We start from the raw sequence: 67,675 nt of genomic DNA, 5'->3' as shown, positions 1-67,675 counted from the left end.
CGGCCCCCGCCCCCCCTTCTCGTAACTCCGGGCACAGGCCCTTCCGGGAGCCTGGCTTGTATCGGCTGGGGGTGGCCCCTTCAAGGCCCTGTGACGGGGGACTGGGGCCTTATCTGGCTTCCTCTTCTCTGTAAGAGTCACCGGGCTCGGCTCAGCCTCTGCCCGGGCTCCCCTCGGCCCCACACCCGACCCGCTGCTGCCCCCCGGCTCGCTGGCCCTGCCCACTCTGCACCCCCCGCCCCAGGCAGTAGGGACAGGCACGGCCCCACCTCCACGGGGACCCAGCTAACCGGCTAAGCTAGAACCCAGGAGTCCTGGCTCCCAGCCCCCGACCTTGCTCTAACCACTAGCCCTCAATCCCCTCCCAGGGCCAGGATAGAACCCAGGAGTCCTGGCTCCCAGCATCCCTCACTCTCACCCACTCCCCTCCCAGAGCCAGGGATAGAACCCAGGAGTCCTGGCTCCCGGGAAGCGCACGTGCGGGGGTGGCCGGAAGGTCCTGGCCCGTGGCTGGAAGGTCCTGGCCCGTGGGGTTCAGGCAGTCGCTTCCAGGTCTGATTTTGCTGACTCGGGGCTTAAGTGGCTCTGAAGCTGTTTAGTGGAGAAGGATTTTTCCATTTCACCAGCTGGAATTCACTTCCTTTTCCCTGATCTGCTCCAGCGGGGAGCCTGGGCCGCCCCCTCCCGCGACCCCAACTCCCCAGCGAGGGCCCCTCGATACCCACACACAGAGCCCCTCGCGGGGACAGGCCCCTGCCCCATTCCCTGCCCCCCTGAGCCAGCCAGTCCATGCCCTGGGGCCAGATGGGAGCTGGCGCCTCCTAGAAGGGACAGGCCCCTGCCCCATTCCCCGCCCCTTGTTCCCCTGTGCCAACGGGGAAGTTGTGTTGCATCACACAGGACGCTGGCATCTGGTTTTTCTAATCTTATGAAATCACAACACGCACTACATCGTGTTTGCTTTGAGCCTGCTCACAGCTGGGTGGTGGGGGAGGGAGTGTATGTTGTAATATGTGTGTGAGAGTGTGTGTGTGTGTGCATTGGGACGCGTGTCAGGGAGTGTGTGTAGCCTGGGTGTACATGTGGGTCGGTGTGTCTTTGGGTTGACTGTGTGCGTTTTGATGGCTGTGCATTGACATCTGTTGCACTTATTGTGCGCGTTTGGCAACAGCCCCGGCTGTGTGGGGCAGTGCGTCCGACTATTCTGGCAGTGCGTTTGTGCTAATCGTGTGTGTGTGTGTGCGGCCGAGTGTGTTTATTGCACAGATCAGGATGTGTGGGTCAGTGCATGTCTATGTTCCGGCAGCATGTTTGTGTTGATTGTGTGTGTCTATGTCTACTGCGTGGGTCAGGCCATGTGTACAAGTGTGTCTGTTTTGTGCGTGCACTGACTGTGTGTGTGTTGCACAGAGCAGGCTGCAGGAGTCAATATACACAGCTACCCTGAGTGTATTTTACAGGCATCTTGGGGGAGGGGGTATTTTGTGTGTATCTATTACCTGGGCAGGAAATGCAAGTCAGTGTGTGTGGATAGTCAGATGTGTGTGTTTGTTTATTGCACATCAGGAAATGCAAGTCAGGGAGGATTTACATTCTGTGAGAGTGTTTATTCTGGGTGTGTTTGTGTATCGCACAGCCCAGGATGTGGGGGTCCATACGTGTGCGCTGCGTGCGTATTTTTTGAGTGCTTTTATTTTGTGTGTGGGTGTCGATTGCACAGCCCCGGAAGTGCGGGTCTTTGTGTGTATTTATTCGTGTGTGTGTGTGTGTGTGTGTGTGTGTGTGTGTGTGTGTTGCATAGCTGGGATGGGTGACGTTCCACAGCTCAGGATGTGTGTGCCATTGTGAGAGTATGCTGTGTGTTTATGTTGCACAGCTCAGGATCTGTGTGTGTTTGTGTGTATTGCACAGCTCAAAATGTGGGGATTAGTGGGTGTGTGTAATGTACTGCTCAGGACGGTTCTATTTTCCACTCCATGCAGCCGATGAAGCGGGTTCTAGGCCACGAAAGCTTATGCTCAAATAAATTTGTTAGTCTCTAAGGTGCCACAAGGACTCCTCATTGTTGTTTTTTTGTGTGCGTGTATATATTCTGTGTGTGTGTGTGTATATTCTGTGTGTCTACTGCACAGCTCACGGTGTGTGTGTATTTTCTGTGTGTGTCTACTGCACAGCTCCGTGTAGGTGTGTATCTATATTGGGGGTGGGGGGTGTATATTCTCTGTGTGTCTGTTGCACAGCTCAGGGGGGTATGTATGTACTCTGGGTGTGTGAGAGTGTGTGTGTGTATTCTCTCCGTGTGCCTCTTGCACAGCTCGGAGTGTGTCTATTGCACCACTTGGGGGGGGTGCATGTACCCTGTGTGTATTCTCTTTGCGTGCGTCTCTTGCACAGCTCGGGGGTGTGTGTATGTACTCTGTGTGTGTGACAGTGTGTGTGTGTGTGTATTCTCTGTGTCTGTATTGCACAGCTGGTGTGTGTGTGTACTCTCCGTGTGTATTCTGTGTGTGTATATCTATTGCACAGCTGGAATGTATATACAGTATGTGTATGTCTGTGTGTTGCACAGCTGGGGGGGGTGTGTGTTGAACAGCTGGGGTGTATACAGTGTGTGTTGCACAACTGGGGGCGTATACACAGTATGTGTCTGTGTGTGTGTTGCACAACTGGGGGGTTGCACACTGTGCATGTATGTTGCACAGCTGGGGTGTGTCTGTGTGTGTGTTGCACAGCTGCAGGGTTGCACACTGTGTGTATGTTCCACAGCCGGGGGGTTGCACACTGTGTGTGTCTGTGTGTGTGTTGCACAGCTGCGGGGTTGCACACTGTATGTGTTGCACAGCTGGGGTGTGTGTGTGTCTGTGTGTGTGTTGCACAGCCGGGGGGGGTTGCACACTGTGTGTGTGTGTTGCACAGCTGGGGTGTGTGTGTCTGTGTGTGTGTGTGTGTTGCACAGCCGGGGGGGTTGCACAGCTGAGGTGTGTGTTACACAGCCGGGGGGGGGGTTGCACACTCTGTGTGTACTTGCAGATTTCATTATTTTCTGCCCTGCCCCCCAGCCCCGCCCGCTACGTGCCGTTCCCCGCCCGGGCTCGGGGCCAGCATCGCGCAGCGGCCCGGGATTTTCCCCCGTGATCGCACGCTGAGCTGTCACCCCGGGCGCAGCCAATGGGGCGCCAGGGGCGGGGCTGGCTCCATTCATAAAGCGGCGCCGGGGGGACGCGGGCAGAAGATCGCTCTGCGCCGCACCCGGGGACAAGCTCTGAAAATCGCGCTGCGCCCCAGCCCCATGAACGCGCTGTACGGTGCCACCAGCATGTGCTTAGCCTGCGAGCCCCGGATGCCCGCCCTGCCCAGAGCCGAGCCCCCCAGCAGGGGCACCGGGCCCCAGTACTTCACCTTCGACCCCCTGCCCGCGGTGAGCCAGACCCCGCCCCGCAGGACCCCGCCCCGGGGCAGGAAGCGGCTGCGCAAAGTGCTCTACCCCCCCGTGGTGAGTCTGGGGGGCTGCGGTGGGACGCCTGGGTTCTCTGGGGGGAGGAGTCAGGACTCCTGGGTTCTCTGGGGGGCCGTGGTGGGAGCTGGGACGCCTGGGTTCTCTGGGGGGGAGTCAGGACTCCTGGGTTCTCTGGGGAGGGGTCTATTGGGTTAAAGTGTGGCAGGGGGGATCCAGGAGTGAGGGCTCCCCTGCTGTTCCACCCCCCGTGCCTCAGTTTCCCCTGCTGTAGAAGTAGGCTGCTGATGGCTCTCTGGGTCAGTCCCTGCTGCTGGAGGGAGGGAGGGAGGGGGGGTAGCCTCTCCCCTCCACTAGCCCATGGGGCAGCATGGCTCCCTGCAGCCGGGAGTGTCTCTCCCCATCTCTGAGCACGCTGGGGGTGGGGGGCAGCTGAGACCTGTAGCCCGGCTCTCTTGCTGTGGGCCTACAGACCAGTGCAGGCTGAGTCACCCCATCGGACCTGCTCCCGCATGTCCCAGACAGGCGGCCCCATGTGCACGTCTCTCTGCCCCAGAGATCCCCTGCTGATGGGGGGGGGGGGGCTGCGTGTGTCCCAGGCTCCCTGCTGCTCACTGCCAGGGGTGATTCTCTTGCTAATCTGCCCCCCAGATGGGAGCACTATGGGGCCTATGACACACAGGGGAGGCATCTAGATCTCGCTCAGTGCAATGGGGGTTCAGACTGCCTGGCTCGGCTGCTGAGCCTGCGCTGCCCCCGAATCGCAGGCTGTTTTGGGGGAAGAGGGCATTGTGGGTAGAAGCAGAGGGTTCTGGGTAGCCGGGCTGACCTCCCAGCCACGGTAGCTGGGTGTGGGGCATTCTGGGTAGTGGGCTTGCCCCGGGGCTAAGTGCTAGGGCATTCTGGGTAATCTGTTGGGCACAGGGCACTGGGGGTGGGACCGGTGCATTGTGGGTAATACTTGGGTCCCCCTGCCAGCCAGGTCTCTAATGTCCCGTCTGCTTCCTCCCGACCAGGTGAAACGCTACTATCCGGCCAAGGAACGCAGCCAGGCCAAACGTCTGCTCTTCATCCTCCTCACCATCATCTTCTACCAAGTCTATAACGCAGACGAAGACCTGGCCCTGGGGCCGGAGCAGGGGGTCCCCGACCGCTCTGTGCAGAGCGGGGGCTCCCGCTGCGAGACCCCCCTCTCAGAAGTGCTCCCGACACCCCTGGAGGTCCCAGAGGTGGCCAACGCTACCAGTTCGCACGGGGGCCGCGAGGCTGCCGTATCCACCATGGAAATCAGCCAGTTCCTGGAGCAGAATCCAGCCGCTTTCTGAGACCCCCGCCCAGCGTTTCTCAGGCCAAGACACCTCAGGGGTCAACCGGGCCTGGGGCCTGACTCCAGCCACTAATGGGTTAACCCTGCCTGGCCTTTGGCCAACTCTCTGCTGCTGCCTCTGAACTAAGCCGGTGAAGAATCCGGATGACACCGGATGCCTGACGTCAATAGCAACATGAAACCTCTTCGGCAGCCGTGAGCAGGGAATTCCTGGCGCCAGCAGTGACTGAGACTTTGTGTGTGTGTGAGGGGGTATTACTGACATAACTTATTAATATCTAATATTTATAATATTTATATATTTGTAATTTAAAGATGTGCTATTTAATGATCGAAGCGGGAACGTGCCTGCGGGGAAAATGCTGCTTTAATCCAGGGTGGAATAAAAACCGTTAAACGTCCTCATCCGTTTAAACAGGGACATGTATCCTGTTCTTGTCTCTATGGGGACTTTAATTTAATGTTTGTTAGTGCCGTTACCCAGAGGGGGAAACTCCCCTCTAACAGGTAGCAAAGCAGCCTGAGGCGAGGTGGAGCTGACAGGAATAGCTGGCTGCAAATCCCAGGGAGGTATAAAACTATGGAAATACTCCTAGGAGGGGGGGAAAACTTTGTGCCAGCCAAACGTACTAGAATTCACCACTACAGTTCTCCAGGCGGAGGCCAGGCTGGGTTGCTCTGTGGCAAAACAGCCTCTGATCCTTGGGTCTCCTATAAACGAACTACTTGATTGAGGCACAGAACTAAGGACGTGCTGGTGCGTTGGGCAGAGGGAGACGTTTGGAGGCAGAAAAATTAGTCGGCTGCTTTAAGCCAGGACCAAATGGGGATTTTCCTGACCCTGGGAGGAGGCGAGAAGTCAGGGTAAGACCAGCCTGCACTAAAGAGATCGCTGCCCCCCTGCCCTTCCTTCTCGGACACCCCCCAGCTCTGCTCACGCCCTGGGTGTCTGACCAGCAGGCTCCCTGGCTGCTGCGTACGCTTACTGTGTAAGCTCTTGTGAGAGGCTCTGGATGCTTCGGAGGCCGCGACTTGCCCCGAACTGACCAAAATTCAGGCTGATGTTTCCAAGGCGTTTTTGCCCCAAACTCTTTCCCGGACAAGTCGTCCGACCTGTGTATGTTCTGTGAACAAAATAAACATGCTGACTCCTGTGGGTGTGTCTGATTTCCAGGGGGGCAGGGGGATCCCACATCCCCGGGGGGAGGGGTCGGCAGAAGGCAAAGCTCAACACCTGGAGGGGTGAAAGGGGCTCGTGGCGCTGGAGGAGCAAGGAGGTGGGGGGGGGGGGGCAAAGCTCAATTCAACTACAGGAGCATTCAAGGGGTGAGTGGGGAGGGGGGCTTCACATTCCAAGCTCCACCCACATTCTGCATTACATCAGCTGGACACGTTCTCATTGGCTGATGGTGGACCCTGGGGGCAGGGCCTGGGGGGAGAAGCTAGTCCATTTCATGAGGGAGGGGTGCAGCCCCAGAGTGAGGAAACCTGGCCCGGCCCTGGGAGGGGAGTGGGGTCCAGTGGGTATAGGGTGACCAGATGTCCTGATTTTTGGGTCTTTTTCTTATATAGGCTCCTATTACCACCCCCACCACCTGTCCCAATTTTTCACATTTGCTGTCTGGTCACCCTAAGTGGGTAAGAGTCGGGGGCTGGGACTCAGGACACCTGGGTTCTCATTCTCAGCTGAATGGCGGTGTTAACTATTCCCCCCCCCCCCAAGGCTTGTTACCTTTGACAGAGTAACAAGCCTTGGGGACAGCAGGGAAGTGGGAGACGTGGTCTAGCTTGACTTCAGTAAAGCTTTGATACTGTCTCGCGTGACCTTCTCCTACACAAACTAGGGCAATGCAAGGTGGATGGAGCTACTACAATGTGGGTGCAGAACTGGGTGGAAAACTGCTCCCAGAGCGGAGTTCTCAGGGGTTCAGTCAGGCTGGAAGGGCATCACGAGTGGGGTCCTGCAGGGATCAGCTCTGGGTCTGGTTCTGTTCACTATCTTCATCAGTGATTTAGACCATGTCACACAGAGCGCTCTTATAAAGTTTGCGGACGATACCAAGCTGGGAGGGGTTGCAAGTGCTTTGAAGGACAGGATTAAAATTCAAAATGATCTGGACAAACTGGAGAAATGGGCTGAAGGAAATAGGATAACGTTTAATAAGGACAAATGCAAAGTCCTCCACTCAGGAAGGAACAATCGGTTGCACGCATACACAATGGGAAGTGACTGCCTGGGAAGGAGAACTGCGGAAAGGGGTCTGGGGTCACAGTGACCACAAGCTAAGTATGAGTCAGCAGTGTCACACTGTTGCCAAAAACCCAAACCTCATTCTGAGATGAAACTGTGTTAGCAGAAGTGTCGTAACCAGGAACTTAGAAGTCATCCTTCCGCTCCCCTCTGCACTGATTAGGCCTCGGGTGGAGGCTTGTGTCCAGTTCTGGGCGCCGCATCTCAGCAAAGATTGGAGAAAGTCCAGAGAAAAGCAACAACAATGATTAAAGGGCCAGAAAACATGAGCTGTGAGGGAAGACTGAAAACACTGGGTGTGTTTAGTCTGGAGAAGAGAAGACCGAGGGGGGGACATGAGAACAGTTTTCAAGTATGTGAAAGGTTGTTGTGAAGAGGATGGTGATAAATTGTTCTCGTTAACCTCTGAGGCCAGGCCAAGAAGCAATGGGGTTAAATTGCAGCCAGGGCGGTTTAGGTTGGACATTAGGACACACTTCCTAACTGTCAGGGTGGTGAAGCGCTGGGATAAATTGCCGAGGGAGGTTGTGGAATCTGCATCATTGGGGATTTTAAAGAGCAGGTTGGACAAACACCTGTCAGGGCTGGTCTAGATGATACTGAGTCCTGCCTTGAGTGCAGGGGACGGGACTGGACGACCTCTGGCGGTGCCGTCCAGTCCGACCCTGCTATAACCAGTATAACTGCGGGTTACGTGTAACTCTCTGGAGGTTTTCATTCTACCCGGGTTTTTAATCGTTAACTGTGATCTGGCATGACGGAAAAATCAGTCAAATCGCCAGTTTAACGATGTTTCCTGGTGTCCCAGGACTCTAAGCCACCCCCACACGCGTCCCGGCGTGTCTCTGGGAGTCAGGGACTCTGGCACACAGGCCCTGACCGGGGAGCGTGGGTATCTGCCAACCCGCCGTTCTCAGCCCCGTCCTGCCACCCTTAGCGCCAGCAAATCGCGCCTTCTCGAGCGATCCGTAGCTCCAGCCACCCTCCGCTGGGGCTGCCCAAGCTAGCTAATCCCCCCGCCCCCAGGGGGTTGTTCTCCATCTCTCTCTCCTCTGGGGTAATCTTAGCGCCGAGCTCCCGGCCAGCGAGAGCTGCAGGGGCTGGGCGAGCCGCGTCCGGCGCCCTTGGACACACGGATAAGCCCAGCGGCAATGGCTGATAAGGGGCTATTCCGGGCTCTCTGCGGGGGCAGAGGAACTGCGGGTTCCCGCCGGTACCTGTCTGGGCCACGAGGGGAGGGTTATATATAGCAAGCGCCCACGTACAGATAGCGCCTGCGGCAGCGGACACTCAGCCCAGGGTGGCCTCAGCAGGATGCCCGGGTTCTACCCCTGGGGGCTGGGAGGGGAGTGGGGTCTAGTGGTTAGAGCAGGGGAGCTGGGTGGCTCTGGGAAGGCAGTGGGGTCTAGTGGTGGGGGGGAGAGGGGTGGGGTTGGGAGCCAGGACTCCTGGGTTCTCTCCCTGGCACTGGGAAGGGAGTGGGATCTAGTGGTTAGAGCAAGGGAGGCTCTGTGTGTGTGTTTTCATGGCCCAGCCTGGCCTGGGGCTGTGTGTGTGTCTGTGCACACACGCTGGGTCACACACACAACCCTCCGCTCTCCAGCTGACGAAACACATGCCGGAAAGCGCTGCCAGGGGTCCTGGGCCCGGGCCCAGGCTGGGAATTGCCCAAGCTCGTGGCTTCCGAGCTCTGCCTCACCGCACGGCCGCGTTTCCTCTCTCCCCAGAGGTGAGACCCACACGCGAAAGGAAGCGGCAGAGCCCACTTCCGCCCCCCGCCCCCCACCCGGCACAGAGAGCCCAGGGCCTAAATATAAAGAGCCACAGGGGGGCAGAGGAGTGGAAATACCAGCCCTGGAAATACACAACTCTTCCCCGCCCCCCCACCACACACACACACACTCCCTGGGCCAAGTCTGACTTGGGGACACTGCTGGCTCGGGGGGCAGGGAATGGGGCAGGGCCTGTCCCCTCTGGGGGACGCCAGCTCCCACCCAGCCCCAGGGCAGGGACTGGCTGGCTGGGGGGGGGGCAGGGAATGGGGCAGGGGGCTGTTCCCTCTGGGGGGCGCCAGCTCCCCCCAGCACCAGGGCAGGGACTGGCTGGCTCAGGGGGGCAGGGAATGGGGCAGGGGCCTGTCCCCTCCAGGGGGTGCCGGCTCACCCCGGCCCCAGGGCAGGGACTGGCTGGCTCAGGGGGGCGGGGAACGGGGCACAGGGCCTGTCCCCTCTGGGGGGTGCCGGCTCCCCTCAGCCCCAGGGCGGGACTGGCTGGCTCAGGGGTGGGGATGGGATCCGGCCCCAGGGCGGGGACTGGATGGCTCAGGGGGGCAGGGAATGGGGCAGGGGCCTGTCCTCTCTGGGGGGCGCCGGCTCCCCCCGGCCCCAGGGCGGGGACTGGCTGGCTCAGGGGGGCAGGGAATGGGGCAGGGGCCTGTCCCCTCTGGGGGGTGCTGGCTCCCCCCAGCCCCAAGGCAGGGACTGGCTGGCTCAGGGGGGCAGGGAATGGGGCAGAGGCCTGTCCCCGCTTGCGGGGCGCCGGCTCTGATTATTCCAGTGAGTCCGGCTCCCTGCTGTGTGTAAGGAGTTTGCTGGCTCTCTGCCCCTGTTACCAACGCCCCCTCCCCCGCCCCACCGTCCAGGCATGAACTGACCCCTGGCTGGCAGAGCGGGTGGGGGGGGTCGAACCGCCCCTAGTGCCCCCTAGCCGGCACCGGGGCAGGCACTTGGGGGGGGCTGGCTCGGGGGTGGGGGGGGCTCTGCCACTCACGGCATGTTCTGCCCCTATCCTGGGGGGGGCACAGAGGCCTGGGGGTGGTTATGGGCTGGGCACCTCCCCCCCCACCCATTGAAAGAAGCAAATTTTCTCCCCCATGCTCAGACGATGCCCCCCCCCCGGCCCCCGCGCGGGCCGATTGGCCGCGCGCGCCACCTAGTGGCCACAGGGTGAACTGCCGCCCTGATAGTTAACAGGAGCCAGCCAGGGGCTCTAATGCAGCCACCTCTGGGTGGGGACCGGGCGGCCCCTTCACGGGCGCCGCGCCCCCGAGTTTGGGACAGGAAGCGACGCAGACGCCACCCTGGGTCTTCTTGGAAAGTCAGGAGAACGGGATGGGGGCTCATGCCAAAGCAGCAGGGTTAACTCACAAAAGCCTGGTTCCCCCCCTCCCAGCCCTGCCGGTGCCCCTCACTCCCGATCTCCAGCCCCTGCCAACCTGGTCCTGGGCTCCCCTCAGCTCCGCCAGTGCCCCCCACTCCCGACCCACAGCCCTCCACCAGCCCAGCCCTGCCCCCGCCCCCAGCACCGGTGAGTGTTAACGAGGCTTGTTAAGAATGCTGGAGACACAACACAGTTCATGCGAACAAACATGGCCGTGGCATCCTACTTTCCATTTAAGCAAGAGATACCTCACACTACAAACTGGAGGCCAATGTTAAGGGCATTGTCACTTGTTCGTCCTGAAGCTGAACACTGGTTCCGAAGAAGACACATCTCACTATCTTTCCGGAAGAAACTCCACTGACCGGCTAGAAGCATGTGGTGCAACAGTGAAAGACTCAACAGATGAAAAAGTGAAGACCTCTCTCAGCACATTCGGAGAATGTCCATACATGGCTGATGAACGCATCAAGTATTAGGTCATTGTGTCCGTTACCTTGATGTCAGTGGTAGGCCAGTAGATGCATTTCTAGATGTTCAAGTTACAGAAGACACATCGGCTCCATCTGTGACCACCCACATCTTAGAAGAGTTAAATGCTTGTCCATTGGACCCCAAACGGACGGCTGCTTGTGCATTTGATGGAGCTGCAAACTTCTCTGGAAGACATGGTGGAGCACAAGCTTTGCTCAAAGAAAAGTGTAACCCTAATCTCTCCTATACACACTGCAGAGGCCATCTACTCCAACTAGCGCTAGTCCGAGCTGCAGACTCTTCAAAAAGACATTTAAAAAGCTACAAATGTAATGTCTTCATTATATTCTTTTTTCAGCAAGAGTCCATAAAGACTGAATATCTTGGAAAATATAGAAAATACACTGGGACTGAAGTTCAAATTAGTCCAACCGGGGAAAACCCGCTGGCTTTCTCATGAGCGATCCTTGGCTGTTGTCTTAAAATTACTCCAGCCGTTGTTACTGGCTTTGGAAAGTATCTACCAAGATGGGATGGATCTAAGGAGTGAGGCTGGTGGATTACTTTCACTGCTAAGTTCAGAGAAGACTACAGCCATTCTCTCTCTTGTAAGTCTACTGTCGAAACCACTTGGGTCATTACACAATGCCATCCAGGCATCTGCTACAACAGCAGTAGATCTCTGTCCAGCAATGGAAGCTACATGTGGATCAATCAGACAGCTATCCATTGAAAAAGTACTGGAAGAAGCAAAGACTTCAGTCCAGAAGTTGACTAATAAAGGCATTTATACTGAATCCTTAAGTGAAGAGGACAAGAAGGGTTTAAGACAACTGAAAAAGTACACAGACTTGATTCTTCAAAATCTACAACAGCGACTTCTAGATTCTATTCAACCTCTACGTAGCTTTTACAGATCCCTGTCCTATAAAACACCAACAGTTGAGTGGAGTGAGGCACTACCAGCAATGGGGCTGCCATGTGCTCAGGACAGAATAGAGAATTTGAACGACGAATGAATGATTTGACTTCAACTTCTTTTTTATCATCACTAGTGGCTCGACGCGATCTTTGTTCTGTTTCCTGGGATGAAAGAAGTGGGAATTCATCTCTTGCTACTCCCAGTCACAACAGCTACAGCTGAGCCTTCTCTTTCCTCATTGACTAGAATATTGTGTTCTGAAAGACGTCGCCTTCTGCCTGATCATGTGGCTGAACTAATGAGCATATCAACTGCAGGAAAGGAAGTACTGGACACATGAGAAGCCACCAAAGATGAACGTGTTGCATTCAAGAAGTTCATTAACAGAGTTGTGCAAAACTACAAGCAGAAACCAAGAAGGATGTAAATGTTATGCTTCATGGAAGACTTGAGTAGCCAACTTTAATTTGCCTGATGATTTTAAATCTAATAAAATGGTCATGAAACATTTTTCAGTTTTTACTATGGTGCCATAGGGATTTGGGGATTGGTCCTGCTTTGAGCAGGGGGTTGGACTAGATGATCTCTTGAGGTCCCTTCCAACCAACCCTAATAATCTATGATTCTATATAGGGTGGCCAGACAGCAAATGTGAAAAATCGGGGTGTGGGTGAGGGGTAATAGGAGCCTATATAAGAAAAAGACCCCGAAATCGGGACTGTCCCTATAAAATCTGGACATCGGGTCTCCCCAGATACAGCCCACCTTCGCCCGCGCGGTCTCACCCCCATCGGCCCTGACCTCCCCCCAGTTTCAATTCCTGGGGAAAACACCGCACGCAGCGCCCAGCCGCTGCCCGGTTGCCACGCGGGGCTGCGGCCAGCAGGTGGCAGCACCGCCCCGGGCCTGGGAAAACTGCGGGGGCTGACGGGATAGTGGCGGTCACAGGAGGGTGGGGCGTGTTTGCAGCAGGACGGGCGGACGGGGAGTTGGCCGGAGCAAGAGACCCGGTCAGCAAAGGTGGGAGGGGTGCATGAGCGGGGGTGCATGGGCGGGGGGTGCATGAGCAGAGAGGGGGTCAGGGGATGCACGGGCAGAAAGGGAGGCAGGGGTGCAGGCGGAGATGGGGTCGGGGTGGGGCGAAGCACAGGGTTGAAGTGGGGTGCGCAGCTGGGGGCTGGGGTGGGCGGGACCCCAGTGATCCCCTCCCCCGTTGGGTGGAATCAGCAGCGGCTCTGTGGGGCTCAGGCGGCAGGTGGGTGGGGAGCTCCCTGGGGCTCAGCTGGAGTCTGGCCAGGAACGGGGCTGTAATTATCCGCCACCGCCTGGCGGGAGAGAGGAAAATAGCCCGGACTCCTGGGTTCTCTCCCTGGCTCTGGGAGGGGAGTGGGGGGGAGTGGTTAGAGCAGGGGGGCTGGGTGCCCGGACTCCTGGGTTCTCTCCCTGGCTCTGGGAGGGAAGTGGGGTCTAGTGGTTAGAGCGGGGGTGGGGTGGGGGTGGGAGCTAGGACGCCTGGGTTCTCCCCCCGGCTCTGGGAGGAGAGTGGGGGCCGGTGGTTAGAGCAGGGGGGCTGGGTGCCCGGATTCGGTTTGAGTCGCTCTCGTCTCTTTCAGGATCCCTCCGGCATCAGGATGTTCTTCACGTGTGGGCCCAATGAGGCCATGGTGGTCTCGGGTGAGTGGCTCCCCCCGCCAGTCTCATGTGGGAAGAGACACTCCCAGGGTGGGAGCCTGATGCTGCCCCCTCCTGGGACCCCCAGCCCCACCCCCGCACTGCTGGGGCGGCCCCGTCAGCCCGGCTAAGACCTGGGCCTAATGCCCGAGCTCGTTAGGGGCCCGATCCCTGGGAGAAACCCGGACCAGGGACTGGAGTCCGAGCCCCCCCAGCCCCCCACTTTTGGGACTCGCCCGCCCCACAGGGGAAAGGCCCCGTGCCCCATCCCCTGCCCCTCTGAGCCAGCCTGAAATACCCACCAGTGAAGAGATGGGATCTGAGCCAGTGACATCACCTGCTCCCAGGGGATGGGCCTGCGGGGGGGGGGGGGGAGGCACTAATCTGATGGTTAACGATCAAATCCTCTTTTCTGCGTCACTAATGGCCACTGGGGAGCAGCAAGGAGCAGGGTGGGGGGCAGCGGGGAGCAAGGTGGGGCTCGGCAGGGGGCGCTGGGCTGCGGGTAGCGGGGCAGGGGCTCAGCAGGGGGCACTGTGATGTGGGGGGTGGGTGGGGGCTCAGTAGGGGGTGTCCCAGCTGAGCTCACTTCCTGCATTCTTAAAATTTCCCTGGTGGTTTCAAATTGTTCAGGATTCACCGCATGTTCCCCAGCCGCCCACCCTAGAGGCGGCTGCATCTCAGCGGCGTCCCTGTTCTACATAGCTGTTCCCCAGCCACCCACCCCAGAGCTGGCTGCAATTCGACGGCGGGCGAGCCCTCCCCATGCAGTGTCGCTGTTCCACGTGGCTGTTTCCCAGCTGTCCCACCCCAAAGCTGGCTGCATCTCAGCGCCCAGCGGCGGCTAACATTCTCCTCCCCTCCCCCTAGGCTTCTGCCGCAGCCCCCCAGTGATGGTGGCAGGGGGCCGGGTCTTCGTCCTCCCCTGCATCCAGCAGATCCAGAGGTGAGTCTCCAAAACCCCCCTCCACAGAGAGCCCCTAGGTCAGGGCTCCCTGGCTCGTCCCTGCGCTCCCCAAGTCTGTAGGAGATCCCCCATCACCCCGCTGGGGCAGGGGTCAGAGCTCGGGAGGGATCAGCGTGTGGGGGTGGGGATACCGGGCCGGATGTGTGCATGGGGGGGTCCTCTCTCCTGACCCCCCTGCTTTCCCCACAGGATCTCCTTGAACACACTGACCCTGAATGTGAAAAGCGAGAAGGTTTATACTCGGCACGGGGTCCCCATCTCTGTCACCGGCATCGCCCAGGTAACCTGCGCCCCCTGACTCCAAGGTCGCCGCGGAAACCCCAGGGAGGAGGGAACAGGGTCGGGATCACCTAGGAAACCAGCCAGCTACCATGGTCCCCCCAGTGGTACCTGCCACTGGCACCACTCACCCCCATATTTCCCCCAGTGGTACCTACCCAGCCTGGCTCATCCCCCCCCCCCCCCCATTTCCCTATTGGTACCTACCCAGCCTGGCTCATACCCCCTCCCTCATTTTCCCCGATGGTACCTGCCCAGCCTGGCTCATCCCCCCCATTTCCCCATTGGTACCTGCCCAATGATGCCGTGGGACCACAGGGCCAGAGCCCCCTTGACCACCATGGATACGGTCTCTGGGCAACTGTTGTTGGGGTGCAGGCAATAGCCTCCTCCTCTTAAAGGGGAAGGCGCCCCACCCCCGGAGCATCCCTAGGATTGGCAGGGAGGGCTGTCGGGGGCGGGCACAGGGCTCCATTCCTCCCTCCCCTCATGGCCTCGCTCCGGCAGGTGAAGATCCAGGGCCAGAACAAGGAGATGCTGGCGGCCGCCTGCCAGATGTTCCTCGGCAAGTCGGAGAGCGAGATCACCCACATCGCGCTGGAGACGCTGGAGGGGCATCAGCGGGCCATCATGGCCCACATGACTGTGGAGGTGGGGGCCGGCAGCTGGGGTCAGCCTGCTGGGGTCAGACCTGCTGTGTGTGTGTGTGTGTGTCAGCGCCCCCTGCTGGGAGAATCAGACCTGCCCCCTCTGGGGGTGTCAGTGCACCCTGCGGGGGGGGGGGGTCAGACCTGCCCCTCCCCCCCAGTGTGTGTGTGTGTGTGTCAGCACCCCCTGCTGGGGGAATCAGACCTGCCCCCCTGTGTGTGTGTCAGCGCCCCCCGCTGGGGAGTCAGACCTCCCCCCCCCCCCGGTGTGTGGGAGTCAGCGCCCCCTCCTGGGGGAATCAGACCTGCCCCCCCATGTGTCTGTTCCAGCCCTGCCCCCACCCCAACTCACCCCTTGTCTCCCCGCCCCGGGCAGGAAATCTACAAGGATCGGAAGAAATTCTCGGAGCAGGTTTTTAAAGTGGCCTCTTCAGACCTGGTCAACATGGGCATCAGCGTGGTGAGCTACACGCTCAAGGACATTCACGACGACCAGGTAAGGGAGAACGGCGCCCCCTAGAGGGGACAGGCCCCGTGTGCTGTACAGCCCGGAGCCAGCCAGTCCCTGCCCCGCCCCAGGGCGGATGGGAGCCGGCGCCCCCTAGAGGGGAAAGGCCCCGTGTTCCGTTCCCAGCCCGGAGCCAGCCAGTCCCTGCTCTGCCCTAGGGCGGATGGGAGCCAGCGCCCCCTAGAGGGGAATGGCCTCCAGCCAGGCTGCGTGGCGTGACTGAGGTGTCTTTCTCTGTCCCGTTCTCCCCCTCCCCGCCACGGCGTTGCCCCAGGATTATCTGCACTCGCTGGGGAAAGCCAGGACCGCCCAGGTGCAGAAGGACGCCCGGATGGGGGAAGCTGAGGCCAAGAGAGACGCCGGCATCAAGGTGAGAGCTGGACGTGAGTGCGGGGTCTGATCCGGGGGGCAGGGGGATTCCAGCTGGCTGGGTCCATGGGGGTCTGATCCGGGGGGGGATTCCGGCCTGCAGCTGTGACCTGGGGGTGGGGGGCACAGGCCAGCCAGCCCACAGCTGTGACTCAGGGGTGGGGGGCACGGGCTAGCCTGGCCCGTGGGTCAGACAGGGCAGGGGATACCAGCCGGCCCGTGGCTCTGACGGGGGCAGGGGATACCAGCCGGCCCGTGGCTCTGATGGGGGCAGGGGTTACCAGCCGGCCCGTGGCTCTGACGGGGGCAGGGGATACCAGCCGGCCCGTGGCTCTGATGGGGGCAGAGGTTATCAGCCAGCCCGTGGCTCTGACGGGGGCAGGGGATACCAGCCGGCCCGTGGCTCTGACGGGGGCAGGGGATACCAGCCGGCCCGTGGCTCTGACGGGGGCAGGGGATACCAGCCGGCCCGTGGCTCTGACGGGGGCAGGGGATACCAGCCGTCCCCTGGCTCTGAGGGGGACCGGGGATACCAGCCCGGGGCAGCGGATACCAGCCGGCCCGTGGCTCTGACGGGGGCAGGGGATACCAGCCAGCCCATGGGTCAGACTGGGCAGGGGATACCAGCCGGCCCGTGGCTCTGACGGGGGACAGGGGTTACTAGCTGGCCCGTGGGTCAGACTGGGCAGGGGATACCAGCCGTCCCGTGGCTCTGACGGGGGCAGGGGATACCAGCCGGCCCGTGGCTCTGACGGGGGCAGGGGATACCAGCCGGCCCGTGGCTCTGACGGGGGCAGGGGATACCAGCCGGCCCGTGGCTCTGACGGGGGCAGGGGTTACCAGCCAGCCCGTGGCTCTGACGGGGGCAGGGGTTACCGTGGCTCTGACCCCCACACCCGCAGGAGGCCAAGGCGAAGCAGGAGAAGCTCTCTGCCCAGTACTTAAGCGAGATCGAGATGGCCAAGGCGCAGCGGGACTACGAGCTGAAGAAAGCCACCTACGACATCGAGGTGAACACCCGCAAGGCCGAGTCCGACCTGGCCTATCAGCTGCAGGTGAGACGCCCCTGGGGATGGGGTAGGGGGATCAGGGCCCCCCGATGCCAGCCCCCGGCCCAGGCACCATGGGACACTGTAGCCGGCAGGGCAGGCATGTCCATGTGATGGTGGCCAGAGATGGCCAACCCACAGCTGGTGACCTGTGACCCCGACTCCGATGCTGACCTTTGACCCCCTGCAACTTGACCCTGGACAGCCTGGCGGGTTGACCCTCTTGGCCTCCTTCCCTGCCCAATGACTCCACCCTTTGCTCTTGGCATCCCCTGGCCGACCCATACGTCTTTGCCACCCAGCGGCATCAACCACGACCCATCCAGTGGCATCGGTTCTGGACCTGTGACCCCTTTGTCCAGGCTGACCCCTCCCCCACTTCACTGATGTCAGCTGTTGACCCTTGACCCCCCCATGGCCATGTTGACCCCGGCCCTAGCTTGGAGGTGTCGGCTCTTGGCTCATGACCTCTGGGTGGTGGTGACTTTTGATCCTTGTTGGGGTCAGTTCTTTATAATAATAATAATAATAATTAATAATCAACCCCCCAGTGTTGACCACAGACTGCCCCCAACATTGACCTTTGACCTGCCTCAGTGGGGTCAGCCTTTGCCCCACACACACACACACCCCCAGTGGTGTCCCTCGATCCCTCACTGTTGCCGGTTCTTGACCTTTAACCCCTTGAATCCTCTCAATGGGGGGAGTCAAATCTTGACTTTGACTTACAAATGCCAGCGGTGTTGACCCATGACCCCCTCGACATTGACCTCTGACCTCCCAGGGAGCGTCGTCTTGACATGAACCCCGGGTGTCCGTGGTGGTGACACCCATTGGCGCAGCCAACGTTTGACCCCTCGCCCCGTGGTGTCAACTCCCGCTGCCTTGGCCCTGCTGCCACCCCCCCCCCCCCCCCGGCGGTGCCCCCCGACCCCTCCCCGTGCAGGTGGCCAAGACCAAGCAGAAGATCGAGGAGCAGAAGATGCAGGTGCTGGTGGTGGAGCGGACCCAGCAGATCCAGCTGCAGGAGCAGGAAATCATCCGCAAGGAGCACGAGCTGGAGGCCACGGTCAAGAAGCCGGCCGAGGCCGAGCGCTACCGGCTGGAGAAGCTGGCGGAGGCCCAGAGGTATCGCGCCTCCCCCAGCCCCCCACTCCCCACGCTGCCCTCCAGCCACCCCTGAGACCCAGCTGGGCCGAGCGCTTCCAGCCCAGACACCGCCCCACAACCCCTTCCCAGCCGGAGCCGCGGCCTCACCCCGGCGCCCCGTCCCCGATCCACCCCGGGGCTCCCTGCCAGCCTCAGCCGGCCTCCCCCCACACGGTGCCGCACCTCTGATCTCCGTCCCCTCCCCCAATGCCCCCCCAACACCCTGCCCCTCCCCCGCCCCTCCCCTCCCCATCCTATTCCCCACACAACAAGCCTCATCCACCGCTCCTTCTCCTGAACCCCCTGCTCACCCCTCGGCACCCTCCTTCCCCACTCCCTGCCCCCGAAACCTCTGCTGCCAGCTCCTGCTCGCAGCCCCTCCGCTCAGCGTCCCACCCCCCCACTGCGCCGGAGTCACTGACGCTGCCCCCCTGCTCCCTCCCCAGGTGCCAGCTCATCATGCAGGCGGAGGCTGAAGCAGAGTCCCTCAGAGTGAGTCTGGCGCTCGCCCCTCCCAGCCTTGTGACGGGAATGAGACCCAGGCCGGGACGGCCGCATGGGGCTCTCACCCCTAGCGGGGCTGGAAGCCGGGATGGGACCCAGGTGTCCAGGACGGCAGCGTGGAGCTCTCACCCCTAGGGGGGCTGGAAGCTGGGATGGGACCCAGGCGTCCGGGACGGCAGCGCGGGGCTCTCACCCCTAGGGGGGCTGGAAGCCAGGATGGGACCCAGGCGTCCAGGACGTCGGCGTGGGGCTGTCATCCCTAGGCGGGCTGGAGACCGGGATGGGACCCAGGCGTCCGGGACGGCAGCGTGGGGCTCTCCCCCCTAGGGGGGCTGGAAGCCGGGATGGGACCCAGGCGTCCGGGACGGCAGCGTGGGGCTCTCCCCCCCTAGGGTGGCTGGAGGCCGGGATGGGACCCAGGCGTCCGGGACGGGAGTGGTGGGCAGGGTGCTATCCATCCCCGGCACTGATCACGCCCCCGTCCCCCCCCATGCAGGTGAAGGGGGAGGCGCAGGCGTTCGCCATTGAGGCCAAGGCACGGGCGGATGCCGAGCAGATGGCCAAGAAGGCGGAGGCGTTCCGGCAGTACCAGGACGCCGCCATGGTCGACATGCTGCTGGAGAAGCTGCCCCAGGTGAGGCCAGGGCCGGGGGAGGGCAGGATCAGCCCCCTGGGAGACCCTACAATAACAAAGCAGCCTAGCCCAAGCCCTCCCGAGAGTCCCTGCAAAAACAACCCGCCCAGCCCTTGTGGAAAGCCGTAGCAAAGTGGCTCACCGCCAGCGTTTAAGGTAGACCCTACAATAACAAGCCTCAGCCCTTCCAGGAGACCCTACAATAACACCCCAGCCTGCTTGGCCCCCAGCTCCACAATAACAAATCAGAGTGCACGGCCCCCAGCCCATATGGGAGGCCCCGTGATGAGAACCCAGCTCACCCCCCAGCACTTAAGGGAGACCCTACAATAACGGAGCGGCGTGGCGCCCCTCCCCCCAGGTGGCGGAGGAGATCAGCAAGCCGCTGAGCTCGGTGAAGAAGATCACCATGGTGTCGAGCGGCAACGACGGCGTCGGCGCCGCCAAGATGACGGGGGAGGTGCTGGAAATCATGAGCAAACTCCCCGACACTGTGGAGAAACTCACGGGCATCGGCATCTCCCAGGTACCCGCGCCAGGACGCCTGGGTTCTATCCGAGGGGAGGGGAGTGGGGAGGGGAGCCAGGACTCCTAGGTTCTGTCCCTGGCTCTGGGAGGGGAGGGGAGGAGGAGGAGGAGAGGGGGCAGGGGCCTGGGAGCCAGGACTCCTGGGTTCTATACCTGGCTCTGGGAGGGGAGTGGGGTCCAGTGGTTGGGGTGGGGGGGGAGGACTGGGAGCCAGGACTCCTGGGTTCTCTCTCCAGTGCTGGGACGGGAGTGGGGCCTGGGGGTTAGAGCAGCGGGGGCTGGGAAGCAGGACTCCTGAGTTCTGTCCCTGGCTCTGGGAGGGGAGTGGGGTCTGGGGGTGGGAGCCAGAACTCCTGGGTTTTCTCCCTGGCTCTGGGAGGGGAGTGGGGTCCAGTGGTTGTGGGGGCGGGGGGGAGGGGAGGACTGGGAGCCAGGACTTCTGGGTTCTCTCCCCGACTCCCTTCCCCCATTGCCAGGGGGTCCAGAGGCGTCCGTGACTCTGTTCTGCGATCAGGGTTCCTGGGAGCGACGCGCTGACACTGCTCCCCCTGTCGGTTTTGCCTCCTGCTCACAGATGACTCAGAAGAAGCCAGGGCGAATGTCCTAGTCGCTGGAAGTCAGGGGGGCTCTGCCCTGAGCTGTGCATGTCCCTGAGCCGCCCCCGCCCCGTTCTCCTTGCTGTGTCTGCATCTCAGGCCCCCCCTCACGCTGGCTGCCCCCCGAGTGGGGGATGTGCGGGATGCCAGCCACCGAGCCCCGAGGGTCAGTGCCACCTCTCGTGTACCCTCGCCAGTCCCCCAACCTCTCCCCCTCCCTGAAGAGCTGGCGGGGGGTTGCTCCCCACGCCACCCTAACCTCACTTGCACCTTGTATTCCTGGGGGATCAGCCCCACAGCCCCACCCCCTCGCTCCGTCATCTCTTCACATCCAAGATCATCCTGAGGGAGACGTTCCGTCACCTCCAGCTCGGGACCGGCGGGCGCCACGTCTTGAAGGAGGTGCAGCTTTGGGGTCTGATTTCTCAAGAGCTGCAGCATGAGAAACAAACCCTTTATACGGCCGGAAAGCTTGGGATTTCCTCCTTTCAACGCCCCCAACCTCTTCAATCTGCTCCTAATGCCGCCTGAGATCTCTCACCTTAAAGCTCCACCGTTGTCAGAAGCCTCTGGCTTCCTTTTCCCTTGCACCCGTCCGGATTTAGCAGCTCATGTCTCTCTGGTGGCCAGAACCACAAGTAAAAGTCAGATACCGGCCGACAGCCCCTGCTTGGAAACACCACCGGCCGCACGTCTCTACCTTGCGGCGCTGGTAAGATACCAGCTGCTGCAGCAGAAGCAAGGCAAGAAGGTCATCGGACTGATGTGACATGTCAGGTCGGCCCTTTGGCGGCTCCCTGGAGCTCGGTATTTCATGGCTCACTGGGGCTGTAGACGCCTTAGATGCCCCTGCATAGCAGCAGCCCCAGGCGTGGGGCAGGAAGACAGGAGCGAACCCCTTTTTGGGGAGGGGACGGGGCATAGCACCCAGGGTCCAGCATTCCCAGTGCCTGTGGATGTGGGGTAGACACGGGGGGAGGAGAGTTGGGGTGGGATGCAGCTGTGGGTCTCATTGCCACTAAGGGGCACGGGATGAAAGGGGGCGGGGGGGATTTCAAGCCATTGCCGCCACTGATTTTCACTCACTCACTGTGGCCAAAGTAAACTTCCACAGCCCCCCCCCAAGCCGGGCCACTCGGGGCCAATCTGAGAAGGAGCCAGCTTGGCTGGAATGGCTGGATAGGAGCCAGGCCCCTGCCTCCCTCCACCCCCAGGGCTGGATCACTGCCAGCCCCCCTAGGGGGGAGAGGCCCTGTGCCCCATTCCCTGCCCTGCGGCTGGCGCCCCATATCTGTGCATGCACCCCCAGCTGCTGTACCCCCTTCCACCACTAGGGGTTCCCCATCTCATGTTTCCACCTCCCACGATGCCCCCACCCCAACTTGTAGCGCTGCTGGTTGGTCCTACTGGTCCCAGGGTTTAAGGCAGAAGGGGGGAGGGGAGGCTGATCCCACCTTGCTGTGCCCTGGGGCTGTGCCTGGAAAGGGGTGGGAGGGGGTCCCGGAAGCTGGGCCAGGGCCCCTGTCCCCCCTCCCCTCTCTGTGTGTGTGTCCTGGTGCCCCGAATGTGACGGGTGCATGAAGGTGCCTTCTCTGCCCCTGTGATTGTACGTGAGTCTCTGTACGCGTCACCTCCTGCCCTGGTAGCTGCCCCCACCCCAGACCATTAAACACCCTGGTGTGTGAATGGCCCTGTTCTCCTGGCGCCTCCGTCTCTTGGGGTGGGTGGCCAGGGGCCGTGGCAGGTTGGGGACAGAAAGCTGGACATTCAATGTGTTGGGGGGGGGGGCTGGGGCAAAGTTCAACATGCCCTGCTGAGCCCCCGGTGCCCCCCCACCCTTCAGGAGTCCCTCATAAGCTGCCAAGCCCCATGGGGTGAGCTGCAGCCTGCCAGGGGAGAGGGCTCCCTGTGCCCCCCCCCAGCACTGACAATGGGGGGGCACCTTCCTGAGCCCCTTGCCCCCACCCCAACTCCGGGGGCAGTCACTGGGGCCTGTGTGACAGCCAGCTGTGGGTTATACAGCCCCCCCCCCCCGCTGGCAGCCTCCATTGGTGGGGGCAGGGGTCTAAGAGCTGGGGGTTGGGGGGCTGGAGGAATTGAACTGGGGGGGGCTACAATCCAGCTACTGTTAAAGGAACAAATCCTGCTGAATGACCGGGGGGGTGGCACACGTGCCCCAGCCCCACTGCTGACCCGTAGCCCCCTCGTTTAACCTGGGGGGGGGGGTGGAGGAAGCGCAGGGAAAGGAAACTGGAGGGGGGGGCAGAGCAACAGGAAGTGGATCGAGAGCCTGGCGGGGGGGGGGGTTCCCTCTCCTCCCTGCTTCTTCCGCGCCACGTGGCACAGCGGACATTGCCCCCCCCCAGCAATGAGCTCATCCCCTGGCCACGCCCCCTCCCGCACTTCCCTGCCCCACAGCTGCTGCAGGGCAGGGAGAACCCCAGGGCTGAGCTAACGGGCTGCACACCAGGAATGGGGGCACCGCAGAGCTGGGGAGGGGAGCTCAGGAGGGAGGGAGGGGCAAGAGGCACTGGGGGAGCTGCAGGCCAGGGGATGAAGGGCTGGGGCTGGTGGGATCAAGACTCAGAGGCAGGGACTGATTTGGGGAAATTTTTGTGACACCTAAAGCTACGGTGCTGAGGGGCGCAGGGGCTCCCCCGGCTGCCATCACAACCCCCCCTGCACAGAGAGAGCTCGGAGAGTCGGGAAAATTAAAAAAAAATTGGTTTATTCTTGCACAGAACGTCGTCTTTTCAATATGAAAAAAGCAGTTAAAAAAACTAGAGAAAGATGGAGCAAGCGAGGGGGGGGGAAACAAAACACGCTGAGCAGATGAGACAGAGCCGGAGAGGACAGAGCTGAGCTGGAGCCAGGCCCGAGCTAGCCCCGGGGGAGGGGGGGCCATTGGGTGGGACCTCCAGCTGCATTGTCACCTACCAGCTGGAGCCCACATCAGTGCCCCCCCCCCACTCCCTTCCCCTTTAATTCCTCCAGGGCTGAGTTGTCTCCTCTCACGGGCTTCAGCTGGTGGGAGCTGATTCCTGGTGCCAGGACCTTGGGGTCCAACGGAGCCCCCGAGAACACGGGCAGGGGGACAATCTACCTTCACAGCCTCTCCCCTTGCACAGGTTTGCACCCCCCCACCCCCTCCCTGCTCACCAGAGGGGACTGACTGCAACGCAACCAGCTTCCAGGGCCTCTCCCCCTTTGCCTCCAGCTGGACCATCCTCCAGCCTGAGATTTTCCTTTCTGCAGCACGGCCTGCACTGACCCTTTCCCCAAAGCTGCTGAGATGGCAGAGACCAGCTCCCTGAGCCATCGCTCTGTGGCCTGGTGCCCTTTCATCCCTGGCTCAGCTGACTTATCTAGGGCACTGGGGGGGACAGAAGGTATGTGGGGGGGGTCCCCTGATCTGGGGCCAAATTGATACAAGGAAGAGAACCTCCTGCCAGTCCCCCCCCCCCACAAAAAAAAAATCTGTGGGCCAAATTCTCAGCATAGGGGCAGGAATGGAAATGAAAGGGGGGATGCCCCCGCCTGGGAAAGCTGGGGGCTGACCCCCCAACAGAAAGCACATTGACTAGGGAAGCCAGGGACGCACCCTTTGAGGGTGTGGGCAGACCAGGCAGCTCCAGAACTTGCATCTCCTACAGCTTTGCAAACATGCTCACGTCCAGCCAGGAGGGGGAGGAGTTCCTTGGCCGAACATCTCTCACCAAAGTAGCAGAGCCATAAATCCAACCCTGGGGTGCTGGAGTCCCCCTCCCACAGCAAGGGGGGGGGGGCAAGACTCCTGGGTTCTATCCCTTCTCCCCTCCATTAGACGCTCCTCCCCCAAGCCCCACTGCATCCAGCCACAGGCTCATTCTCCCTGAGGAGGAAGGTGCAGCAGAGGGACTTGCTAATGGCAAAAGCAAAATTGAATCTCCTTCCCCTAAGTAGGGCCAGATGTTTCTGCTAGGCCTGCTCTGCTGCTTACCTTCCTCCTCAGCTGCCGGTATTGCAAGGCCTAACCAGTTCAGGGCCACCTCTTCCTACTTTCTGCCCAGTCTAAGAAGCAATCAACTAGACTTCCTCAGGTCCGGACCTGCCTCACATCCCCCACCGGCTCCAGTGGTGGGGGAGCTCCCACAAACCAATCTACCTTGTTCCTGCTAATCCACTTCACAGCTCCCACCTCTACTGGTTTTGCTACAAGAGTTTGGCACCTGCCTGATGCTACCTATGGGATGACACCTACGTGCGAGAAGCTCCCTTGAGAAAGGCCCGAGCAGGAAGAAGTCAGCAAAGAGGTCGCTCTCACAACCTGGCTCCAGTTTGCTAGGCCAAAGAAGGGACAACCTATCATCAACCCTGCTTTGGGACTTTTAAACTTGCACATCCCTTGTGTTACATTTCAGGTCTTAAACAATCCAACCGAGCCCTCTGTTATCCCCACACTCCATCTTCTCCCAGCCCTGAAGAACACCTCAGCGAGATGAGCATGGGCTGAGAAGAATCACCAAAATTTAAACTTCCTCTTTGAGAGAGAGCAGAGGAGAGATGCCATTGGATGCAGACAGCTACAGAGAAAGGGGATCTGACTTATTGGAGACAGAACCTCACAATAAGTTAGTGCTGGGGAAGAAGAGAAGACAGATGAGGGACAGCAGAAGTGGCATCTCTCGCTCCGATGCCCAAGCTGATGTTTACATGGGAGATCACAGAACCGGAGTAAGCTCAGCCCTGGAGGAACCTGGATGGAGAAGACAGTTGAGAAGGAAGGAAGAAAGAAAACTGGAACATGATGTGATGTGGGTGTTTGTTTTTTTAAAAAAAAATTAATTTGTGCGGGCGCGTTTATGGTGGCGGGTGAAGCTTCAAGCTTCTTCTTCAGCCTCTTCCCCGAAGTCCTCTTCCTCCTCGGCCGTGGCATCCTGGTACTGCTGGTACTCGGACACCAAGTCGTTCATGTTGCTCTCCGCCTCGGTGAACTCCATCTCGTCCATACCCTCGCCCGTGTACCAGTGGAGGAAAGCCTTGCGGCGGAACATGGCGGTGAACTGCTCTGAGATGCGCTTGAAGAGCTCCTGGATGGCCGTGCTGTTGCCGATGAAAGTGACGGCCATCTTGAGCCCGCGGGGCGGGATGTCGCACACGGCCGTCTTGACGTTGTTGGGGATCCACTCCACGAAGTAGCTGCTGTTCTTGTTCTGCACGTTCAGCATCTGCTCGTCCACCTCCTTCATGGACATGCGGCCGCGGAAGACGGCTGCCACCGTCAGGTAGCGCCCGTGGCGGGGGTCGCAGGCGGCCATCATGTTCTTAGCGTCGAAGACCTGTTGGGTCAGCTCTGGCACGGTCAAGGCCCGGTACTGCTGGCTGCCGCGGCTGGTCAAGGGGGCAAAGCCAGGCATGAAGAAGTGGAGGCGAGGGAAGGGCACCATGTTGACGGCCAGTTTGCGGAGGTCGGCATTGAGCTGCCCGGGGAAACGGAGGCAGGTGGTGACGCCGCTCATGGTGGCCGAGACCAGGTGGTTGAGGTCGCCGTAGGTGGGGGTGGTGAGCTTGAGGGTGCGGAAGCAGATGTCGTACAGGGCCTCGTTGTCGATGCAGTAGGTCTCGTCCGTGTTCTCCACCAGCTGGTGGACGGACAGGGTGGCGTTGTAGGGCTCCACCACTGTGTCCGAGACCTTGGGCGACGGCACCACGCTGAAGGTGTTCATGATGCGGTCGGGGTACTCCTCCCGGATCTTGCTGATCAGCAGCGTGCCCATGCCCGAGCCGGTGCCCCCGCCCAGAGAGTGGGTCAGCTGGAAGCCCTGCAGGCAGTCGCAGCTCTCCGCCTCCTTCCTCACCACGTCCAGCACAGAGTCCACCAGCTCAGCCCCCTCTGTGTAGTGCCCCTTGGCCCAGTTGTTACCAGCTCCGCTCTGGCCTGTAAGGGTGGGGTGGAGGGGAAGAAGCCACAAGCATTGGGCTAAGGCACTGGGGAACCAGCTGCTCCTTGGCCAGCCATGCCCCCAAATTACCCCCAGCGGAGTCCCCTGGAGGACACGTGCCAATTCCTCCAATGGTCTAGGAGGAACATCAGGTCCTCTGTTGAGTTAGGCTCACAGATCGGGGGGAGTGGGGGAAAGAGATGCCAGATTACCATGGCATTCAAGTGGCCTCCAATTCTTAGACAGGAGAACCTAACACCGGCCACCGCTCTGCAAATGTGGCCACAAGTGAGGGACACACCTCTAGCTCCAAACAGTCAAGTGAAGTCAGCTGGGTCCCCCCACACATGCCCCACGCCCCCTAGATCAGACAAGGCCCATAGTCACAACCCGCTGGCCACTCCAAAATTTAGGGGGACTGTCTGCAGGTTGCTACTAGGTCCAGTCTGGACTCAGCTGAGTCAACGAAGCCTAGAAACTCTGGTTCAGACTCTAGACACAACCCCACCCTTGTTGCTACACACGGGCCAAGATCGGGAGGTCTCAACCACTGGTGCCATGGTTGACGCAACCCAAGTGGCTGCTGGGTAATTCAACCCCAGAGCCCCAGCAGACGGCACGGAGGGACAATGGGAACCTTACCGAAGACGAAGTTGTCTGGTCGAAAGATCTGGCCGAAGGGACCGGAACGGACAGAGTCCATGGTGCCTGGTTCCAAATCGACCAAGATGGCGCGAGGGACATATTTACCACCTAGAGGGGGAGCGAGAAGAGTCTCAGCAGGGGTGGGTCAATCAAACCAAGAGGCAGCAGGACGGTCTTAGGGGGCCTGGGTTATCCAGGAAGAGGCATTTGGGGCTGATTCAAAGCCGTGGGTGCAGAGGGATCCCCGCAGTCACTAGACGCTAAGGCACTGAAAGGGTTTGGTCTCAGCCATGTGGGAAGAAAGGGGGGGGGCTTAGCCTTTGGGGCATCTGGAAGGGGGGTGCCCTCGATCAGACCAAACCCACACATGGCATGGGGAGTGGAACAGACTGGATCAGGACCAAGCCACAGAGTATTTATGGGGAAGGATCCCTGGAACCTCCCATTATTTGCATATAGGGGAGGGGGACTGGCTCAAACCATGGGAACATGTGGGGGGGGGGGGACCAGACCAAACTATGTATATACATGGGGGGAGCACTAAACCTCCACATACCAAACCATGGGTGTTTGTGGGGGGGAAATTGGAGCCCAGCCCACGTTCCCTAGGTAAAGGGGTGTCATGCGTCCTACCCCCCACCAGTACCTGTGGCCTCATTGTAATAGACGCTGATGCGGTCGAGCTGCAGGTCGCTGTCGCCGTGGTAGGTGCCGGTGGGGTCGATGCCGTGTTCATCACTGATCACCTCCCAGAACTAGGGGCGACAGGAAATGGGGGGTGTCACTGGGGTGGCTGCCTCCCCCCCATCCCTGTACCAGCCACCCCTCCCACAAGGGGACACTGCTCTTCTCGGGGAGAACCCAGCTAGCGCTGTAGCTGCCGGCCCAATGGGGGCTACCCCACATCTAAGCCCCACCTGGCACATCCCCATTAGCTCTGCCCCACACCATACAACAGGCACAAGAATGGTGCCACGCCCACCGTGTGCAGCCAGCCAGAGCCAGCAGCGCCCCCTACAGGTGATCACAGCCTGGTCCAGACACAGGGGCTTCCCCTAGGACTGCACATCCCACCCCCCCTCCCAACCCCGGCCGGCCATGTGGGGGAAGCAACACACCACATTTGCCAGGCTGCCCCCTAGTGGCCGAGGAACCCCATGAAAGTTTGAGGTGCTGCTCTGACCCCCTGGTGGGGGTATTATGACGTCTCCTCCCCCCTCTGTGCCCATCCTTAGGCTGGGGTGAGAAGTGACCCCTGAGCATTGGGGGGGGGGGCAGGGTAAGTTCTGCCCCACCCCCCAGCCGTATCTCTGGGGCTCTGGTGTCCCCAGCACTGGGGAGGCTGGGACATGAGTGGCCGACCTCTCCTCCCACCCGCCTCCCCATGTGCATATGCAAGGAACCTGTCCTGTGTCCCCCCCCACCACCCCTCAGGACAGAGCCCTCTCACCCCACCCCCACTGGGGCTCGTGGTAAAATCCCCCAGGGTCCCCCTCTGACCAGCAGCGGCCTCCCAGCTGGGCTGCTTTACCCTTTGTCCAGGGGTGAGAGAAGCCCCAGCAGTCCCGGTCCCTCCCCACACTCAGTTGTGGTCTCAGCTCCCGCAGGGCTCTGCTCTGCCTTGCCAGGGGGTGGGCCAGGCGCTCATTCCCTCAGTCCCAGCTGCAGGGAAGTGACGCCTGAGCCAGCGTTGCCCCCCTCCCCCGCAATGCAGGGCTGCTCAGCTCCTACACTAAGCGCCAGCAGCCACAGCACGGCCCCACCAGGATGCGATGGCCAAACCCAGCCACACAGGGAACAATTGCTACTGTTTAAGATTTCCTCTGCCGCCTGAAGCGCTCCCTGGCCACGTGCCTGCCCTAGAACCCCGCAGCATTCAGCCGCGGCAGGGATGGCGCTGCTGGTGGCAGCGGTGGGATTGGTTGTCCCCCTCCCCCCAACTGAGCTCTACCCATTACGTGCCCCTCCCCCAGCCCTGATGCAAATCCAGCTTCCCGCCTCTGAGCGGAGCAAAGAGCAGATGGCGCCCGGCAGAGCCTAACAGAGGATTCCCCACCCCCGCTTGCTGTAGACTGGCAGCTTCAGCTCTGTTCAGCCACTTCTCAGCCGCAGCAGGTGTCAGCGCTCCTGGGCTCTGTGCCTGGGCTCAGGGAGGGAAGGGGGAGTCTAGTGGGTTAGATCGGCGGGGGAGGGGGCTGGGAGCCAGGACACCTGGTCAGTTAGTCACCTCTTATGTCACCCCTTTGCCAGCTGCTTTGAAGGGAGCAGTTGGCCATTGCAGACCAGGGCGTGGGGCTGGCCGGCCATTAACAGATCATCCCAGCTGTGCTTAGCCCCAGCAGGGTGTGGTTATGGGCCAACCCAGGCCCCTGGGCTCAAGGACAGGGACTGTTTGAACAGGCTACCAGGCAGCGTGTCAGAGCATCTGTCACAGATAACAGCTCTGTTTTCCACCCCAGCCCCCACCACCCGGGCCCCGCCCCACCCACAACACAAGGGCAGCCAAGCCGACCCCGTCACCATCCCAGGCATTTTTGGCACCATGGGTCACTGCACCAGGAAATCCACCCCCAGGTCCCAGCACTGATCTCAGCAACTCTGGTGTCAATCTGGAGTGGATCTGGATTGACAACCAGGGTCCCTGAGATTGCATTTACACTGTATTGTAAACCCGGGGCTGTGGGACCCCAGGCTTGTGGATTCGGTTGTCCTCACTGCATGGTAAACCTGGGCTTACCATAGCTGGAGGTTCTCAGCAGTGATAACACGTCCACACTGCACAGACCTGACTCGGGGCTGCGGCTTGGACCGCGTCCACACTGCAGAAGACATGACTTGGACCATGGCCGCAGCTGGACTGGGGCTCTGAGCCGCCCCCTAGCAGGGTCCTAGGTTTGAGTGCTTGCTGACCCGGGTCAGGCTGATTTGTGTGTGGATGGCAGGGGCTTGGGCCCTGCGTCAGAGCCCAGCTTTAATACACAGCGTCGCCAGACCCTGAGTCAGCGGATTCCGATCTCAGGGACCCTGGTGCAAATGCAGAGCGGTTCCAGATGGAGAAACGGAATGGCTCTAACAGACGCCAGGAAGGCTCTTGGGGAGGGGCAGAAAAATCTGCTTTACATTTCCCCAAACATCCCGGCACAGCCCAGCGCCCGGCCTCCTCGCTTCAGGATCCCTGACGCAGCTGCTGCAATACAAACCCATTATTCTGGGGGTCAGGATCTTCTGACGGAGCAGCCGGGTCTGGGTCTCGCTGCAAGAATTTGCTGGGCCGGGTCTCATTAGAGCCCGACCCACCCACCCACCCAGGCACAGCAGAGACCCAGTTTTAAAGCGAGGAGGGGGGACTGGATCTCCATACACGGGATCTAGGCAGATCAGCACCCCTGTGATATCGCCTGGCTGAGGGGCCGGCACCCATTTGCCAGCCACACCTAGCACCTGGCAAACCGGGTCAGGCAGAGGTGAGGCTGGGTGGGGCTCGGGATGAGGCATGTGATGCAGGAGGGGAAACATCCCTACAATTAAAATAAAAATTCAGGGCCTCTTAAGAGATCCAGATGCTTCCACAGAAGCAATAAAAAAACCCGATGGGCCCATTTAGCAGGGATGCTCCTGGTTCTGCACGGGCTAAAATAAAGTCTCTTTGCCCCCCCATCCACCCCACCAGGCGGAGAAACCCAGCGCCTGATCCAGCCAACTGCTGGGGGTGGGGGTGGATTTTGCAGCCATCCAACTGCAAACAGGCCCTTCTTTAGGCACAAAAAGTCCCTCCGTGTCTAGCGCCAGCAGCCGCCTGGGGAACCCCCCCCCAGCCGTGCAAAGGCGCCGTTACAGGCGCAAAGGATGCGGTGTCTCAGTTTAAACTGAAGATCCGATGCGACTCCGGGGCGCTGCGGGGCGGATGGGAAGGGATCGGGCTGGGCGCGGACCGCGGCTGGGTGCGGGGAGCTCCGGGAGTGGGGGAATCACGCCAGCTTTGCAGCCGGCCATGTGGGGCCCGGCAGACAAAGAGGTGGGGAAGATGGTGGGTGGGGAGGGAAAGGGAGGAGGGGGATGGGCGGTTTGGCGCCATAAGTAACATTCTTGATTTGCAACTGAAACAAGATTTTTTTTCTCTTCCCCCCATTGCAACATTTTACCGTCGCTTTTTTCACCCCAACTGCAACACTGTAATTGACGGTTTGCAAAGGGACCGAGGAGAGGGAAACGGCCTCACTCCGGATCTAGCAAGCGGGGAGGGGGGGCGCCTCTGGACATGCTCCCCCAGGTGCTTAAACCTATTACACGCTGGGTAGGGTGCCCCAGAGAGCAAGTGTGAGAAATTGCGACTTCTTTTCGGAGGGGGGGAAGAGATCTCGTTGCCTATATAAGGCAAAGCCCCTAACGCTGGAGAACAAATACCCCCCTCTCCACCGATTAACTGAAGATAAATGGGGGGGGGGGATTTTGCCGCTAGCTAACACAAGATCTGGATGGGGGCTTCCCTCCCCCCCCAGCAGTTAGGGGAGGAAAATGGCCCCTTTCACCGCATCTCTCGCCCCTGGCGGCAGACAATGGAGATCAAAGGGCGGGGTTGAAACGAACCAGCGGAGAAAGAGGACGTGAAATTAGCCAGCAGCAGAGAGGCGGGCGGGGGAAGAGACACTGGGTTAATCCTCAGCCGAACCGGAGCGGGGGCAGCTCTGCCAGGGGAAGCCAGATCCCTGCAGCGCCGGACACCGCCCCCCCCCCCAGCCAGCAGCAGGCGGGTTGGGTTTGGCGCTAAAAGATGGTACCGCGCCGCTTGAAAGCGCGTAGCGGGCGGGGGGAGTTTCCTTCCTTTCCCCCCCCCCCGCCCATCCCCCTCTGCAACCCCCGCCCCCCCCAGCTCCCCTGGGTCTGAGTCATCTGCTGCGCCGGCTAATCCCATTAACTGCAAATCGCCTTTCTAATGCCGGGACGGGCTGGAACCCAGAGTCTAAAGTCCCGGGTTTAAAAAAAAAAAAAAAAAAAAAGGATCAGGAGGGCTGAACTCAAAACGGAGCAGCAGTTTTAAATCCGGATTAAAAAATAAGATGGGAAAAAATCGAGACCGCTTTCTAAACGCGTCCGATCCCCGCCCCCCGAAATGCTCTCACCACCCCGCCTTTATTTTAACTGCCAAGATCAAGCCGCCTCCACGAAACTCGCCCTGCAAGAGGAATAGCCGCTGCCCCTCCCCCCGCCTCCCCAAAAAATCTGGGGCAGAGGCATTTCCCCCCCCCTTCGGGAGATCCCGTATTTTAAACCCTTTTCCTCCCTCCCCCCTCCGCCCAAATATGCTGGGGCCGTTCTCCCCCCCCCCTCACGAAGCCCCATTAATCCGGAGGCGCACGAGGCTCCCCGCTCACCTTGGCCCCGATCTGGTTGCCGCACTGGCCAGCCTGGATGTGGACGATCTCCCTCATCCTGCCTCCCTTTGGTCTAGCCGGAGCCTGCGCCCTTGGAGCGAATGGAACGCTGGGGAGCTCAAGGTTCTCTCCGCCGAACGCGCCGGGAGCGAACGTTCCAAGCGGCCGAAAAAGCGACAGCGAGAGGGGCTGGGGCTGATATAGACAAAGCTTTTATAAGCTGGAGGGCGGCCAGCCCGACGATTGGCCCGCTGGGATCACGAGCGCGGAGCCCATTGGACAGGAGAGGCGCGGACACGTGGTGTGTGGGGGGGGAGCAGGGTGTGGACCCGAGCGCAAGGGCTGCTGGGAGTTGTAGTCTCCTTTTGTTGTACAGTTTTTAAAGTGGGATTGCGGAAAAAAATGGGTGTGACGGGGGAAGAGGGAGAATCAGGCCGGGAGACGGGCCTAGTGCTTTATTCCCCACGTCTCCTCCCACGTCGGCACGGCATGAGGCGCACCGCAAAGCCTGGGGAAGGACGAGCAGGGAGGGAGGGTGAATAGCGAGAGCAGAGTGACAGAATAAGGAAAGACGGAATGGGAGAAAAGGGAAAGAAGGAGCGAAAAAGAGAGGCAGAGAGACTGAATGAAAAAGAGAGAAAAGAACGAGTGTCAAAAAGAGAGGAAGGAATAAAACAACTAAAAAGGGAAAAAAGAAAGAATGGGTGAGAAAGAGAAAAGGAGGGAGAAAAAAGAATGGAAAGAGGAAGAAAAGAAAGAATGACTGAGGGAAAAGAAGAAGAGGCAGGAAAAGGACTGAATGCCAGGGAGAAAGAAGGCATGAAAAAGAGCAAATAGAATGAATGAAAAAGAAAGGGAGAATGAATGAATGTGAAAAAGTGAGGGGAAAAAAGCAAAAATAGAAGGAATGACGGAGAGGAAAGAAAAAGGACAATGAAGAGGAGAGAGGAAGAGGAAAGAGACTGGGGCGGGGGGAGGAAAAGGGACAGACTGGCTGAGCCAGCCGGAGCCTGGGCCCAGCCGACCCAGGCCCACCCCTCTCTCCTCGCTGCGGGACGCCGTGGCTGCCTTAGCCAGGGGCCTGGGCAGGTGCCCGGCTGGCCTCATCCTGCCTGCCCCATGGAGCAGCCTTGAGGGCGCATCCCCTGGTGGGGGCTTGGAACCAGCGTTCTTGCCTCTCTAGTGGGATAGAGCAGAGGGGGCTGGGAGCCAGGACTCCTGGGTTCTCTCCCCAGCTCTGGGTGGGGAGCAGGGTCTGGTGGTTAGAGCAGGAGGGGCTGGAAGTCAGGAGTCCTGGGCAGGCTGGGCCAGTTCTTGGGCCATGTGCGCTATGGAAATTGAGACACACACAACCCCCCTGTGCCATTGCCAACCCCCCCTCCCCAGCCCATTACACCCTCCCCTTCCCAGGATCCCCAGCCCTTGAGGGAGCCCCGAACCCCCTATTGTCCCATCTCCCCCACCCCACTCCTTACCTTGCCCTGCCAGCCAGCATCCTTGTGTGACGGGTCCATCCTGCTTCCCAGCCGCTCCCCAGCACGATTTCAGGTGAGGACGTAGCCTCATTTGCACCAATTCCAATATTGGGGCGGGGGGGCAAAATCCAGTCCCCGCCCGCCATCTGGCAGGCGCCATCATCCGTCCCTGGCCCCCGGGTCTCCCTCAGTCCCTCTCCCTCCTGCACCCAGAGCTCATGCGGGTGTCGCCCAGCGGCAAGTTCTTGGTGGACTCCCCTGCACTCAGGAACAAGGTCCCCGTGCACCAGGTCCAGATGTGAGGGTGGCCAGGGCAGATCTGAGATGCGGTGCCAAGCACCACTCGCCGCATTCTGTCTGAGCAGAGGGGCAGCCAGGCCAGATGTGAGTGGCACTGCCACCACGCAGCTGGGGCAAAGCTGCGGCCTGCTCTGGGCACAGCCGTACTGAGCTAGGACAGGGCTTTGAGCGAGTGGTGGAATCTGGGGCAGCCTCTGCCTGGCCTGCAGAAGGCACAGTGGGAGGCGGGTACCGGCCGCCCCACGCCCCCAGTCGCCCAGGGTTCAGAGGACCCTTGAGGCACTGGCCCTGTGCCCGTGAATCGAGTGCAGGGTCATGAATCGAGGCCTGCTCCTGGGTTCTGTCCCCAGCTCTGGGAGGGGAGTGTGGGCTGGTGGTTAGAGCAGGGGGCTGGGAACCAGGACTCCTGGGTTCTGTCCCCAGCTCTGGGAGGGGACTGGGGTCCAGAGGGGAGTGGCACCCCCTAAAGGGGAAAGGTCCCATTGCCTGTCCCCCCCAGCCAGCCAGTCCCTGCCCTGGGGCCAGATGGGAGCTGGCGCCCCCTAGAGGTAACATCCTCCCTAATGCTTCAGTAACCTTGTCAAGGGGGTACCGGCCCCAGCTCCCAGCAGGACACTGAGGCCCCCAGAAGCTGCTGTGTTGCCCCCTCCCTCAGCAGTGCGCTGAGCCGCTGCTTCCTTCCCCCTCCTTCCCCTGCCCCAAAGCCGTGAGGAGGGGCGGAGAAAATCCTCACCTACAGCTGGGCACCTCTGTTCCAGCCAGGACCCTGCTGGCATTAGCTGGCTGGGAAGGGCAGGGGAGGACCTGGCCATGGGGAGCAGGCAGCCCACTGGCCTGTGACCTCGGAGTTCAAACCCTGGGAATCTGGGAGCTGCAGGGAGTGGGGCAGAAAGAAATGGAGGAGACACCGACTCCCTTCCCAGAGCCGGGGGGAGAATCCAGGAATCTTGGCTCCCAGCCTCCCCCCTGCTCTAACCACATGCAGTGATAGGATCTTAACCCACTGAACAGGGCCTGTGTGTGGATTGGCAGAAGTTGCCCGAGTCACTGGCCCGGGGGCAGCCCAGGCTCCACCCATGGGAAACTCTTTACACAGCATTGGCGCGACTGCTGCTAGAACACTGTCCCGCTCCGATGTCCATGGAAATACCAGTGCGAGACCTAGGAGGGCCCCAAAATGAGCCAGGGGCAGGGTAAGAAGCTTTAAGGAGCTCGGCCTATTCAGCTGAACGAAGAGAAGGTTGAGAGGCGGCTGGATGCTAGACGGGAGCTTTTCAACCTTGCTGACCAAGGCCTCACAAGCTCAGACGGCTGGAAGTTGAGGCTGGACAAATTCAACCTTGAAATCAGAGGTGTTTTCCTAACTCTGAAGGGTGATGCAACATTTGACCAGTGTGCCGGGGCGGTGGTGCGCGCCCCATGGCTGGGAGTCGTTCCGACGTGGTTAGATCTCTGCCCAAGATACAGCTGCTGGGAGAAATTCGCTGGCCTGTGTGCATGCGGGTAAGTGAGCAGGATGGTCGTGGCAGGCCCTTCTGGTCCTGGCGGGTGTGACTCTACGGATCTCCCTGTCCGTCCCTGTCTTTCAGGGGCCTCGGGGAGAAGAGAATCACCAGCACTGTGCACAGCGTGGGCCTGGCCCTTGCAGCTCTGCATGAAGACAATGTGTAAAATCCAATCTCATGCTTCACGGTTTCCGCCACCTGGGGTCAGGAAGGAATAGTTTTTCCCATTGCTCAGCTGGCCAGATCAGATGTATCCTCTTTGGAGTTTTTTTCCTCCTCTGCATCTCACTGCACCACTGAACATGGTGAGACGACGAGACCTGTCCCAAGTGTCAGAGATTGGCGATGGCTGGAGAAGGGACACCAGATGGTATGACCCAGTGCTCTGAGATGGCATCAAGAATTCTCTCTCTCGCTGCCTGGCTGGTGTGTCTTGCTCCCAGCTGGGCATCCCACAGGCCTCTGCATGTCACAGGAGAAGGGTCACCCCAGAGCCTGCAAATTGCCTGCCCTGGGACCGGATCAGAACCAACGCCCCCGAGATGGGAAAGGTCCCATGTCCCATTCCCTTGAAGCAAGCAGTGTGTACATCGGCATGGGTCTTTTCCCATCCATCCCCTCCTGGTTATGCCAGGCCTGGGGGCACAGCTTAGAATCAAGGGGGAGCTCAGTGCAGGCTGCGGGTGTCACACAGCAGTGCCCTGGCTCGGAGGGGCGGGGAAAGGGATGCCTTTCAGTTGAGACAGGGTTGGGCCTGACATCTAGTGGTGAGGTGGCAGGACTGCAACCCTGTGCCTTTCTGTCTTGGCAGGGATGGGGTTGGATGTTTTTCCAGGACGGGTTCCCACCCTGGAGATGCTGTGACTGGCTGGAAATGCCATAGCGACAGGCGTGGAAACATCAGGACACCTGGGTTCCTTCATTCAGACACTGCCCATCCCCAACCATCACTATGAGAAGAGCTACCAGGGGCCCCTGCTGGTGATTCTAACTAACCCTGGACAGCTGTGGAGCCCTCCTGCCAACCCTTCCCAGCTGCCAGTCAGTTCACTCATCCTACTAATCTATCAATCCCCCATACACCCGCCTCTAGCCAGCCAGCTATTGATTCCCATACATCCCTCTATCTGTCCCTCCATCCCCCTACACCCCTCTGTCCATCCCTACACCCATCCTCATGCACCCTCTCTATCCATTCATCAATCTCTATACACGCCCTGTATCTGTCCATCTATCCATCCCCATACACTCCCCTTAACCATCCATATACATACATATAATAATCCATGGTATGCCCACACCTTGACTACTGCATGCAGATGTGGTCGTCCCATCTCAAAAAAGATCTATTGGAATTGGAAAAGGTTCAGAAAAGGGCAACAAAAATTATTATGGAACAGCTTCTGTATGGGGAGCGATTAATAAGGCTGGGACTTTTCAGCTTGGCAAAGAGACGGCTAAGGGGCAATATGATAGAGGTCTATAAAATCATGACTGGTGTGGAGAAAGTAAATAAGGAAGTGTTGTATACTCCTCATAACACAAGAACTAGGGGTCACCAAATGAAACTAATAGGCAACAGGTTTAAAATAAACAAAAGGCAGTATTTCTTCACACAACGCACAGTCAACCTGTGGAACTCCTTGACAGAGGATGTTGTGAAGGCCAAGACTATAACAGGGTTAAAAAATTAACTAGATAGTTAATGGTGTCCCTAGCCTCTGTTTGCCAGAAGCTGGGAATGGGCAACAGGGGATGGATCACTTGATGATTACCTGTCTGTTCATTCCCTCTGGGGCACCTGGCATTGATCACTGTTGGAAGACAGGATACTGGGCTAAATGGACCTTTGGTGTGACCCAGAATGGCCGTTTCTATTTGTTCACCCATCCATCCACCCCATGCATCCCCTCTATCCATCCATCCCCAAACACCCCCTCCAACCATCCCATCCATATACATACCCACTATCTGTCCATCCATCCATTCTCATGCATCCCCTCTAGCCATCCATCCCCATACACCCCCTTTAGCCATCCATCCATATACAAACCTATCTGTCCATCCATCCATTCACCCCATGCATCCCCTCTATCCATCCATCCATTCCCATACACGATCTCTATCCATCCATCAGTCCTTGTACTCACCCTCTATCTGTCCATCTATCCATCCCCGTACACCTCCTTTAGCCATCCATACATTCATCCCTATCTCAGGCTCTGCCATGTGGCCCCAATGACATCAGCACTCACGTGGCGCACTGTTACCCACATTTGCCACGTCATTGTTGATGCTTGCCCTGGTATTTCTATAGTTGTTCCAGTTTTCTGGGCTGAAGGGAGCCAGCGTGAGCTTCCCATCCCCTGCAAATCACACCAGGGCCTGGGGCGTCTCTGCAGCTCTCGGCACCATTGAACATAGCGAGATGGCGATGACACATGGTGCCAAGCAACCCTGTCCAAAGGTGTGGATGCGATGGGGTGGCCCCAATGGCCAGCGTGTTGCCTGGCAACACCATTGCGCATGGGGTGGCCCCAATGGCCAGCGTGTTGCCTGGCTACGCCATTGCGCATGGGGTGGCCCCAATGGCCAGCGTGTTGCCTGGCGACGCCATCACGCGTGGTGCGGCCCCATGGCCAGCGTGTTGCCTGGCGACGCCATCGCGCGTGGTGCGGCCCCAATGGCCAGCGTGTTGCCTGGCGACGCCATCGCGCGTGGTGCGGCCCCAATGGCCAGCGTGTTGCCTGGCGACGCCATCGCGCGTGGTGCGGCCCCAATGGCCAGCGTGTTGCCTGGCGACGCCATCGCGCATGGTGCGGCCCCATGGCCAACGTGTTGTATGGGTGTTACGCCCCGTGCAGTGACACAGCGCCACAGATAAGCAGGCACATGACGGGTTCATGGCGGCTGCGCCCCAACCCCAGGGGGTGGCAGAAAGTCAGAAATGTGTTAACCCCCCATTATCAGTGTTTTAATAACAAAGATGGGAAGGCAGCCATGTTTTGGAGGACCACGAGTCTACACTCTAGCCTGTACACACCTGCTCTCTATGGTAGGAGGTATTGTCTACAGGAGAGTTCTCCCCCCTGTGCTGCAGGCTGGGGGGCGGGGTGCAAACGAGGAGGGACAACGCCCCACGGGGGGCATCTTCTGGAGGACTAGTGTGTACGCTCTAGCCTCCCACACCAAGTGTCTATGGTTGCTTGGTATTCTCTGCGCATGTGTGTTCGACTCCATGGTCAAAGATGACGTCATGCGGAGAAGAGGGCGGGGCCCGCTCCGCGGGAGGACCTTGGCGTGTACACTCTAGCTACCGTTACGGACACGCCCACTCCTCTATGGTTCCCGTGGTATTGTCCACACAAACGTGTTTCGTCTCCATGGTCCACTCTGGCGGACCGCAGCCGCCATGGCTTGGAGGACCCAGCCTGTACAATCTAGCCTGCAAAAGCCCCTACGGCTCGATGGTTCTAGTGGTAACTTCTAGGCAACGCGTTTCCTCTCTATGAGCCCAGGTGACGCTAGTAGGGAGAAGCGACAGCGCCGCCATGTTTTGGCGGACCCGTAGTGCACACTCTAGCCTAGAGCACGGTATCACTCTATGGTCTCCGGGGTAATGTCTACCCGAACGTTAGCCTCTCTATGGTCCTCCTTGGCGCCAAAAGGATGGGGTGGTGACTCGCAGCGAACAATCTAGCCAGGCACCCGGTGCCGCTCTATGGTTCCAGGGCGACGCTCTACACGCACATCCCCCTCCTCTCTATGCTCCAAACGCAAGACTGGTCCCCAGGGAGCAGCGGGGCGGGAACAAGGGCGGCAGGACCCGCCCACCCCAATGACTGACACCCACGTTGACCAATCAAGACAAGACAAGGCTTTGCGCGTGGGCCCCGGCTGGCCAATCGGGGCCTCCCTGCTGGGAAGCGCCTGGAGGGGCCCGTGGGGCTGCAGTTGGAACAGGAGGTGGGGGGGCTGCGGGTCGGGAGTGAGGGGCACCGGGGGGACGGGGCTGCCAGGGGCTGAGGGGGCGGGGCTGGGGGCAGTGAGGGGGAGGGGCACTGGGGGGGAGGGGGGAATGAGGGGCACTGGGGGGGGCGGGGCTGTCAGGGGGCGGGAGGGAGTGAGGGCCATGGAGTGGGGAGTGAGGGGCACTGGGGAGGGGCACGGGGGCAGTGAGGGGAGGGGAGGGAGGCACAGGGGAGGGGGAAGGGCACTGGAGGGGCACTGGGGGGGTGTCCCCGTCACTCACCCTGTGACCGTTCCCCCGCAGGCCATGGAGCAGACCCAGCTGCTGGAGTGGGAGGAGGACGGGGACCCCCCCGGGGGAGAGGCCGACCGGCCCGTGGGGCGGCTGCACCTGCTCAGCAGCAAATATGGGCCGGAGCAAGGTCAGTGGTGCTGGGTGGGGGGCTGGGGCCGCCCCCACCCACCAGAGCCCCTTGGAGATTTCACCCGCTCTCCTGGGAGTGGTGGGAAGGCACCGGTGGTCTGATGGCCCTCCATGGTGGTGTCCTGGCGCCAGGACTCCTGGGTTCTCTCCTTGGCTCTGGGAGGGGAGTGGGGGGCTAGTGGTTAGAGGTGGGGCTGGAGGCAGGACTCCTGGGTTCACTCCCCAGCTCTGGGAAGGGAGTGGGCTCTACTGGCTCAGCCTGAGTGTCAGGACTCCTGGGTTCTTTCCCCCCAGATTTCTGGATCTACCCCGGGGAGAACGTGGTGGGGCGGCTGCCGAGCTGCCGGGTCTGCCTGCCGGCCCCCTCGGTCTCCAAGGCCCACGCGGTGATCGAGGTCCTGGCGCCAGATGGGCCCCACCTGCTCTACGACCGGGGCAGCCTGAACCGGACCCGGCGCCAGCGCGGCGTCCTGCTGCCCCACGTCCGCTACAGCCTGGAGGATGGAGACACCCTCATGTTCGGGGACGTGGGCTGCCAGTACTTCGTGCTGCCACCGGGGGGCGCCGACCCCGAGGACTCTCTGGAGGTGCCTCCCACCCAGCCCCGGGCCCCCAACACCCTGGCCATCGAGGAGACCCCCGCGCCCAGTAAGAGGATGGGCTACGGGCCCCTGCTGGCCAGGGACTCTGAGGATGAGGAGGAGCTGCAGAGTGGAGGAAGGCTCCTGCACCTGCCAGGGAGCAATGGTGAGTGGGGATTGTGGGGATGGGCCTGTAATGTTATTGTAGACCCTACAATAACAAACCAGCAACCCCACGCACATACCGTTGCTGGTTTGTCTTTTTGTTTGGGCTCCCACTTTCACATAAATTACATCCCGCTATTGCATTATTAGGGCAACCCCATGATGTTATGGTAGGCCCTACGATAACAAACCAGGCATGGCACAATTGAGGCTGGGGTGAGGCAGGTCTGCCAGTGATTCTATGTCTGGGCTCCTGCCCTCAAGTTTACACAGATCCCTGGCGTGAAGGGACCCTATGGTATTGTGGTAGACCCTACAATAACAAACCAGTGTTAGTGGGCGAGGATCCTGGGTTCTGTTCCTGTGGAGTCAGGGCTAGTCACTGGAGCAGGGGAGGGGGCTGGGAGTCAGGACTCCTGGTTTTGTTTGCCTCGTCTATCCCTCTCTATTACAGTAGACTCTACGATAACAAATTGGGGGTGGGAGGGATGAAGGTCGGGAATTCCATGTATGGGCTACCCCTCTGGTTACTGACAGCACCAGGCACCCTACGATATTATGGTAGACCCTGCAATAACAAACCAGGAGGCAGGCTGTGCCCCCATTCTGTGGGTGGGGGAGACACAGACTCCCGGATTCCCTGTTAACATCCTGTGTCCGTCTTGTCCACCAGGCTCCAACTCCTCTTCTGATGCTGGCGTCCGTTCTGACGCAGGCTTCTCCTCCCCAGGCGCAACCGTGGTGCCGGAAAGGTAGAGACAGGCCTAACAGGCAGAGCCAAGACTCTGGCTTTGGGAGGGGAGCAGGGTCTAGTGGTTAGAGCGAGGGGGGATGTGCTGCAGGGGGCGCAGCAGGGGGCGCTCTCCTCCGGCAGTCAGTGGGGGTTGCTGTGCTGAGGGGTGGGGGCTCGGGAGGGAGTGCAGGGGGGTTGGGAGAGGTGCTGTGCTGCGGGGCAGGGGGTTCAGTGGGGGTGTTGTGTTGCAGGGTCGGGGCTCGGTAGGGAGTGCAGAGAGGGCTTGCTAGGGGGTGCTGTGGGGCAGGGGATCAGTGAGGTGCTGTGCTGAGGGGTGGGGGCTCGATAGGGGTTGCTGTGAGGACTCTGTTGGGGGTGCTGTGCTGAGGGGCGGGGGGCTTGGTAGGGAGCATGGGGGGCTCAGAAGGCGGTGCTGTGGGGTGGGGGTTCAGTGGGGGGCGCTGTAGGGGGCTCGGGAGGGAGCGCAGAGGGGCTCGGTGGGGGCGCTGTGCTGAGGGGCGGGGGGCTCGGTAGGTTACGGTTGTTTCTGACCCCCTGCTGTTCTCTGCCCCCCAGTGACGAGGAAGGTGGCGAGACCCCTGACGCCCCCTGCCCCTCCCTGCGCCTGAGCTACGGCAGCGAGCGGACCCCCGGCCCGCCGGAGAACGGAGTCGCTGCCCTGGGTACCGAGCAGCCCAGGGCCACGGGGGTGGTTGGGATGGACCCGGAGCCTGTGCTGGCCGCCTGCCGCTTGGTCAAGGGGCCTGGCCACACGGGCATCACCTCGGGGCCGGGGGCAGCGGTCAGGGGCCTGGGGAACGGTTGCCCCACTGAGGTGGGCAGCATTACAGACGTGGAGGAGGAGGTACGGCATCCAGATGTTGTGCAGAAGAACCATGGACCTGCTCTCCTGGGGGACAGCGATACAGATGATGATGAGGCGGCTGTGGAGAATCTAGATGTTGTGGATCCAAAGTGCCACCCACCTGCCATTGAGATGGGCAGTGATACAGATGTGGAGGAGGAGGCACAGAATCCGGATGTGCACCCAAAGGACCATCAGCTTGCTGGAAATGGGGACAGTGATACAGATGTGGAGGCACCATTGGAGAATCCAGATGTTGTGCAAGGAATGAAGAACCAGCATGCTGCCCCTGGGGACAGCGATACAGATGGGGAGGGGGCTGATGTGAATCCAGATGTGGATCCAAAGAGCCATCAGCCCAGCTTTGAAGTGGACAGCGATACAGATGTGGAGGAGGAGGTGGCGGCAGCAAAGAATCCAGATGTGCAGAAGAACCATCGACATACTCTCCCTAGGGGCAGCGCAGCAGATGTGGAGGGGGAAGTGGAGAATCCAGATGATGTGCATCCTGAGAGCCATCACTCTGCCAAAAATGGGGAGAGCGATACAGATGTGGAGGAGGTTGCAGAGAATCCAGATGTTGTACAGAAGAGCCATCAGCCAGCCGTTGAGGTGGGCAGTGATACAGATGTGGAGGAGGAGAAAGCAGAGACTCCAGTGGTTGTACAGAACAACCATCAACTTATTTCCCCAGGGGGCGGAGATGCAGATGTGGCACGGGTGGTGGAAAAACCAGATGTGCGACAAACGAACGATGAGCTTGCTGCCCCTGGGGACAGTGATACAGATGTGGAGGAGTCTGATAGAAACCCAGATGTTGTCACTGCAAAGAGCAATCCCCTTGCTGTTGACGTGGGCAGTGATACAGATGTGGAGGAGACTGGGAATCCAGATGTGGGTACAAAGAGCCATCCACTCGCTATTGAGGTGGGCAGTGATACAGATGTGGAGGAAGAGGAGGCAAATAATCCAGATGTTATAATGAAGAACCATCAACATGCTCTCCCTGGAGACAGAGATCCAGATGTGACGGGGACAGTGGGGCAACCAGATGTGCATCCTAAGGGCCATCAGCCTGCAGAAAATGAGGACAGCAATACAGATGTGGAGGAGTCTGGGGGGAATCCAGCTGTTGTACAGAGGAGCCATGAGCTCACTGCGGAGGCAGGTGACGATACAGATGTGGAGGAGGCTGAGGAGAAATCAGATGTTGGACAACAAAACGACCCTCTGCCTGTCGCCACTGGGGACAGCGATACAGATGTGGAGGAGAATCCAGATGTTGGACAACAGACGCTCCACTGGCCCACTGGAGACAGCGACACAGATGTGGAGGGAGCCCCTTGGGCAGAGTCCGACCAGGCGCCAGGTCCTGTGGGGGGCCCAGCCCAGGCGGGTGGGGAGCAGCCACCAGCTGCCCGGTCCCATCTCAGCCTAGAGACCAAGTTGATGGACACGGAGGGGAGCAAGGAGCCAGCGTGGGGCCCGGCCCAGCCTGGGGACGACAGCGAGACAGACGTGGAGGGTAAATCTGGGGGAGACAGGCCCTGCGCTGCTGTCCCGGACGCCTGGGTCCGATTCCCTGCTCCGGCTCCCTAGGGGTGAGGGCCCTGCGCTGCTGTCCCGGACACCTGGGTCCCGTTCCCTGCCCCGGGCTCCGGCTCCTTAGGGGTGAGGGCCCTGTGCTGCTGTCCCGGACGCCTGGGTCCCGTTCCCTCCCCGGTCTCCGGCTCCCTACGGGTGAGCGCCCTGCGCTGCCGTTCCAGACGCCTGGGTCCCGTTCCCTCCCCGGTCTCCGGCTCCCTAGGGGTGAGGGCCCTGTGCTGCCGTCCCGGACGCCTGGGTCCCGTTCCCTGCCCTGGGCTCCGGGTCCCGTTCCCTGCCCTGGGCTCCAGCTCCCTACGGGTGAGTGCCCTGCGCTGCCGTTCCAGACGCCTGGGTTCCGTTCCCTCCCCGGTCTCTGGCTCCCTATAGGTGAGCTTCCTACCCTGCCATTCGGGATGCCTGGGTCCCGTTTCCTGCCCCGGTCTCCGGCTCCCTACGGGTGAGCTCCCTGCCCTGCATGCCGGGATGGGATCAGGCGCGTCGGTTTCACCTGGAGTCTCCGCTCTCCTTCCCCTTCCCAGATGACGCTGATTTTGCCCTGCAGGCCACGCAGTGCTACCTGGTTGAGGAGACCCCGTCCTCGGGGGCCAAGGCCACCAGAGCCCCCACGGCAGCAGGTGCGACTCCTGGGTTCCATCTCTGGCTCTGGGAGGGGAGTGGGGTCTAGCGGTTAGAGCTGAAGGGGGGAGCCAGGACTCCTGGGTTCTGTATCTAGCTCCATCTTGCTGTGTGACCTCTGGCGCATCCCTTCCCCTTTCTGTGCCTCAGTTTCCCTCCATGACCTAGAGTTAGTCCCTCCCTCTGGGCAGGCGATCTGGGGGGTTGTGTGGCTGTGAGCAAAGAGATCGGTGGCGGGGAAGCTGTGAAGGATCCTGGGTAATTCCTCTCTCCACAGATTCGGGGAGCGGCCTAGAGGAGGAAGCCACCCAGACATTTGTCTTCAGGTCGCCCCTGCCTGGAAAAGGTGGGTTGGGGGGCAATCCAGCCCCCATGATCACAGCCCCCCTCAGTGTCTTCTCCTAGGGGTGGCTCCCTCTGGTGGCCAGACGAGGCAGCTCAGTCTCCATGGGCCTGCTGGGCTGAGAACTTGCCAATGTCTGTATAGGTCACCAGAGGGGCGGATTTAGTGACCCCCCCTGGGGGTGGGGCCTCATGCTGGGGCGGAGTTAGTGACCCTTGGGGGCGGGGCCTCAGGTAGTCAACCTTCCCCCACCAATTCCTGCTTCCACTCTGATCCCTTTGCAGGGTCCGTGATGTCGCCCCCTGCTGGCCCAGCCCTGCATGCGCCAGGTGAGCACAACGGGCCCCTCGGTGGGGTTGTGGCGCTCAGGGAACGGGGGGGAGGGTGTGGGGGGTGCAGAGTGAAGACTAGTCTGGAGCCACCATCTTGGATTTCACGGTGGGGTTGTGGAGGAGGAGATGCTAAGGATTCTGGGAAGCATGAGAGCTGCTGCCATGACAGACCTGGCCTGACAGGTCTCCCCACCTCCGTGCCAGACTGGGCTGAGTCGCCCAGTGCTGACTGGACTGATTAGAGCAGGGGGCTGGGAGCCAGGACTCCTGGGTTCTATCCTCATCTTCTTCCGCTCTCCCCCCCGCCCTCAGTCTGCACCTCTTCAGAGAAGGAGGAGGACTCGGACGAGGATCTGTGTGTTGTGGAAGCGACTCAGTCGTTCTGTGAGGACCCCGGGCTCCACTCGGACCAGCCCACTCAGCCCTTCATCCCCGAGGAGGACACCCAGCTGCTGCCCCGCCCCCCGCCACCAGGGGGAGCCCTGTCTCAGGAGCCGGCGCAGCCTGCAGTACCTGGCCTGGCCTCTAGGGGGCTGCTGCCCCTCGGCACCCAGGCCCCCACTGTTCCTCGCCTCAGTCCCAAGGAGGAGTCGGAGCCCCCTGGCGGGGCACTGCCAGCAGGGGGCGCCGGGAGGGAGCCGCCGGAGGAGGAGGAATCCCAGCCCCTGCGCCTAGTGCTGAGCGCTCCCCGCAGGCCAGCCCTGGTACTGCAGGCCGAGGGCAGGCGGGCAGGAGCAGAGCCCAGGGGCAGCAGCTCTGGGCGGCGCCTGAGAGGGCAGGGTGAGTGATGGGGTGTGGAGAGAGTGAGTGTGTGTCACGCCCGTGCGACACGCCTGGTGGTCTCGTGTGTGTGTGTGTGTGTGCGACATGTCTGGTGCGACTGCTCTCTGTGTGTGGATGTGTGCATGACACACCTGGTGCAGTGGTGCTCTGTGTGCGCGCCCTGTGTGAGTGTGTGACACTGTGAGTGTGTGTGTGTGTGCATGCGGTGCCAGTGACCCCCTGTGCAAAGAGGGGGGTGTTGCTGGCAGTCACGTGATGTGCCTTGGCAGGCAGTGACATCTAGTGGCAATGAAGGGAGCTGCAGTAGCTGACTGGAATTAATTCATCCTCTTCTCCAGGTGGCCCGGAGGCTGCGGAGAGACGGGAGACCCCAGCGGCTGTCGGGGTCACGGGGACTGGGCCCCACCCCATGGGGGCACGGCCTGAGGATGCTGGGAAGGTGAGCAGGGGCTGGTGCCTGCACACACTGACTGGGGAGCTCCTGCACCCCCTTCTCCCAGAGCTGAGGACAGAACCCAGGAGTCCTGGATCTCAGCCCCCCAATCTTTCTCTCTGTGTCCCCCCGCACAGGTCCCAGAGGCTCATTCCAGTCCCTCCACCCCTGTGAGGCGCCGGAGCCTGCGATCTGCTCCAGTTCCTGCTCCCCCACCACCAACCCCTGCCCCAGAGAGGCGGAGCCGGCGGGGTGGGGCGGAGAAGGCCGTGGGGTCCGGAGAGCCCAGCCAGCCCGCCCCGGCTGCCCCCCAGCGTAGGGGGAGGCGCCAGCTCTGCAGCCCATCCGTGTACATGGAGGCACCGGAGCCGGGGAGTGTCGAGGTGGAGCAGCCCGGCCCTGTGAAGAGGCCCAGGAGGGCTGTGCAGGCCCAGGACCCCCCCACGGAGCCAGAGGCCTCAAGCCAGGGGGCTCCGGGCCGGGCCCTGAGATCTCGGGGGGCTGCAGGTGCGGAACCGGCCCCAGCCGACGAGCCCAGGATGGGATCGGGGGGAGCAGAGCCGGAGGCGTCGCAGGGCCGAGCCCGGCGGTCCCAGAGAGCCCCTGCCCAGGAGCCGGCCCCCAGGAGGAGGGGTGCTGCAGAGCCAGCCAGGGAGGCCCAAGGCAAGTGGAGAGGGGTGGCCACCCCGGATCCGCCTCCGGCACAGGGCGAGGGACGAGCGGGCAGTGCCGCGGCCCAAGAGGATGCTGGGAGTGACGCCAGAAAGAGGCAGGTGGGTAACAGGCCACTGGGCGGGGCTGGGGGAAGGTCCCCACCCCAGGGTCAGGTCCCACCCCTCACTTGCTATGGATGGGGCCTGGCCACTGGGAGGCGGGGCCTGGCCACTGGGAGGCGGGGCCTGATATGCTATGGGTGGGGCCTGGTACCAGGGGCAGGGTGTACAGACTGGCTGGGGGTGGTTTGCAAAATGGGCAGGGTGTAATTTTCTGGGGGTGGAGCCTGATAGGGAAGAGGAAAATCATTGCTGGGGTGGACTCGGGGCAGGGCCTCTCCTGCCAGGGGGTGGGATTATGGGGCTGGGGTCTAAGTGGCTGGGGGTGGGGTCTGTCAAGAGGTTCGTGGGGAGAACTCCTAGGGCAGGATGGGGGGGCTATTAGTGAGTCTCACTCCCCCCATTCCCCCTGCAGGAGGCGCCGGTCCCCCCATTGCGCCGCCAGAGCACGGAGAACAAGGTGGAGGGGCTGCGGGCCAGGGCCCCTCGCCGATCCCAGGGGGCAGCCGGCGGCACGGCCTCCCCCAGGGTAAGAAAGCCCAGGACCTGGGGGCGGGGAGGCTGGCAGGCTGGGACATGGGGGCCCTTCCCCTCCAGGGGGTGTCAGTTCCCACCCCGCCCCAGGTATCTCTGGGTTCTGTGCTGGCTCGGAGATGGGAGCGTGGGGGGGACGACAGGGACTGTGTCGAGGGATCTATAGATTATATATGATCTGCCCCCCTCTGGGGAGACACGCGATTTCTCCCCCTTCCCGGAGGCGGTGGGGTCGGACTTCAGCCCTGGGGCTTGGGGCTCTGTCCCCCCAGCTCCCCACCCCCCTCCCAGGGCCTCCAGGGCTTGATTTGTCACAGTAAATCTGCTGGGAAAAATGATTCGCAGGTTTATTAATATCACATTTCACAGCAGACTTGGGAGATTGTGACAAGTGATATTAACAAACAAGTGTCACTTCTCACAGCAGGAGACCACTAGCTAACAAACCAACCCCCCGGAACGTGCAAAGCACCTTGGTTGTGGTTCTGTTCTGTGTATCCAGTAAAGAACTGAGGCGACCGTACGGTACTTTGAAAAATCCCTCCTACGTAAATCAGTGACCGGGATGTGGACATTTGGTGCCTGTTTATTTGCTTTTCCTAAAGTTAATGAAGCGTTTTAGGAAAAATGGGCAGAGTGGCCACCAGCAAGAGTTGGCGGCTGCGCGCTCAGGCCACCCAGAGTGAGGTGTGAGACCCCTGAGGAGGTTGGTTTGTGGGCAGGACGCTGTCTGCGGCTGTAGCTCGTGTACCTGTTTAGTGTGTCAGTTCGCTGGTGGTTGGTTGTTGCTGTGGCCAGCAATTCCCCTCAACACTCGGGGTTTCCGTTGGGCCGTTTGTTCGGAGTCCAGAGGCCTCCTGCCCTGTGCTAAGTGCTGGGGCCGACGTGGGGCAGGACAATACGGTGCAAAGCAGGGGCTGGAATCCAGGCGCCAGCTGTACAGCTCGGGAGCGGACGTGGGTGGTCAGGCTGTACCAAGCTAGGGTGTGGGGGGAGCTTTAACAGTCCTAATGGGAATGTACCAATCCATAAGAATGGGGTAGTAGAGGAATTTACCATGGTGCCTTGCTGTGGGGAGGGGATGAGGAGCCGGGGGTTGGGGTGGAAGGGGTCATACCAAGTTACCCTGCCCGTGGGCGGGGGTGTGAGGGGACCTTACGAAACAGTCCTGCCCAAGGGTGGTGGGGAGGGGTCATGCCAAATTACCCTGCCCAGGGGTGTGTGTGAGGGGACCCTACCAAACAGCCCTGCCCCCAGTGGTGGGGAGGGGACATGCCAAGTTACCCTGCCCCTGGGGGTGGTGGGGAGGGGACATACCAAGTTACCCTGCCCCTGGGGGTGGTGGGGAGGGGACTATCCCAAGCCGCCCTGCTCCCGAGGGGGGGGCTGGGCTGGTCCGTGCTGACTGTGCTCCCCTCCCCCAGGTGCTGTTCACGGGGGTGATTGACGAGGCGGGCGAGCGGGTGGTCTCGGCGCTGGGCGGGGCGCTGGCCCGCTCGGTCTTCGACTGCACCCACCTGGTGACGGACCGGGTGCGCCGCACGGTGAAGTTCCTGTGCGCCCTGGCCCGCGGGGTGCCCATCGTCACGCTGGACTGGCTGGACAAGGTACCGCCGGGGGGAGGGGCGGGTGCGGGGGGTGGGGGGAGCGACATTGGGGGGCTACCCCAAGTGACGCTGCCTCCCCTTCCCCTCCCCCAGAGCGGGCGCAGCGCCTGCTTCCTGTCGCCCAGCGGCTTCCTGGTGCGGGACGCGGAGCAGGAGCAAAACTTCCACTTCAGCCTGGCCCAGTCGCTGCGGCGAGCGCGCAGGGGGGCCCTGCTGCAGGTGAGACCCCCCCCGTCCACCCCTCTGACCCCACTCACACCCCCTGCCCCATGCGGGGGGCCCTGCTGCAGGTGAGACCCCCCGTCCACCCCTCTGACCCCACTCACACCCCCTGCACCATGCGGGGGGCCCTGCTGCAGGTGAGACCCCCCCGTCCACCCCTCTGACCCCACTCACACCCCCTGCACCATGCGGGGGGCCCTGCTGCAGGTGAGACCCCCCCCGTCCACCCCTCTGACCCCACTCACACCCCCTGCACCATGCGGGGTCCTCCATCACCCTGCTGCACCATGGGGCCCTGCTGCAGGTGAGACACCCATCCACCCCTCTGACCCCACTCCCACCCCCTGCACCATGCAGGGGGCCCTGCTGCAGGTGAGACACACCCCGTCCACCCCTCTGACCCCACTCACACCCCCTGCACCATGCGGGGGGCCCTGCTGCAGGTGAGACCCCCGTCCACCCCTGACCCCACTCCCACCCCCTGCACCATGCGGGGGGCCCTGCTGCAGGTGAGACCCCCCCGTCCACCCCTCTGACCCCACTCCCACCCCTGCACTATTTGGGGCCCTGCTGCAGGTGAGACCCCGTCCACCCCTCTGACCCCACTCCCACCCCTGCACCATGCGGGCCCTGCTGCAGGTGAGACCCCCCCGTCCACCCCTCTGACCCCACTCCCACCCCCTGCACCATGTGGGGGGCCCTGCTGTTGAGACCTCTGCTCCCCCACACTGCCCACCACGCAGGAGGGCCCAGCTGCAGGTTAAACCCCACTGGCTCCCCCCAGCATCCACCCTCCACTGGCCTGTCGCAGGTGAGACCCTCTGAACCCACTCACCCCCCCACCATCCACCACACTGTGGGGGTGGGGGCGGGGCAGCTGCAGGTGCGTCCAGACTGATCCTCCCCCCACACTCGGGCCCTAAGCACCCGGTGGGCCCATCTGGGCAGGGGGCCGCCTGCAGCTGCCCCTGTCCCGAGCTCCTCACCCTCGAGGGCTCAGCTGTGGACACCTGGTCCCTGGGCTTAGCTGCCTCCCCTGCCCCTCACTGGCTCCGCCCCTTCCTCAGGCTCCGCCCCTTCCCTCCTGGGAGCAGTGGGGGGTCAGTCACAGCCGCGTCCCCCTCCCCAGGGCTACGAGATCCACGTCACCCCCAGCGTCAAGCCGGAGCCCGAGCACATGAAGGACATTATCCAGTGCAGCGGGGGGGTCTTCCTGCCCCACATGCCTCGGACCTACAAGGTGAGCGGGGAGTGAGGGGCGCAGGGGGAGGGGTCTGTGGGGCAGGAGTGATGGAAGGAAGGGGGGCTGTGGGACGGGAGTGAGGGGCACAGAGGGGACTGCAGGGGGGAGGGGTCTGTGGGGCAGGAGTGACGGAAGGAAGGGAGGGCTGCGAGGCAGGAGTGAGGGGCACAGAGGGCGCTGCAGGGGGGAGGGGTCTGTGGGGCGGGAGTGATAGAAGGAAGGGGGGCTGTGGGGCACAGAGGGGTCTGTGGGGCAGAGTGAGGGGAGGGGCTGTGGGGCGGAAGTGAGGGGCACACAGGCGGGTGCTGTGGGGCAGGCGTGAACAGGATTTAACCCTTTCAGGACAAGCGCATCGTCATCTCCTGCCCCGAAGACCTGCCCCGCTGCCGACCCGCCCGGAGCGCCCGGCTGCCCATCGCCAGCACCGAGTTCCTCCTGACGGGCATCCTCCAGCAGGCGCTCGACCTGCCCCCCTACCGCCTGGACGGGCCGCCCGCCCCGCCCCCGCCCAGCGCCGCTGCCCCTGCCACCCGGGCGAGCAAGAGGAAGGGGGCGTCGGGTCCTGCCCCCGCCCTGCCCAGCTCTGCCAAGAGGCGGCGCTGAGGGGCCAACGGGCCCTGACCTTGGACCCACGAGCCTTAACCCTGTAAATACCTCCCTTTTCTAGCAGCAATAAAGTCATTTTGAAATAAAACTAATGTGGCTAAGATGGGGCCTTTTTCCTCCGGGAGGCGCCGGCTCCCATCCGGCCCCTGGGCGAGGACTGGCTGGCTCAGGGGGGCAGGGAATGGGGCAGGGGCCTGTCCCCTCTAGGGGGCGCCGGCTCCCACCCGGCCCCAGGGCGAGGACTGGCTGGGGGCCCAGGAGGTGGGGGGAGCAGCCCCAATGGTGTCGCTCCAGAAACCAATTTTCCCCCTCAGCCATTTTCTTTAAGGCCCCCAAGAGGGAGTGGGGGGCAGAGCAGCTCAGCCCCTCATTATTCTGTCTCCCAATTAGGGCTAATTTCCCACATGCCAAGTTTGGTTTATTCATTTTCGGTCCTCAGTTCCTCCTGGCTGCCAGGTGTGATCCCTGCCCAGCCTCTGGCTGGAGGTGCGGTCGCTTCGGACTCATTTCGTTTTTCTGTTTCCCTTTCGTCTGGTTCCCGTCAGTGTTGCCGGGGGCTGGGGACGTTTTCGTGACGTTCACTCACATTTCACAGCTGAGCTCACAAGAAGGGGAAATGGGTCGGCCCCGTGACTACACCTGGCCCTGGGCCGGAGCCCGGGGCAGAGGATGGGCCTGGGTCCCCCAGGCAGCCCGGGGAAGGGGGCGTGAGGCTCCCCTAACATAGGCGGATAAGGATGGTTCACAGCCCTGCAAGGGGGGAAGGGCCATGGGGCGACGGCCTGCTGGAAAGACGCTGGGTTTGTGGTGGGATGAAGCCTGCCTGGCTGCAGGGCTGAGCTGCAAGAAGAGACTAAAGCGATTGTCAGCAGGAGGCGCCGGAGAGGGGAGAGTCACCGTGCCACAGCTGGCCAGCAGGGGGGGCAGAGAGGGGAGACCCGCTATGCCTAGCCAGGAGCAGGCACCAGGGAGGGGAGAGCTGCCATGCCATGCTTGGCTGTGGGGCGACGCAGCAGCACGAGGTCACATCCCCACACGGGTGTTTGTGGGAACAGAGCCGGCAGGAGCGGGGGTGAAAGACGAGGCTCAGATCCGTGTAGTGGGGAAGGTCAGTAATCCCGACTGCTGCTGGGGAGTGAGCCAGGCTTTCGAGCCGCAGGCAGCTCGTCTGCGGGGCTAGGGAAGGGCTCCAGCATCCCAGCGATCTCCAAGGGGGGCAGATTGTTTAGCATACAGAGTTAACACACGTTGCAAGAGCCCCGGCAAGCTGAAGTGGGCAATGAAACCAGCTGCAGCCCCAGGACCACGGGGTAGCGGCTCCGGAGTGGTGTACGGAGACGGCAAACCAGCGCCTCTGTTCAGGCCGGAGGATGTGCCCAGCTGTTAGGGGCTGACGCTCCCGGGCTCGTCTTTGGGAAGAGTTGGGCTGGTTTCCTTTGAGGGGGAGTATGGAGAGATCAGCTACGGAGCGACCGCCCTGTGAAACGTGTTCCCCCACAGGGGAGCGGGTGTTTTTATCAGTCCCACACGAGTTCATCTGCGAGCGCGTGAGGCTTGTTGGGGCATTTAGTGCTCGGGGCGAGGTACCTACGTGGCGAGAGGCAGGGGTAGGACCCGTGGATCGGGAACGGTGCATTGGGGGGCGTTGATCATTGTAGCAGTGGAGCTACAGCTGCAGGTTTTGCATCTGTTCCCTCTCCAGTGACCCACGCGGCTCCTTCCCCACCCCAGAGGAGGGGGCAGCATGGCCAGGTATCCAGCTAGAGCCCTGGGGAGGGGGTCTCCTGGGTGCTCCCCCAAGCAGGGGGCCAGGGCAGGGCGGCTTCCACAGCCCGGCTGCTGCTCTGCTCAGTGGGTGGGGTGGGGGCACACGCAGACCCCAGATGGGATCGAGACCCTTTTGCGCTGGTGCTGTCCAGCCCCCAGGCCAAGGCGCTGACGGGCTAAACAGGAATAAATGGGCTGAGACCCAGGACAACTCGGGTCTATTCCCACTGTACCAGGGCCCTCCTGGGTCACCTTGGGTCAGTTGATGCACCCCCGTGCCTCGGTTTCCCCACCTGTACAACATGGATAATGACACCCCCCTCCTCTGAGAAGCGCTTTGAGCTCTGCAACGGGAAAGCGCTAGATAAGAGCCAGGGATGGTTAGGGTTAAATGAGGCACAAGGTTTTACTTTGCTGCCAACACAGCAAGAAATTGTTTAAATTCACATGATTCTTAAGTATGCAGTGAATGGGTGGCCATGGGACCTTTCTATTCATGGAATCCATCCATCCATCCATCCCTGCATTCCCCTCTTCATCCATCCATCCATCCATCCTCATCTCTCCATCCATCCCCCTCTCCATCCCCACACACCCCTCACTGCATCCATCCAGCCACCCCCATACTCTCCTTCCCGCCATCCTCATACACCCCAACACTGCTCTCCCTCCAGCCATTCATCAATTCCCATACACCCCCAACCATCCATCCTCCCACATCCCTCTCTCCCTTCCTCCCTCCCTCAATCTATCACATACACCCCTCGCCATCCATTCACTTCCCATCCCTTCCTCCCTCCCCATACACCCCTCTCTCCATCCATCCACCCCATACACTCCCTCTCCATCCATGCAGGTTTTGCATCTGTTCCGGTGCCGCTTTGAACTGGTGGGTCCTGGTCTGAGGGGAGTTTGTTTTGATGACGAGCTTGGCGAGGCCGGGGGTTGTTTAAAGGCCGGAAGATGGGGTTTGCAGAAGATTTCTTTCAAGGTGGGGTCCTTATCGAGTGTGGGGTGTTTGATGATAGCCCAGATGGGTTCCTGCCTGGGGTGGGGTGGGGTGCGGTTAGTGGCTTTGTTTTATTTTTCATGTTGACGTTTTTGAACACGAATGTAACTGTTAGAGGAGTCCAGTTCATGCTCATACTTTCCATTACTGTGACCTCCAAACATGGTTATGGAGTAGGACTGTGCTGAGGATGGTGATAAGTGGTAAGTAATTTCTGCTAAATGACTTGTGGCTTTGCTCATCACACTCACGTACTTTAGCTGCTGTGTGATTGTTCACATCCGTGACACTCCCCAGACACTTCTGCCATTAAAATAACCTTTCCTCGGGCCTTGCTGGTTTAAAAACAAAGCTGAAAAAAGCCCAGCCTTCCATTTTAAAGGGGGCGAGAGCCTCTGTCATGCAGAGGAGAAACATGGGAGAAGTTTCTTTACGAAGTGTTATGTTTCATGGTGTGCACGCACACACATGTTAGGTTAAACCCATCGAGACTCTTCCTGGAAGGTCACAATGAATTTAGACTCTAGCACGATAACATACAAGAAGCAAAACCAGGAGTGAGAAAACAGGCTGCTCCCGAAGGCAGCAAGGCCCCTGGTTCTCAGCTGGCTCTTGGGGAACTGTCTCAGATTTCAGGCTTCCCGACAGAGCCTCCTTGGCTGCCAGCAGGAGCAGGAAACCCCCCATTGCATTTAAAGCAATAGCGCCACAATCTTAATAGTCCAACCTTAAGCAGCACCAGCTGCCCCGTACGTCACTGAATACAGGCGGGTGCTTCCGAAAGGAGCTTCACTCTCGCCTCGCTCTGTCCTGTTCTGACTGGGCTTGGGACGCACCAGCACTGCTCTCTGTGGCCGTTTAAACACCACAGCCCATCGGCTCCAGGCTCTCAGGGAACATTCGAGGCATCGCTGGGCAGAAGGGGACAATCCAAAGGGGGAAGTGTGGGGGACACGTGGAGCACCCCCCCTTCTGGTCTGTAGGGTGAAGGATGGGTTCCTGGCCCTATTGCCACCTCCCAGCCTCAGCAGAGCCGGGGTTGCTGTTTGCTCATCATCCCAATCGAGTTTAACATGTAGACGCCCTCAGTGACTGAGCTCCGAGCCAGAGACAGAAATGAAACCAGAGTGGGGGGGGTCATGGCGGGGGTGTCCAGAGCTCCTGATGGGGAGAAGTGGCATGAGGGGATAAGCTGTGTGGGGCACAGGAGACTCTGGCGGGAGGGGGGAATGGATGGGGGCACAGAACCCCAGCCAGGGTGGGGCATTAGAGTCCCAGCAGGGGGTAGTGGGTTCCCTGGAGGTACGGGAGGGTGGCATCCAGGGAGGTGGTGGGGCCCATGGGGGGTCTAGGAGCCCTGGCGGATGCGGTGAGCTCAGCAGCTCTGACGTCCTGCCCCCTGCTAGCGAAACGGGGAGGCTAAGCTGGGGAACGGGGTGAGAATCTGAAAGCCAATGGGTCCAGTCCCTGCACTTCTCCAGGCCCTTACAAGGCGACATCTCACCCATCCCACACAAACCACAGGTCCCCCGGAGCTGAGTGACCCTCCGAGGAGCCGTCTGGCGCAGTCACTGCTGTCTGCACTCAGCACCGGGCTCTGGTTTCCAGCATCGCTGGCAGGAGGCAGCAAGCGGGCGCAGCCAGGCGGTTCGTGGTAAGGCCTTTCTCTGCCCCTGGTGGGCAGTTGGGGGGGAGGAGGGCAGGGTTTTTTTGTTTTTTTTTTATAAAGAAACAAAAAAAAACCTGGTCTAATGAAATTCTCACCCGGCAAATCAGACCGGGATTGGGGCCAGCGGGGCTGTGACTCTCTCCGGATCCCAGCAGGCTCAGCTCTGAGCACTTCGTAATCCAGCTTCTCCTACGTCCCGGCCCAAACTGGTCCTTAATGGGGAATAGGAGGGAGCTCGGGGACTCCAGCACCACAGAGCCGAGGCTGGTCTGGGCTAAAAACGTCCATCAGCAGAAAAATCCACTCCCCACCGGTGCAGTTACGCTGACCTAAGTCTCTGTGTAGACAGTGCTAGGTGGCTGGACCAATTCTTCTGCCCTCTGAGATAAGCCCAGTAAGCAGTGGTATCCCCCAGACGCCACCACTTGGCCTGACAAAATGAGATGTGGTGATTGTCATAGTCCGACGCCCCCTTTTCTCAGGGCTTTGATGAGTAATGAAATACATCACGATTTCTACATTGGGCATAGGAGTTATTGCCCCATTGATGTGCATGGGGTAGGTCTCCCTTCTCAGAGCAATGGGCTCAGGCTTTCTGCAGACTCAGGCAGCGTCGCTGCACCAGTTACACTCAGGACACAGGGGTTTGTGTGTGTATGAGGAGGAGGGTAAATGATGTGTGGTGAGGAGAAGGACCTGTCCTGGTCCGATCATAAACTTGGGGTGGATCAGTCTCTAAAGAAAACAACTCCTGGGATGTCAAGACTGATTCTGTAGCACCAAGCTCTAGAGTTTTTAAAAAATGGAAAAAAGAAGGCAAATGTACTTGAAGGTAAATGCATGAAACGTACATTCAGTGAAACTGAAAGGCAACAAATTGACTGATCACACAAGGCACACTTGGCCGGTGGAACTCCCTGCCACAAGACAAGCTCGCGCCCAACCGCTCCGGAAGATTAAAAAGAAGGCTCAGACACTTGCAATGGAGAATGAGTCCAGCCACGAATTAGATAGTGAGGATTAAGAAACAAACCCTCAGGATCTGGTGAGGCTCTAACCTTCCTGCTTCAGAGTGAAAACCAACTGTCAGCTACCGCAGGTCAGGAGGGAACGTTCCCTGAGGGGAGATTATCCAACGTCTCCTACTGCCTAATTCTTACACCTTCCTCTGAGGCAGCTGCCAGTGGCCGCTGTCAGAGAGAGGAGACGGACGTTACGCAGACGATATTCCCAGAGCTGATCCAGTCGGACAAGTCCTCAGTGCAGCCCTTTCTGCCTACTGCATCCAGCACATTAATTCCTCACTATTATTAACTGTTTGTATTACAGGAGCACCTATGGGCCCCAACGGGGATTGGAACCCCTTTGCGCTGGGCACAGCACAGACCCACAGGAAGAGACAGGCCCTGCCCCAGCTGAGATCAGGCCCCGTTGTGCCGGGCGCTGCACAGACACACAGGGAGAGACAGGCCCTGCCCCAGCTGAGATCAGGCCCCGTTGTGCCAGGCGCTGCACAGACACAGGGAGAGACAGGCCCTGCCCCCGCTGAGATCAGGCCCCGTTGTGCCGGGCGCTGCACAGACACACAGGGAGAGACAGGCCCTGCCCCAGCTGAGATCAGGGCCCCGTTGTGCCGGGCGCTGCACAGACACACAGGGAGAGACAGGCCCTGCCCCAGCTGAGATCAGGGCCCCGTTGTGCCGGGCGCTGCACAGACACACAGGGAGAGACAGTCCCTGCCCCAGCTGAGATCAGGGCCCCGTCGTGCCGGGTGCTGCACAGACCCACAGGGAGAGACAGGCCCTGCCCCAGAGAGTTTACAATCTAACTTGACAATAGCAGAGGAAGGCGGCTGGGCCAGTGGTTAGGCAGCTAGTTTTAGACGAGACCCACATTCAGTTCTGACTTGGGGCCAGGTTTTTCAGGGTGTTTGGTGTCTAACTCCCATTGACTTCAGTGGGGGTTAGGTGCCTAGACACCTTTGACCATCTGGTGCTTAGGCTCTCTGTGCCTCCGTTCCCATCCCTGCTGTGGGGATGACAGCTCTGCCCTGCCTCCCAGAGGGGTGGGAGGGTAAAACATTAGAGATTGTGAGGTGCTCAGGTACTGCAGTAAAGTGGGACAGGGACATACCTAAGAGAGAAAGAAAGGCAGGATTATTAGCCCCATTGTACAGATAGAACCCAGGATTCTAAGTCCCAGCTCCCCCCCCAACTCTAACGCCTTAGCCTGCACTCCCCTCCCAGAGCTGGGGGGAGAACCCCCACCTGCCCCCTCTGCACTAACCCACTAGTACCTGTTCCTTAGTTTGTGAGCTCTTTTAGGGAAGGGATCACACCTTCCTAGGTCTTTGCCCCACACCCAGCACGATGGAACCTTTATCCCAATTGGGTGCCACTCTAAAATACACATTAAATAATAATGAATAATATTTTCAGGGTTGCTGGCTGCACAATGGCAGATGAAGCTGGAAAGTCCCAGGCGCTGGTTAAAGCTGAGCTGAGTGTCAGCAAACCCCAGGATGTGCGGAAGGAGACGGAGTTGAGGATGAAGTCCTACGCCAACTGGGAGGAGTTCCTCATGCCAGCCCCCATCTCCATCGCCATCCTGGGGCAGCTGGTTTTCATTTCAGCAGGGCAGGGAGACTTCTCCATCAATAAGAACCCCCCTAAGGACGGCTTCAAGCACATCAACTACCCAGAATCCTTCAGGGCCTGCTTGTGTCAAGTCAGTAACCAAGGCTGGGTGGCCTTCAACACTGCACACGTCAACATGGACCAGATCAGACTCCTCTCCATGAGCGTCCCGGGACGGATGAAGGCGATTGTTAAAATTCTGTTCCAGGACACGGAGACGGTGAATGCCATGCTGCCGACGCACCTAAAGAACATGAAGGCCGTGGCAGACGACTGCAAAGACTTAGCCCAGGGGGTGAAGGACAAGTATTCAGATGTCATCTACCTGATCCAGGAGCTGATGGAGGCCTGTTTGAACGCCAAGAAAGGTTATGAGGATGAGCTGAAAGACATCCAGATAGCGCTGCAGCAAGCACAGATCAAGGAGAAAGCGGCCAAGGAGGCACAGAAGCTGGCTGAGCAGTATCACAACCAGATGAAGCAGCAAGTCGATGAATCCTTTAATCAGTACAAGGAAGCCATGAAAGCCATTCCCACAGGGTGGGATGTTGTGGGCATGACCGTTGCGGAGAATATTACAAATGAAATTACAAGTTTTGCCACTGGGATGGCAGGCATGTATACAGGAAAAATTATCATGCCACAAGCTGGGAAATTGATAGCCAGTGCAGTGACTGGCCCAGAGCAATTCAACCATGGAAGCATAATGCCAGCACTCAACATTTTTGCAAAGTCAGGAATGCTACTGACGTTTGCAACGCAGCTCAAAGAGCTAATCGATGAGCAAAATGGCCTCAACATGAAGAAAATCGTCAATGAGAAAACTCAAGAAGTTAACACCAACTGGCTGAAAGACAATTTCCTGAAGACGAAGAGCAGCATAGACACAGAAAATATGTGTGAGCCAAAAAATCAAGCTCAAGAGATCTGCGCATCTGGCCTCCATATTTGTGAACAGCTGGAAAAGATGGCCTTGTCCCAAAACAAAGGAAAGGAAGAAGAGAAGTCTCTCGTTGAAGAGATCAAATGCTTATACCAAAGAGCATCAGAATTTGATTCACACAGTAAATCCTCAGTGGGATCTCCTGCCTTCACCGCCAAGCCGCCGAACGTGGCTAAATGTCAGCAAGACTCAACGGGAGGATCCAGTGCCCTGCGAAATGCACATTTGAAGGTCGAGCAGAGCCGGGAGATGCTGAAGTCGACCCAAGATGAGTATCAAAGGAGCTTCGAGAACTTCAAGAGGCAGAATGATGAGCTGATGGAGATCATGTGCGCTATGGAGAAATGCAACGTGCAAGAAATCGATTTTAAGGCAGCCAGGGAGATGCTGATCAAAGGGCTGGAGGCCTTGGGGAGGGTGAAGGAGCAGTGGGAGAAGATGGTGAGGTTCTTCCAGATGATCTCCAGCCTGATTGACTCCTGCCTCAGTCGGGACATCAAGGAATTTGTGAGCTCTGTCTCGGACGTACAGAAAATAGAAAATTATTCCTCCAAATCCTTCGTGATAGACACCATCTACACCCAGGCATTCAACGCTTCCAACGTGGCTCACCTGGTGCACATGATCTCTGAGACCTACACCGAAGTGTCCAATAAATACCTGATGGATCGAGTGAGCAGCCTCGGGCGACTGATCGCCATGGAAACTTCCCACCCGAGCTTCGAGTCCGAGCGGGAGGCATTACAGAAAGGTTGCGAAGAGGCCCGCCAAGCCATCTACGACATGGTGATCGAGAAGAAGGAGGAGTTTGATAGGAGTGTCAAGGCCAGGGTGGAGACGATCGATAGAGAGCTGAAGGCCGTGCTACCCCCCGTGAGCATGGAAGAGCAGAAGGCAATTGAGGGAGCGGTGAAACAGGGGATGAAGGAGCTGACTGTGGAAGAAGAAGACCTGTTTGAGTAGATGGATGCATTGGTGGGGTCCCAGCTACTGGCTTACGCTATGGGGAGTCTCCATAATCAACCAATCATAGCCCCACCTCACTTCACTCTTTGCTTTGCAAGACCCGAGCTTGAGAAAAGCCAGCTTTGCAGTCAAGGTGCTGCACGAGGACACAGCAGGCGCTGGTTCTAGTCTTTACTCTGCCACATGCTGTCCTTTGTGACCCTGGGCAAGTCACTTTATTTCTCTGTGCTTCGGTTTCCCATCTGTAAGATAGGGATGTGTTGTTACCCCATCTCAGCCACGGGGTGGGGGGGAGGTGAGACACTTTGGCCCTGATAAGAATCTACAGAGAGATTCATGGAGGGGGGAGATGAGGAAAATGCCCATTCTCTATGAAGCAGGATTTATACATTTTAGAAACATCACAAGTGACAGAGCTCCCGCTACTTGCGCTGGAGAGTAAATTCCACCTTCAATAACCCAGGAGAAATTTGCAATGACAGAGGGGGTTGGAGGGGACTGGGTGCCAGGACTCTTGGGTTCCAGTCAGCCTTTCCTGTGGCTGTCTCTCACTTTGTTAGCTGAGGGGCAAGTCGCTTCACCGCTCTCTGGGCCTCACGTCTGCGAGATGGGCCATAGCACTCGCTGGACTCACAGGGCCAGGTGTTTAAGGTATTTAGTCACCTAACGGTGCAGGATGGCACCTGGTGGGATTTTCAATTGGATTGCAAGGAGAATTAGGCACCTAGTGGATTGCAAGGGGAGTTAGCCACCTAACCAGCTTCGGCACTTTTGAGAGTCCCACTAGGTTCCCATCTGCACTGTTAGGTACTTAAATCCTTTCAGAAACCTGGCCTGCAGGGGTCTGGCCTAAGGAGGGCCAATCTTGTGCCCACTAAATCACTCCCTTTGATTTCGACTGGCCCAGGGTTCCTCCTGGCAGTTGGAAGGAAATCAGAGCCTGACGTATCTGCCTCACTTACACTGAGTAGTTCCCCTGAGGCGCATGGGGGGATTCAGCCAAATTGTGGTGCACTACACACACCTGGCATGGAACCAACCATCAAGTGTGAGCTGCTCAGTTGGTCCTTGGATTTCCTGCTTTGCGATGCCGCAGGACTGAGCATTTTCAATAAAGCCTCTGGCATTTACTAGCATTAAGGATCCTGTCATTGTTGTTATTTAGTAGAGGAATGCAGAATTCATCTTCTGCGCAGAATTTCCTTGTTCCCTGCAGAACGGGTGCTGCAGAGCTCCTGGCCGCCACTAGGGGCTGCTGGACCCAGCAGAGCCTGGCTCCCCAGAAATAGAGGACACTATGGAGCGGAGTGGGAGCTGGAGGGTTCCTAGCAGCTGCTGTTCCTGGCATGCCCTGAAGGAAGGAGGCGGCGTGTCCCATAGTGAGCAGAGCGCCCGGCCCAGCGGGGATGGAGCCCTGTGCAACATCAACTCTGCACAGCCCAGCACTGAAATCACCACAGGAAACTCTATCCACCCTGGTCTGATCAGCATCAGGCTGTGTCTGCCTCGGGACCCATGGGCTCAGAGGGGATGGGGTGTGGGTGTCTGGGCAGAGGGAGGCCTGATGCAGCTTCCTCCAGCAACCCCCCCCCCAAACACCCCTCCTAGTATACATACACACCCTTCAGCACCCCCCAATACTCCCCTCCAGTGCCCCTTAACTGTACCCCCTCTCTACCTCCCCATACCTCCTGCAGCGTCCTCTATTTGGGAACCTCTATATGGTAATTCTATGGGGACAGGATGAAAAAACAAGAATCGACTAGTAGACCAGAGGGGCAGCATTTTCCCCCAAGATGTGCCCAGCTGCCATGTGTGATGCACCCAGACTGAGGTGCCCAACAAAGGCATAACAGAGACCCAGGAACTGGGTTGTCATAGGGGTTTTTTAACGCTTCTCCTGGGGGAATCTTTTTTGTTGTTTGGATTGTTACGGACAGACTTGCTGACGGGTGTTTTGAAATGAATTACCAAAATAATTGACACTGGTGAGATTATACTGAGTTACTCTGTCTGATAAAATATGCAGATTTGTGCAGGATTTTAAAATGTGCACAGAATTTTTAATTGTTTGGCACAGAATTCCCCTAGGAGTCCTCATGCCAGGGGCTCGGTGTGCCTTCCTTGCTCCAATCCCAGAGTCCCTCATCCCCCCCTCATCATGGCGTCTGTATGCCCCCTTTGCCACCCATGCCAGGGGCTCATTTACTGCCTTTCCCCCACCATTCCTGCTGCATTCCTGTCTCACTGGCAGACCCATCATTCAGGGTGTCAGCACGTTCCCCATCCACTGGGGTGATGGGCAGAGTGGAGCTGGGGTGTGGTTATGCTGGAAGATGCCAATGGCACCATCAGCCGGTTCGCTGACCTATGCCTAATTGCAGAGGTTGTCGAAGCTGCCACATCAGTTAATTGCCAGCACCCAGCCCTCGCGTCTGCCCCTGCCCTGTGTCAGTACAGCCCCAGACCTGCTCCCTGGCTCCACCCCCTGCCCCCCCCCACCTGGGGCAGGGAGCTGCTTACCCCCCACCCTTAGGTGTGAAAAAATCACATTCTCCAGTCACCAAGGCTGAAATCTCCCATGAAAACTGGTAACACAAAGTCACCTCAATATTAAACTAGGAACACGACGGGGAACCAGGGCCCTCCTTTGTTCTGTGGTTACATGAGGCCCTTTCCTATTGAAAACATTTACATTATAGACCTGACGCTGCTTATTGGAGCTGATGCGCCTTGAATTTCAGACCCTCAGGGGAAAGGCTAGACGCGTGCTTGCAATGCAAGGAAGGAATCAGTCTGTCTAGTAGAAGGTCCTATGGACCTGAAGAGGCGACAGAGCTTTTCCATTTGTGAGTAATCAAATAACGATAAAGGGCCAAATTCTGATCTCAGTGACCCAATGTGAATCCAGAGTGACCCCCCTGCCACCACTGGAGTCAGGGCTGGATTCTGATCTCAATGACCCCAGTGTGAATCTGGCGTGACTGTGCTGCACCAGTGGAGTTATTCTGTACTTGCCCAGGTGTAACAGTGCACAGATTGGATAACAGCTGGCCTCTGCTAACAGCTGGACCCAACATCTGTCTGTGATGCTCAGACTTATTTTGTTCTTGCAGGCAGGACATCATCTTGTGGCAGCTCCCCATGGCTCTTTCCACTTGCTCTGGACGAGATGAGGGTTATAAGCTGGTCGTCCGGGACCGTTTTGAGGCAGGGATGAGGGAGCTGGTGTGTTTTACCCAACACCTACTCGAAGCTGAGGCAGATCCGAATGCACACGAGAAAATCCGGGAACGAATCGAGGCAGCTTCCCGAGAGATGTCAGCAGCAGAAGAGGATCTGGGAAGGCAGCTGGAGATGGTAGATGCCACAACCCAGGAGCTAGTAGTGAAGAAGAAAAGCCTGCAGGACGAGCAAGAGGAAAAGAAAGAGAACCTCAAGCGCTTAAGGATCCAGCTGGACTCCTGCCGCAGGTCGGAAAGAGAGGCCAGAGAGATGCTGGAAAGGGCCAACAGGCAACTTGGAGAAATGCAGGCCGAGCTGCAGAGACAACGAGAGGAAGCAGAGCGCAACCGACTGCAACGAGATATCGGCATCGGGCTGATGTTTATTCCTTTCCTGGGGACAATTGCTGGTGAGTGGCTTGTGCTGTTTGTACATTACAGCCTCATGGCGCCTTATCGCACACACTTTGCAGTTGCTACCAGGGATTTAGGACTTGGAGAGCCCGTCCATCCACTGGCGCGATAGGATGGAGCCACTTAATCTCCTTTCCAGTCGTTCTCACTCTTCCAGTCTCTACTGAGCATGGAGAACCAGCCAGAAACTGGCAAGCATAAGAGGGCTGGTGAATGGATGGGGGTCTATCCCCTCTAGGGAATGCTGGCTCCGATCCAGCCCCAGGGAGGGAGAAAGACTGGCTCAGGGGTGCAGGGAATGGGGCACAGGCAGTGGGTCTGATTCTCTCTCAGGGGATGTTTTGTACTGTATGAAGTACATTGGCGGGTTCTCAGACTGGGTTTCCCAGCCCGGCTTGCAGTTTCAGCAAAAATGTTAAGGACTGATCAGGACATCGAGAGCAAAATTCCCTCTTCTCCAGAGATGGCTCATTTCACAGCTCAGGCCGAATGTTTTGTATGTGGTAGAAGGGGATCTTATCCACCAGCCAGCTGGGTGGATCCTACTTTGCGGGGAGGGGACACAACGATGCCGCCAAGTGAGTAGATAGATAGATGGATGTGTAGGGGGAGAGACAGATGGGTTGTATGAGGATGGATGGATGGATAGATGGAGGAGGTGTATGAGCTTGGAGAGATGGGGCTCAGACACCTCCTCGATGGAGTGTGGTGTATGTAGATATATGGAGCAAGAGGGGGGTGAATGCGGAAGGATGGATGGGGGAGGTGTATTGGGATGGATGTATGCAGAGACGGATGTGGGGGAATGGATGGATGGATGGATGGAGTGGATGGAGAGAGGGTGTGTGGGGATGGATGGATGGAGAGAGAAGTGTATGGGGATGGATGAAGAAGAGGATGGATGGATGGATGGCAGATTACACTATACTGGGAGGAGTGGTAGATATGCTGGAGGGTAGGGATAGGATACAGAGGAACCTAGAGAAATTAGAGGATTGGGCCAAAAGAAACCTGATGAGGTTCAATAAGGACAAGTGCAGAGTCCTGCACTTAGGACAGAAGAATCCCATGTGCTGCTACAGACTAGGGACCGAGTGGCTAGGCAGCGATTCTGCAGAAAAGGACCTAAGGGTTACAGTGGACGAGAAGCTGGATATGAGTCAGCAATGTGCCCTTGTTACCAAGAAGGCTAATGGCATTTTGGGCTGTATAAGTAGGAGCACTGCCAGCAGATTGAGGGACGTGATCATTCCCCTCTATTCAGCACTGCTGAGGCCTCATCTGGAGGTCCAGTTTTGGGCCCCACACTACAGGAAGGATGTGGAAAAATTGGAAAGCATCCAGCAGAGGGCAACAAAAATGATTAGGGGGCTGGAGCACATGACTTACGAGGAGAGGCTGAGGGAACTGGGATCATTTAGTCTGCAGAAGAGAAGAATGAGGGGGGATTTGATAGCTGCTTTCAACTACCTGAAAGGGGGTTCTGAAGAGGATGGATCTAGACTGTTCTCAGTGGTACCAAATGACAGAACAAGGAGCAATGGTCTCAAGTTGCAGTGGGGGAGGTTTAGGTTAGATATTAGGAAAAACTTTTTCACTAGGAGGGTGGTGAAGCACTGGAATGGGTTACCTAGGGAGGTGGTGGAATCTCCTTCCTTAGAGGTTTTTAAGGCCCGGCTTGACAAAGCCCTGGCTGGGATGATTTAGTTGGGGTTGGTCCTGCTTTGAGCAGGGGGTTGGACTAGATACCTCCTGAGGTCCCTTCCAACCCTGATATTCTACGATTCTATGGAGGGAGTGTGTGGGAATTGATGGACAGATGGAGAGAGAGGTGTGTGGGACTAGATCGATGGATGGATGGAGAGAAGGGTGTATGAGGATGAAAAGATGGAGAGTGGTGTGTGTGGGGATGGATGGGGGGATGTGTTGTATGGAAATTGATGAATGGATGGGGGGGTGGGTATGGAGGGATGGAGAGGGGGGTGTATGGGGATGGATGGAGAGATGAGGATGGATGGATGAAGAGACGGGAGTGCAGGGATGGATGGACGGATGGGTTCCATGAATAGAAAAGTCCCATGACCACACATTCACCGCATACTTAAGAACCACATTAATTTAAATAATTTCTTGCCGTGTAGTCAACAAAGTAAAACCTTGGGCCTTGTTTAATCCTAACCATCCCTGGCTCTTATCTAGCGCTTTCCCATCGCAAAACTCAAGTGCTCCCCAAAGGAGGGGGGTGTCATTGTCCATGTTGTACAGGTGGGGAAACTGAGGCACAGAGCAGGGCAGTGTCTGGCTCAAGGTGACCGAGTGGGGCTCTGGCAGAGCTGGGAATAGACCCTGGTTCTCTCAAATCCCAGGCCATTTATTCCTGTTTAGCCCATCAGCGCCTTGGCCTGGCATCTGGGCAGCACTGGCCCAACGGGGCCTTGATCCCATTCGGGGTCTGGGTGTGGCGCCCTCCACTGCCCAGAGCAGCAGCCAGGCTGTGGAAGCCGCCGTGCCCCGGTGCCCTGCCGGGGGGAGCACACAGGAGATGCCCCTCTGGGCTCTGGCTGGATACCTGGCCATGCTGCCCCCTCCTCTGGAGGTGTGAGCGGGGAAGGGGCTTTGTGGGTCACTGGAGAGGGCACGAGCCCAGGCCATGTGTGAGGAGCAGCAGAGCCCAAAGGGAAGGAGGCCCCGGGCTGGGGCTGCTGGGAGGGGCCCTGGGATTGCAAGTGGCTGGGGGGTGAGTCCTGGGTTAATGTCTGCCTCCCCACAGGCTGTTGGAGGGGTCTGCACCCCCCCGCCCCAAGGGAAGGGCCCCCCCCATATGCAGCGCTTGGCCCCGATCTTGTTGGGGGATCCATGCAGCACCTGGCATGATAGGGGTCCTGAGCATTGTTGGGGGGGGCGTAATCTGCGCAGCCCCAACGGACAGGGCTCCAGACTTGGTCGGGAGGGGTCTGTGCAGGGCCTGGCGTGATGGGCAGACCCGATCTCTGTCAGTGGCGGGGGGAAGGCCGTGTGTGCAGGGCCTGGCGAGATGGGGTCTCTGTCAGGGCCTCCAAGCAATAGTTTAATACCAGTAATAATCAGTATCCCACAACTAATTATATTCGGTTTCACCAGGCTCCGTCTTGGTCGGCTGTGGGCAGGTAGCTTTAGATGCTGCTGAAAAAGCCGCACATGAGGCCCAAGATGCTGTTAATCGACACACAAACGAAGCGTCCAGGTACTCAGCAGAAGTCTGCAGGTATGAAGAGCAGGAGCGGCAGGTGGAGGCCGAGATCGCGGCCAACGAGCCACGACTGGCTCAGATCGATGCAGAGCAACGGGCATTGGCCGTGTTACAGGAGGAGATCGTCACCCTGCAGGACGGGCTGAGGAAATGTGTTACCTTCATGAACGGGCTAGCAGGGAAGGTCTGCGTGGCTAAGAGGCTCACCGAGGACCTGCTGATCTATGAGGAGCTGGCCAACATCCTCGGAGAGGTCGTTCAGCACATGCTACCCAC

General features: G+C 59.5%; 4 protein-coding genes across 5 annotated transcripts; 3 read left to right on the top strand and 1 right to left on the bottom strand.

Annotated features, from left to right (window-relative positions):
• Positions 1-3,222: 3,222 nt before the first annotated feature.
• IER3 (immediate early response 3) lies at positions 3,223-5,935 on the top strand. The gene is made up of 2 exons (XM_039517099.1): positions 3,223-3,493; positions 4,471-5,935. The coding sequence occupies exons 1-2, from the start codon at positions 3,290-3,292 to the stop codon at positions 4,777-4,779; spliced, it is 513 nt and encodes a 170-aa protein (XP_039373033.1). The 5' UTR covers positions 3,223-3,289; the 3' UTR covers positions 4,780-5,935.
• Positions 5,936-12,501: 6,566 nt separating this feature from the next.
• On the top strand, positions 12,502-22,258 carry FLOT1 (flotillin 1). Of its 2 annotated transcripts, none has more exons than XM_039517364.1 (13): positions 12,502-12,597; positions 13,201-13,261; positions 14,129-14,204; positions 14,415-14,505; positions 15,012-15,155; positions 15,528-15,647; positions 15,934-16,029; positions 16,931-17,083; positions 18,024-18,205; positions 18,673-18,718; positions 19,227-19,364; positions 19,726-19,890; positions 20,467-22,258. In XM_039517364.1, the coding sequence occupies exons 2-13, from the start codon at positions 13,219-13,221 to the stop codon at positions 20,497-20,499; spliced, it is 1,287 nt and encodes a 428-aa protein (XP_039373298.1). In that variant the 5' UTR covers positions 12,502-12,597; positions 13,201-13,218; the 3' UTR covers positions 20,500-22,258. The 2 variants fall into 2 exon arrangements, with proteins under 2 accessions (XP_039373298.1, XP_039373299.1); XM_039517365.1 differs by having other exon boundaries at positions 12,515-12,607.
• A 937-nt stretch (positions 22,259-23,195) lies between these two features.
• Positions 23,196-32,626, bottom strand: TUBB (tubulin beta class I). The gene is made up of 4 exons (XM_039517303.1): positions 32,427-32,626; positions 27,701-27,809; positions 27,052-27,162; positions 23,196-26,405 (listed from the first exon to the last, which is right to left on the bottom strand). The coding sequence occupies exons 1-4, from the start codon at positions 32,481-32,483 to the stop codon at positions 25,348-25,350; spliced, it is 1,335 nt and encodes a 444-aa protein (XP_039373237.1). The 5' UTR covers positions 32,484-32,626; the 3' UTR covers positions 23,196-25,347.
• Positions 32,627-39,577: 6,951 nt separating this feature from the next.
• Positions 39,578-51,609, top strand: MDC1 (mediator of DNA damage checkpoint 1). Its single transcript, XM_039517245.1, has 16 exons — positions 39,578-39,672; positions 39,980-40,097; positions 40,394-40,846; positions 41,519-41,597; positions 42,155-43,968; positions 44,570-44,665; positions 44,944-45,012; positions 45,294-45,338; positions 45,654-46,121; positions 46,463-46,563; positions 46,695-47,330; positions 47,746-47,859; positions 49,289-49,471; positions 49,565-49,690; positions 50,823-50,933; positions 51,279-51,609. Exons 2-16 carry the CDS (start codon positions 39,983-39,985, stop codon positions 51,537-51,539), a joined length of 4,671 nt encoding a protein of 1,556 aa, XP_039373179.1. The 5' UTR covers positions 39,578-39,672; positions 39,980-39,982; the 3' UTR covers positions 51,540-51,609.
• The last annotated feature ends 16,066 nt before the right edge of the window (positions 51,610-67,675 follow it).

The sequence above is a fragment of the Mauremys reevesii genome, unplaced genomic scaffold (assembly GCF_016161935.1).
Source record: "Mauremys reevesii isolate NIE-2019 unplaced genomic scaffold, ASM1616193v1 Contig1, whole genome shotgun sequence".
In the NCBI taxonomy this organism is placed as follows: Eukaryota; Metazoa; Chordata; order Testudines; family Geoemydidae; genus Mauremys; species Mauremys reevesii.
This window is presented reverse-complemented; position numbering and strand designations above follow the sequence as displayed.

Bases quoted from the DNA above. Each gene is read 5' to 3' on its own strand.
- TUBB (XM_039517303.1), bottom strand. From the start codon at position 32,483: ATGAGGGAGATCGTCCACATCCAGGCTGGCCAGTGCGGCAACCAGATC. The intron at 27,163-27,700 runs GTACTGGTGGGG...CTCCCCCTCTAG, and splicing joins CTATTACAATGAGGCCACAG to GTGGTAAATATGTCCCTCGC. The intron at 26,406-27,051 runs GTAAGGTTCCCA...CCACCCTTACAG, and splicing joins ACCAGACAACTTCGTCTTCG to GCCAGAGCGGAGCTGGTAAC.
- MDC1 (XM_039517245.1), top strand. From the start codon at position 39,983: ATGGAGCAGACCCAGCTGCTGGAGTGGGAGGAGGACGGGGACCCCCCC. The intron at 46,564-46,694 runs GTGAGCAGGGGC...CCCCCCGCACAG, and splicing joins GGCCTGAGGATGCTGGGAAG to GTCCCAGAGGCTCATTCCAG. The intron at 49,472-49,564 runs GTACCGCCGGGG...CCCCTCCCCCAG, and splicing joins CGCTGGACTGGCTGGACAAG to AGCGGGCGCAGCGCCTGCTT.
- FLOT1 (XM_039517364.1), top strand. From the start codon at position 13,219: ATGTTCTTCACGTGTGGGCCCAATGAGGCCATGGTGGTCTCGG. The intron at 17,084-18,023 runs GTGAGACGCCCC...CTCCCCGTGCAG, and splicing joins ACCTGGCCTATCAGCTGCAG to GTGGCCAAGACCAAGCAGAA. The intron at 18,206-18,672 runs GTATCGCGCCTC...CTCCCTCCCCAG, and splicing joins AAGCTGGCGGAGGCCCAGAG to GTGCCAGCTCATCATGCAGG.
- IER3 (XM_039517099.1), top strand. From the start codon at position 3,290: ATGAACGCGCTGTACGGTGCCACCAGCATGTGCTTAGCCTGCGAGCCC. The intron at 3,494-4,470 runs GTGAGTCTGGGG...CCTCCCGACCAG, and splicing joins AAGTGCTCTACCCCCCCGTG to GTGAAACGCTACTATCCGGC.